Source organism: Sparus aurata, chromosome 22 (genome assembly GCF_900880675.1).
Source record: "Sparus aurata chromosome 22, fSpaAur1.1, whole genome shotgun sequence".
In the NCBI taxonomy this organism is placed as follows: domain Eukaryota; kingdom Metazoa; phylum Chordata; class Actinopteri; order Spariformes; family Sparidae; genus Sparus; species Sparus aurata.
This window is the reverse complement of record NC_044208.1, coordinates 27,939,410-28,011,498: the sequence shown is the minus strand read 5'-3', so window position 1 is coordinate 28,011,498 and position 72,089 is coordinate 27,939,410. Positions and strand designations below refer to the sequence as shown.

The following is a 72,089-nucleotide window of genomic DNA, read 5'->3' as shown; positions in this document are numbered from 1 at the left end:
CTGCTCGGTGCTAAATTCAGCTGAGTTGCTGCGTCGTGCTCCGACATCCACCAGAAATAGAAGTCCTGCGTATCTGCTCTGAAGCGGACACGTATCTGGTGGAATCTCAGTAACATTCACGTGCTTCTTGCTCTGTTTTGGTCTCAACCGACTCCTGAAAAAAATATCTTTAACTGCGTGATGGTCTGCTGTGTTCTTTAGCTTGTTGCTAACTTTGTCTCCTACAGTGGGTCAATCAAGTTAAGTTCTGAAAGATCATACCATCGACACTGCACAGAGTTTGATCTCATTAATTAAAATATTTTCCAGTTTGGTGCGAACACACACACACACACACACACACACACACCGTCCGTCTTCAGTTAAGGAGGAGTTCAGTGGAATCAGTACATTAGCAATGACCAAAGACCTGCCTTGATGAATCTCCTCGCCCTGCTAGCTCATCTGTTTAGACTGACAGACCAAAAGGGCAGGAGGATTAGTCGCTTATTAAGCAGACGGAGCTCGCTCTTTAATCACTGCCGTTGTTTAGCAGACAGGAAAGTGTTGCCACTTCTTGGCGCCTGCAGCAACACAACTCCTGGAACTATCTTAACAAATGTTGGTGACAGAATAAGTTGCACATTTTTGGTGTTTTGGATGCAGCTGCAGCAAAATGTGTTCGTCTCAGCTCTCACCTGCCTGCTTTAGATGCCACTGCAGCACATTATCACTTTGCATCTCTGAGCTGGTGAGAAATAAGCGTCTGAGAAAAAGGCCACGTATAAGCCGATAAAACGATGTGCAGATCCTTTAGCTTATTACCTTCGGCACCTTTTAGATTTCTGCCTCCTTAGCACTGACAATGTGTTGTTAGAGAACAGACCTCCTGCTGCGGTGAAGAGACTGCATCCCTCCCACATATATCCTGGATGCATCTGGAGAAGGATTCATGTGCACTAAACATCTAATTACCACTAAGAAGATAATACACTGTGTGGCAGTTGAGGGTGTTTGGAAAGCACTGCACTGAGAACATCTGGCGTGGAAAGGTGTCTTTCGGTGTAATGAGGACCTGGTTGTCACAGTTACAGAAATGACGTACGTGGATGGATGCGTTCCTTTTTGTTGGACCCTCATCCGGATGGTTCTTTACTTGCTAAATCAAATGTGAGGGACCTGATATCAGAAACGTCAGGTAGAAAAGTGTAAATGCTAAAAAAAACAAAGTTCAGCGTTCTGATACACAACGAAAAGCACGACGACTCTCTGAGATGAGCTGCGACGGCTCGATGGTGTTTATTAATGCTCGCTGTCGTGACTCATTTGACTGATCCAAACATGAGAAGTTTGTCATTATTTTAAATACCGGGATGTTTTTCTACAACATTTAACATTCTCCACGCAGGTAATTACTGACAGCCAGCTGGTTGGAGCTCGATTGAGACTGATCACAGCGGAGTGTGCAGCAGGATGTTTGGTCGAAAGCAAGAAGGCGTCTGCTGTAGTTTGCTTTTAAAACAGTGATTTATTTTATTTCCTGAGTCACTTGTTTTTGAAGACATTACTCTTGCGCCTAAATTCTGCCAGATCCGCGTTCGGTCCGTCTCCGATCCAGCACGGCAGCGTTGCGTATCTACTCCCTCGTTAAAGCTCCAGCAGTCTGGACTCAGGTGGCAGATATGAAAAGTCTATTTCTGCCGGATGCCGGAGCACGACGCATCAATCCAGCCAAATCCAGCACAGAGCAGACAGGAAGTCAGACACTGAAACAACACATAACATCCAGTTATTTTTCAGAATAAAACATTCAAACAAGAGACAAAATTCAAGCACTTCTTCTAATCTTTTTGTCTGTTGTTTTTATAACAACCTGGCAACATTTCTATCAGCTTTCACGTCTCCATTCAAGACCAAATAAACTGTGTTGCTGTTTGTTGTTACTCTGAGGAACAAGGGGAAACAATCCAGGCGTCTTTGCAACAGTGACGCCAACAATAACACAACTTGTGCTGAGGGGAAAGTCGTCCAAATTTGAACCTCTTGCTCAAGTTTAGTTCGCAGTCCATTGTGTGAAATATGAAGGGTCGTCATCACAGTAAGGTATGTTTCACTGCACAGAGGGTTGTGGGTCGGGTACGGCCAGGGAAGCGTACTAGCTTGCACACTGCAAAATGCTACTGGATGCAGTAAGATATCACGTATGAGGACATGATAAATCTTCTTCTGGCATGTTAAATGGTAGTGTTGGTCCTGGAACACAGCCTGGGAAGCAAGTTTTGACAGCGCTCTGCAGCGTGTTACCGGTTTTACTTTTGTGGTAAAAACATTAAGTCGTTTGGTCTGTGACAGGCAGTTAGGTTTAAGACCTTTATCAATGTCAGTATAACAACATAAATCCTCTGAAATCTGGTAAGGTTAGCTAACGTTAGCCATTCCAGACCACGCAAGACAGTTGCAGTGAAACCACCGAGCGTATTCACTTTTATACGTTGCCTCATTTTAGCTTAAATTAAGCTTATGATCTTATCAAATGGAGAATGAATAGTTCTCCATGAAACAGAAAACTTCCGATGGTTGAGGATAACTAGATGCAGCATACAGAGAAGCTTTGTCCAGTCTTAAAAATAACAATTACAAAAGTATGCATCACTTACATTAGAATGACAACTCGACAACTCCCTAATTGCAAAGGGCCTGAGAACTGTGAGACCTGCAGAAACCAGGTCAAGGGCCACAAACGGTGGAGAAATCTTGCACGACAGTGACGTGAGGTTCAAGGCCAGGTTAAGACTTTAAGTGAGTTATGACTGGCAGGGCGATGTCAAGTTTCAACAGATCTGTGTGCGGTGAAACTGTATCAGCCCCTGTCACAGATGAGAACAGATTGACTTGGGTTTGGACATGTACGGTACTGTAACTCTACCCTGATGGCACTTTTAAACTTCACAACATTGAGGTGTGTGTGGGACTGAAAACCGGCGAGCAAGTCTCTGCGCGTTTCTGCTCGATGACTAAGTTCCGCCTGAACCCGGCTCTGACATTTTATATATATATATATATGAATCCACTGACGAGTTCCCGCTCAGGTGTGCTGGCGGAACATGTGAAAAAAAAAGCGGTATGTGCTTACTGGAAGCTTTTAATTCTTATAATTATTCCCGGTGCATCCAGAGCAGAATCGGGGGGAACATGGCTTTCTGTTGGCACTGCTGACAGCACGATGACAGCTGAGGCGGAGACGGGACATCAAAGCGCAGGTGGAGAGTCGGTAACATCGGGGCTGAGCAGGATGAAGGGATCACATCACCTGAGATAAAAGGCCAGGCGTCGCACACACACACCAAAAACAAGACCACCGCATCACCGAGGCCCCCAATATCTCTCACCTGTTGCCCGCCGACCTTCAAAAGGTCTCGTTTTATCTTTTGTCTACAGCGTGTCTGAGTGAGGAGGGATGTGTGCTGCCTGCAAGTGAGCGCGTGTGTTTGTGTGTCTGACGCATGCGAGTTGGCGCTTTTTCATGTCGCGGATGAAACGTCAAAAAGAAAAAAATCGGAGAAGCGCGACTGAGCTGGCGGTGCATGTTCTCAGACTCCTTCTCTTTGTTTGTGCATATGTTAATGGCTTTTTGCCTCACCTCTGAAGCGTTCCCCAGCCTCTCTGCCTTCTTTTTTATTTTTTTTTTTATTTGAGGTGACTCTGCAGCTCAGAAGCCCCTTTGAGGCCAGACAAAAGCAAACCATCACACAGACGAGCCGGGATAAGCTGGGAGCTGTGTGTAAGCAGATTTGATCCCGCGGCTGTCGGAGATGCTGCTCTTCCTACCTCTGCCCTCGCCGTGACTCCATCGCAACACTTTGATGCTCGGCCGGACGACGTAACAAAATGTTAAGATCATCTTAAATTCTGAACTCGGCTTTCCATTAGTTCATATATATTTTTTTTTTGGATGCCGTAGTGGACCGAGCTGATGCTCTCACCTCCTCTCAATCATTAATCACTCAAGAGTCTTGCCGGTGAAGATAGCTCAATCTCGAAATGTATTAGAGTTAAAACCCAGTCTGGCAGGTTGATGAATTAATAATAATGTTCATATGAAGGTCTATTCAAAGTGGGATGGGGAAAGTGGCAAGAATCGAGATCCTCCTCGCTGCTATCACTTTGGACTTATAAGATCCGCGTGAAGTGTCTGAATAAAATATGACCTTGGGAATATTTAGCATGGATCATTTTGCTAATGTAAAAAAAAGTGGCTGGAGTCACATTAAACAGGTTCTACTGGAAATGTATTTTTAGATTGTAAGAAGTGTAATTTTTAATGTGTTTGGAAGAATTCTACTTGCTCCGCAGGTTCACTCAAATTAAACTCCGTTGCTGGGTGTTTATCTGTCCGTCTATCGTGTACGTGTGGATTATCAGTGGAGGGGCTGATGTAAGGAATAATGTCAACCCATTATCTGGAATATATTGACGACACCGCGCCCGGATCAGATGGGGACTTCCATGGAATCCATTAATTCCTGATAATGGACACCTTTTAAAGTGCCTTGCCTTCACTTAGCCCACAGTTTCCGTAGCCTGAGGGTTTGACTATTTAGCTGGAACAGTCATTATCATCCAATAAAGCTGCTATGCAATGATGCCGCAGTAAATAGGATGATGTCACCAAACTTATCAGGAAAAATGAGCTTGACAGAAACCATCTTTGGGACGGGCGAGATCCCGGACCTGCGCTGCAGCCATGAGGGGGGAGATTCAGATGTTTTGTCCTCACTTTTGGGGAGCATCCATCTTCATATTCACGGTCAGTTGGCTGCTCTCAGGGAGTTATTATAGCTATTCTCGGCTGGATGAGATGTCTGATGATCACCCAAAACAATTTCATCCCCTGAGCGCCCATCAGTATCGTTGTAAATGTCATAGCGATCAATCGGATGGTTGTAGAGACATTTCAGTGACATGACCGTGCCACTGATGAGACTCAAATGTACAGTTTAATGATGGTGGTGAAGATGGTTGTTTGTGTGTGAAGCGTATGAACAGTGTGATCTACACCGAGGGACCATAAAGACTATTTTCGTTCTGACAGATTTCTAACTGTACAAGCTTGATACGAGACAGAATACTACAGAATGAGGTGCACGGCACGAAGGTTACTGAGGACACGACGCCCTGCATAGCAGAGCTGTTGCCCTTCAACTTTGTGTCTTGTATTTTCCACAAACTCGTGCATGTGTGTGTGTGTGTGTCCACCACTGCAGCGATGGTGGAGTCGCTCCGTGGCAGCGAGCGGGGTGATTCAGCTTCACAACTCCGTTCATCAGCAGGTACAGGAGACGCAGGGTATGTCGGCTAAACGGTGGGTGACCGACCGTAATGATGCTGCTTTCAGTGCGGCTCCGTGTGCAGCTCGAGGCGCCCGACTGCTACAGCCTGTCTCAGCATTTCTTCTCCATCTGTGGGTGGTGCTGCGTAAGAGTCAGCTTGGCGGGGATGAGGAGAGGAGTGAGGTGAGGAGGGAGGCATTAAGTGAGGAAGATGTTTTTCTCCATGGTTGGAGGATTGTTCGGGGGGGGGAGAAGAAGAGAATTTCTTGTGAAGGTCAGAAACTTTTTCAACAAGCCGGAGTCGTTCTCGTACAGCAGTGTGTTTAGTTTTTTTCTTTCTGTTGTTTCCTGAAATGATCATCGCGACTGAAAGGATTTATTTAGCAGACGATGACATGCAGCCATCAGAGTTTCACCTTTTTGTTTATAACATGCCAGAGCACAGAAATGTTATCAGATGACATGCTGACATAGGTAGCACAAAAAAGAGATCGATATCAACTCCATGTATTCCTCGCACCGTCACCATCCTGTCATGCTGGATGCACATCTAGCAGCATGCTGCATACCATCACGTGGACTTGTGGGCGGACGATGACGCTAACGCTGAGCGACGGCGTGTTTTTAATACTTCACTTTAAAGCACGTCCCTGAGTCGCGGCTTTAGGAGAGAGTGGTTTACCTTTTTAGATTGTATAAACTGGATCGTCTAAGGCCGTTAACATGTGACGCGTTCTTCAAACGGAACAGCTGGTCCCGTCTCGTAAATTTGAATAATATCACGGTCCTAGTCTGAGCAAGAGGCCCGGCTTTCTGGTTGCATTTTCCAGTTTTGTATGCACTGCAGAGAGGAACTACTGGAGGCAGAGGCTGACAGCTCTGAAAAAACTGTGGATGCTTCCTCTTTTCAGTAAGAAAGAAAGTGTTCTGACTTTGTACGACTTTCCTCTTGGAACAGGGAAACCTGGGCGCATGTAAAAATAATCCTTAATGCTTATTTAAAACACTTTTACCAATAAAAAAAACTAAAAGTTAGTAAAGTGCTGTACAAAGGTAACACTACACAAGCCAACAATACAATCTTTTAGTCCGTAAGAGTCAGCTGATCAAGATAAGAACGTGGTCCATCGCTCATTTCAAAGGGAGCCATGATTTGTTCCTCCTGTCCATTGTTGTCTGCTTTCTTTATGTTCTTGCCTTCGACATGAACGTTTCAAGGACGCATGGAGCGCTACAGGCGCTCTCTGTTTTGGAAGGCCAATCGGCTTCAATTGGTTGTCAACAAATCAATACGCCATTTTTCCTCTCCTGCTCTTTTATATAAGCGGGTCGTTGGGTTCTTCGGGAGCTGGTTCGTCACGATGCGAACTCGCATGCGATTTTCAGGCGAGGGCCGTGAGACGCCTCCACAGGATGGTACGAGGTTTCATCGTCGAGAGAGTGAAATGTTGCCCTCCTCCTCGGTATTACACTAAAGCAATTTCCCACGTTACACAACTGTCCTGTCCATTTTCTGTTTAACCACCCAAATCCTTTCAATTGTCTCTCTCTGCAATTTTATTTGATTCTCCAGATTGTCCCACTAATCCCGAAAAAAACAAACTCGATATTGTTTTCATTTTGTTTAAAATGTTTGAAAAACCACACAGAAATTCCCAGCAGCAATTTTTAAAGTAATGCTGGAGACCTGAAACAAAACATTTGCATAGTCGCGTTTAAGTTGTTAGAAGAATTGCACAATAATAGCTGTGTGTGTGTGTGTGTGTGTGTGTGTGTGTGTGTCGGAGCTTTTGTAACTTGTTTATCTGAGCACCAAAGTCAGCTCAACCCGGGACGACGCAGTGAGCCAGTAAACCGTGATGATCGTGCGCGTTAGTCAGCGAAAAAAACAACAAAAAAGCGAGCGGAAAGATTACAACGGGGGCTCGAAAAAGCGAAGTGAAAGGCCCCGAGGAAACCAAAAATAGGTGTCTTGTGGAGAGCCTAATGGAGCCCTGCGACAAACAAAATTACAGATCAGCTTGGCGTCGTCTCACATTTTCGGGGGGAGCCGCAGAAACCTGATTTCCTGTTTATCTAGACGGGTAAGATCAGTGAGAGTGAAGGCGTAATTTGGGTCCATATTTCATGTGAGTTTAACAAGAGGTTTTTTCCTGACTTGACATCTGTGTGGTGACACGCACACGGCCACTCATATGACTCATTAGTGTGTGTGTGTGTGTGTGTGTGTGTGTGTGTGTGTCATAATGGGCTTGGGGTTAGGCCGCCTGCGTACTGATGTGTGAGCCAGCGTCTGTCAGCTCGTGATGTACGGCTCGACGTGTTTTTGTCCACATTTTGAGCGCTGACATTCAAGGTTTACGGGTGAAGATTGTGTGGACAGGAAGACCTGCAGGGCATTTTTTTTCTTACGGCTCCCCTGATGAGCTTTTTTTTTTTGCTGCGAGTTAAGATGGAGGAGAGTGACGGGAACAAAGGGGGAAGTTGTCAGGGAGTCGAGGTGAAAGGAAATATACTGTAGGGGGAAGATAGGAGCTTAGATAGAAAACAAGAGCTGTGGTGAAGTGGATCCAGGAGAAAAACACCAATCAGAGCAGATGTGAACCCGCTGAAAAAGGTCAAGGCGGCGGTAACAAAACGCAGCGTCTCAGCGCAGATTTCTTGTCAACAATGAGGAGTTTGAGCGACCGGTGGATTAGCACAGAGAGCGCACTTTATTCTGATGCTGCAGTGATTCACATCTTCGTGCTGTTTGCCACCCACGCCGATACTCGTCCTTGCATTCAAATCCAAAAAGGTTGCATGTAATATCTTTAAAGTACAGTCTTGCAAATTGCCGCCGTAAGCTCGACTTATTTTGAGAGTAAAGCCGTGGCCTTTTTTTTGTATTTTAATTGGTCAAAACACCTGATTTTTATAACCTGCCTCGAAGCTTTTAAAATGTATCTCAAGAACTTTCGACCCAGCAAAATCCTTGTTGGAAGTTTTCCAAACCTCACAGGATGGCATGTTGAGTAAATACATGTTCTGAAGGCACTCATGAACCTCATTAATTAGCAGTGTGCGCCGCAGAGGACGTGAATACTCCATAAACTGCAACCTTGGCGTTGGTGTGAAAATAATCCGCAGAGGCAAAGAGTTAATTACAGTGCAGGGGGGACCTCACAGAGCCGCTTGTGTTGTGTGACAGAGGTTTACGCAATCAGTCAGAAATGCGAAAAAGGTGAGCTTCCCCTCAGGCCGAGGCTCTGACAGCTTCAACTCTCACTGCTATCAAAATACATTGGCTTTTTCCTGAGTGTGGGCCCGACGGCTAAACACAAGGCAAAGTCGCCCAGACTCCTGCGTGAAACATTATACAATAGCCAATAAATTCTGAACCCAAGGCTTGGCCTTAAAACCTTAACACATGAATGTAAAACGACCTGACTTGTCAGGAAACACCCTTTTAGCACCGGCGGGATGGAGTGGGTGGGTGGGACGGGGTTGTTGAAGTCAATCAAATGGACGTGGAAAGGATTAGAGCTCTACAGGAGGAAAACAGCCCGTCTCCTTAGTGTTCATTAATAAGTGGGCCAGACAGCTGAAGGATATCTGCTATAGTCATGTGCAGTGAGTTAATACAGCGGTTCACCACATGAAGTACCTGCAAATGAACTCATGTGTGTTTTGATTGTTTTGAGGTGATTTTTTTTAAATTAAACATGATCTAATGTGTTTTTTTTATACTGTGAAGGTGATTGTGCATGTAAGACATCTTAAAAGATAAAAAAAGGTCAAAGTCTTCCCCAACAGAAGCTCCTCTCTCCCACAGAAAACACCGGTCCTGAAACGCCTCGTCAGCAGTCCTGCCTTTAATTTGGTGGCTGTGTGACATCGGTCTACATCACCGGTAATGCCTAGTTGTGCATGTAAAGAATTGATTTAGCGCAGCAGCTCTGTGGTCGTTAACGTTGCTGGCTCAGGCGTGTGTGAGCTGACCAATCAGAGCAGACACGGGGGGAGCACAGAGCTGCAGCAGCTGATGTGTTTTTTGAGCATTTAAGCCGTAAAACTGTTCTAGTAGTGCCTCAAAAAAAAAAATCAACAACCTGGAAATGAGCATTAAGTCTCTCAAACTTGTTGTCATGATGCTTTTTTCAGGGTAGATTCTGATTTATGTCGTCATCTTCCACCTCACTTTATCATTTTGATGTAGTTTAGTTACCAGTGACTTTGCAGGCTTGTATCTAATCAGTGTTGAGCGGCTTTTATTTGTGACATTTAACTAATCAGATATTATTGTGGCTGTTCATTAAGACTACACACAGAAAAAGAATGCCATACTTTACACTAGTTAACTTGATATTTTGGTTTTCCAGTGGTTATCCTGTTAGCTGACCATTTAAACCATTTAATCCACGATTTTTACTGAAGTGTTTGATTTCTCCTCATCGTTCTCGTGTCTCTCAGGTGAGTGGAGGCTCTCTGCTCAGTCGGCCTGATGTAGCTGGTGTTTTACTGGTTATTCTGACATTATTCTATTCTTATCTGGATGTTTATACTTCTCTTAATTACAAATGTTCTGTATATATAAATCAAATCACAGTTAATATGTTTTAAAGTGGGCTGAGCGGCTCCAGTCTTCCCACGTACCCCCCCGGCAGCTGCAGGAGTCCCCCGGGGTACGAGCGCCCCTGGTCGCGTATCACTAATCTATCCACCAACTGAGTAAACTGAACCTGATTCGTAGCTTCGCCCTCTGGGAAGATCGGCAAACAGCAAACGACATCAAATCGCTTTGTACCACATGCTCCATGAACTCGACACCATTGATTGGTTTATTAGACACAGCCGTTCTTTAAGACTCTGATATGGGAGTGGTGCAGCAGCGTGCTGCCGCAGGGCAGCGCTCGCTGTGAGAACAGCAACAATAAATCAGCTGCCCGCTCCGTATCTCAGCACTGCAACAGCAGTTAACAGGATTGGAGGGTGACAAGATTCCATGTAGCATAATTACATCAATCTGATTAGAAATGATGCTAATCCTATTACAAAAGAGTGGTAATTGAGCAAAACGGAGATACTGCGACAGTCATTTGACACATTCAAAGAGCTGCAGGCATGTTGGCTGTGATGTTGACTGGACCATTCAGATCATAATACAGATTTTGATGATAAATCTTTTTGCCTTTTAAGACATTTTGCTCTTCCAGCCACCTGCCAATATAAGAGAAATCCACCACTGCTGAGCCGGAGTGATCCAATAATCCTGGTGCCAAGTAATGTTTTAGCAGGTAGCAGCAATAAATTTCATTCTGAGAGATGACCTTGCCCTGTTTCAGCCCCGCCAGCAGCTGCTCAGTCTGTCAGGCTTTTCTCCGTGTGCCACAGCAGCAGCTGAGGAGCCATTTTGGGGCCTGATGCATTCAACAGCTGGTGGTGCCAAGCCCAGGTTGGGCGTAGAAGGAGGAGGAGGAGAGAAGGGGGGAGCACAAGGTTGTCTGTCTACCGAGCCGTGCAAACATGGGACACGGAGCGTATCGGACGACAGGCACGCAGCCAAATGGCAAAACAAGGAACAGTACTTGACTCTCGGCGCTCCTCTCAGGGCTGACCTAAAATCACATTTAAACTGCAGCTCTAAGCGTCCCATCACTCAGACGGCGGTGTAATGCATGCCATGAGAACACTGCATGTAACTCGGCCATATGCTGCGTGTTTCTAAGAACCGAACCTTCGCGGCTGGCGTCGGTTCGCGGCCTAGCATCCGTGTGTGTGTGTGTGTGTGTGTGCGGACGTAACGCGCCGCCTGCGAGACTCGAGCTTCACTTTACAGCAGTGTGAAAAAAAAAGGAAAACGTGGATGGTTTCCCGTTTTTCTTACGATCCCAGGATGTGTTTACATAAAATCAACCTTGGCGGTGTCAGGTAATGGAAAAATCTCTGCCGGTTTGACTGTTTACAGACACTGGAGGATACGAGCGGGGGAATCATTTAGCCGGTGACCTTTTTTGTCATGAAAACTCTCAGACCTCTAACTGCACTTCCTTGTAGCTCACTCACCCGGTGATGACGGTACAAAAACCTCCACAGCCAGATGTTCAAAATGCTTTTCTTCCCCTTTTTTTTTTCCTCCGTCGCCGTTTGGAATGCTGCGGCGTGCACAGAGGATAGGTTCGGTTAAGATGGAGGAGAGAGGACGCCGCACGAAGGTGGAGTTTCCTGTAAAGTTGCTCTCACATGTAAATCATCCTGCATCTCTCAGCTGACACTCGCAGACGAGTCCAACTCCGGCTTTGTGTTTGCTCGTGTGTGTGTGTTCAGTGTTTCTCCTCACTAATTATACGCATCCTTTTCTGACGTCTGTGTGTTTTCTGGAGAAACTACAGAGATGACAAGACAGCTGAACAAATGAAGGAAGAGATAAACATTTGGACAGGACACACCAGGTGGATGGCAAGTAGTATCCAGATGGCTCCGTGACGAATCACCCCGTGTGTCATCTTCTCACCGTCTCCCTCTCTGAATTCAGGTCTCTGCAATTCAGAATTTAGAGGAAAATTCTTAATTAGGACGTTTTTATAAGACGACGTGTGTTACCATCAAATGTACAGCGTGTCATAATTTTATCTCCTGCGTCCGTCTGTGTGATTATCTGAGGCCAGGACGTCCTGAAAATCAAAAACGAAGCCTGTAATTTGACTCCACAAACAAACGTCACAGATGATGATGCACTAGTGGCCCCCGTGGTAAATATGAGATTCACGTCACACACATGCAAACATTTATCTACAGCGATATACAATACATGGCTACAGGATGTAACTAAGTACATTTACTAGAGTACTGCACTTGGAGGAACTTGTATAATACTGGAATATTTTAATTTTCTGACATTTGGAGGCAAATATTGTTCTTCACAACATGTATTTGATTACTTTAGTTACTAGGTATTTTGCAAAGTACATGCTGCATCACCATAGTATACAGTGTATATATCTCCCTATAAAAGCAAGGAATCTCTGTCTGTCTGTGTGTCTGTCTGTGTGTGTGTGTGTGTTTGCCTCAGATATCTCTGCGGATCAGGATCAGACTGACCTGAGAGTTTCCACATGGCTGCTGCGTGGTTCAAGGGTGTGCAGCTACTGTTGTTGTGGATTAATGAGACTAAACGAGTCCGGACCGAGTCTGTTCGTGTCTGAGGAGATCCGGAGACGTGCGGACAACAAAGTGGAATCGGAATCTGTGGATGTTCGTGTGTAGCTAGCTGCTAGCCGCTAACCCACCTACACGGCCCACCTCTCGAGGCGACGAACCGGACGCACCGGCACGTCCAAAACCGGACTTAGGGTAAATAATGTCCGCCACGCTTTTTAGCGAACATTGCCGTCACGTTTGCTTTGTGTCTGGTGCAGGAAGAAACGGTAAAAACGGGCTGAAAGTGACAAAAGCCCGTATGCAGCAAGTTTGGTTGCTGAGGAACAGGGAAAGTTGTGTGAGGGACGCCGGCAGCGTCAAAGACAGCGAGTTTAGAGAGTTGAGAGATTTGTGACATTAAGCGTGTTTGGAGTGTATAGTTAGTGTGTAATGTAATGTTTAGTGTAGTGTGTGTAGTGTGTAGTGTCGTCGTTTTTTTGTGTTGTGAGTCAAAACAATGAGAAGACTGCTGAATGTGGAGCAGGCAGGAATGAGCTGAGCCCTGAGCCTGAGGCACTGCCTGCATTTAAATGTAAAGAGTTACATATAACTTTTTTTAAATTTCAAAAACTTATGCACAAATTCAGCAAACAACAATTTATATTTGCATTATAGCTAATGCAGTTGATTCATTAAACATATTTGTGGTTTTCACAGTAAAAAATCTAACTTTTTCCTACTCTGATTTTATGTTATTTTGTGATTTTAGGTCCATAGTGTTAATATAATATGTCAAAATAAAAAGATTAACTGTACAGTCACACATGTGAGGTTGTGCTGAAAATAATGACACCAAACAAGACAAGGTAAATAGTTTTTACGGTGAAATATAATGGTATAATCAAAAATAGTCAAAAACGGCCAATTATATCCCTGACGTCCCACCTTCAAACACAACCTCATTTGGCCATCCATGAAAAAGCTACTTAACCTCCCACTTTTCTATAGGAATACATGCTTCCTACGGGCAATGCACTAGTAAGTATAACTTGTACTCATCGTACTAATCATACGTGATGGCAACGTTGGTGCGTGAAGATGCAGCGGCCGGTAGATCAATGATGCTACACTTTAGTTTTTTAATACATCATTCATTTGGCTTCATGCTGAAACACTTATTTCATATGGCAGGGAAAAAAAAAAAAACTCTCATCAGCATTGGAGAAGACAAGCGAGTGTTTTGGATCGAGAGCAGCGGACCAACCTGACCAGCTGGACCGCCCCGGGGAGGAGCAGAGCCGGGATGAGAGCCACAACTTATCCAGCCTGGTTTAAGGCTGCTGCTGGCTAATCGCAGGAAATGGAGCGACTCGGACTCGGGCTGGCGAAAACATCATGAAATCAGACCGTCGTGCCCCGGTCCTCACTGAGACCCGTCTCCATCTCATATCCTGGATCAAGCTGTCGCACTGGATGCTGCTCTCACAGTCAAATGTGACGGATGGTGTCGAAGATGTCCAACTTTTTAATATGAAGACACCCACAACTTTTTTCTTCGATGAGGAAATGAAAGTGAAATTCCAGACACATCTTTTCCCATTATGTGCAATATCTTTTCATCAGACAGATGAGCAGTGCGGCTGTATACAGATATAAAACGCGCTGAACTGGTGTCAGCCGAGAGGTGAAACGCGTGTCATGGTCGACATGAATAGCACAGTAATTTCATTCCCTGCACGATGACTAATACGCTCTCATACGTGATTGTGTTTGAGCAGGATTCAGTATAGCTCCCGTTTTTTAAATGTAGCTGGAATGAAAAGAAGGTATCAGGTACATAAAAGAATAATAATGAGTGCAGTAGGAGGTCAACTGGAGCTCTCTGCGCTGATCTTAAAGCAAACACAGCACGTATTTTAGTTCATAATACTGTGCATTTGTATGAACTGTTAGATCGACCCTCGAAGCAGTTATTGAATCATACACAGTCCTCTCTGTTTCCTCCATTCGGACTGGTAACACAGTCGTGTCTGGGTTTCGATGATTCACTGATTAACCTGCGTTTCCGTCAGGCTGGATGAACAAAGCTGCCATATCCTTATTTGACACACTATACACCTCCTCTGGTGCACCCGAGGTGTGCCAATGAATATTTCAGCAAATCTAAATGGATATTACTCCTGAGTCAGACGTGCTGGCACAGGCTGCAGTGCTACAGGTGGGGCATTAGTGCCAGGCACGCTCGGAGCGCAGGGTAATGTATCGAGACATCCCGGGCTCGGGTCACTGCAGGTTTTTTCCTCCTGCTCTGATAAGAGAAGTGTGGACAGTTCAAGCTGCCGACTTCTAAAAGGTTACGGCGGCTTTTTTCTCAGCAGCCACGAGGAACTTTAGCTCTGACAGACGAGTTCAACTGCATCAGTCTGGAGCTCCATCACTGGACGTTTCCATCTGAACACTTATAACCTTTGACTAACATTAAGAGTGAGAGAAGTCTGAGCCCGAGTATTGACGCAAGTGTAAGTTAAGGTACATAAATGATGTAACTTCTAACCTCCGCTAGCTTAGCTGGATTTCTATTGTGAAGCTAAAAACAGAGTTCAACTCTCCTCCATCAGCTTCCGGGTCGGGGAAGTCCCGACGCGACGATTACCGAGTGCGGTTAGAAATGCTCAATTCCGTTCTTTTCCCTGTCCGCTCTCGATAATAACTGTTATAAACTGGCAGGTAAGACACATATGAACTTTGATTGCTTTTCCATGGAGTCATAATCATACATTTTCATCCATGAGCCGCGGAACTCTACTGCACTCGGTAATCGACTCGTCGGGACTTCCCGTCAACAGGAAGCTGCTGCAGAAGAGTGGTAAATTTAGTCAGCTTTTCAGTAGAAATCCAGCTAAGCTAGCGGAGGTTAGATGCCCCGGACTATGTGCTGAGACCCTATTTGTACTGTTGCTGAAGTTTGGTGCTGTTCTGAGCATTATTTGTGGCTTTTTGGTGGCGGTTTATATTTGGATCCATTTACTGCAGTGTATTGTTGTCGTGCGGTCGTTTCTGAGGTTGATAAAACTCAATAAATTAGCGGTCTGCTAACTTGATCTCTCGAGAGTTTCACGGTGATTTAGACCATGGATTAAATTTACACCGGAATATCCCTTTAACGTACCTAACTGAGCTAGAAGAACACTGACATTAATATTTGCATCCTGCTCCATCACAAGCTTACTGTTTACTCCTCCTAGATAAGAAAAAACAGCACACAATGAACACTTTGTGAAGTGTTTCCTCTGACATGTAGAGCCATTAGTATACTGAAGCTAGGAGTTTACTTTTCATGCACTTATCAGAGACACACAGAGCAAAATTACAGACAGAATACAGTTAAATGTCCGTATTTTACTGAGGACTTAAAAGTCACATCCATTCATCCACCTGCGTATGATTAAAATATGCTGTTATGAACATGCTGACACTGACTTCTCAGCGAGCCTGCAGGTCACTCAGATTCCAGCTCCAGATGTTTATGTGTCTTCCAGAAAGGCTTCAGGCAACAGATTCCTCTCATGGCTCATCAAAAGATAAGCTCCTCTTACAATTCCCTGTATTATAGCCGAGCCCTCTCTTCCCACAAGTATAAATCCGAGCGCGGGAGTTGCCTTTAACCAGTCACTGTATAAATACTTTGACTTCAACCACGCATGAAGGAGCTTACTTCTCTCCCCAGCAGTGTTTCATGAAACAGAACGCACGGAGAAAATGTGACACTGTGCTTTTTATATAAACCCCTAAAAAAATCAATGCAGGCTTAACCAGTGCTAACATTGGACTGGGTAAACTGTGCAGCCGTGATCTTTACGAGGACGTGCAGGAAGAAACACAGCAGCCAGAATCTTTTGACACAAGATGCACATGATTCTTTGCTTCTGGGTCTGAATTTGCTGTCGCCACAAAGAGGCTACAAGCCGTATTCAGTGTTTCACTCATCCCTCTCATTCACGACAATACTTCATATTGTTGCGTATCCGTCTCCTTTCATGTCTCTCCTCAGGGACCAAACCAGTATCATAAGTAATGCATCAAATGTGGTTCTGCCCATTTATTTTCCATAAGACTGTGTCAGTCAGGCTCAAAAGTAATAAGCCAATGCTGCTGCTGCTGCTGCTGCTGCTAAAGACATCTGCAAAGTAAATAAAGCCGCCTTCCTGACACCACAAACGTGTGTCTATGACTGCTGTCGCCATGGTGCCGGCTGTCAGCATCGTTGTCGCGAGTCTCGTCACGGCGGTGTGGGCTGATGTTAATCTTTTCTGCGGGTGTGACAGTTTGTGGTCGGGCAGAGAGTCGAACTCCAGAAGCAGGAGTGTGGTCAGCGTGTCAGTCGGCTACTGTTGAGGCAAAACATCAGGAGCAAGTCAGAGTGGCGAGGAAGGATCTGTGAGAAGATGCTCAGTTATTTAATGTCACTTAGCCGTGCTCTATCGATGGTAATGTAGGTTGTTTGGTCGGTCTGTAAATTCTGACTGGACTGAAATCTCCCTGCAGGTCAAAGTATGATCTTTTTCTAAACCTTACCAAGTAGTTTTGGAGCCCTAACCTGACTGCAACAGCTTTATTTTGAAGGATTAACCCGCTGTAGTATTTAACAGATTATTACTAACCTGACCACTGAGCATATCACGTCCACCACAGATACTGGAGATGTAGGTACTGCATCATAGTTTGCAGAATGCCAACACGCTAATCTGAGATGGTAAAGACAGTAATCATTACACCATCACACTCACCAACACAACACAGCCTCGGCATTCAGCTCGGTACAGTCCAGCGTCTCGGAGCAGCGTTGGACTGAAGTGATTCATTCAGAGCTCGGGATTCTAACACAGGAGTCTCTTGTAAAGCGTGTTCAGCGATCAGTTAGTGTTCTGGAGGAGCCAGCGAAGAATATGAAAGACATATTTTCTTTCTATTTGTTGAGTTTGGTCCGTTTCTCTCTGGGGGGGGGAAACAGACCTGAGCATGGGACACATCTGGGACTGGGACAGGTCTGGACCGGTCTGAACATGTGTGTGTTGGATGGGGGGGGTACCGCTGCAGTGTGGACTGGGTGCTGGAGAGACTCATTATTGTTTTCTTTTTCACAAGCGTGGCCCCGAGCAGGTTTACATTGCAGCCGAGCCACACGCTCTACCGAGGAAATGGGCTTTATTAATACGTTTAAGAGCACGTCAGGCTTTGGTGACTTATGGGCTGTGTAAGCCGATGTGAAGGTGCATTGTCGGCAACTTTTCACAAATAAAGACGGGGTAAAAGGGGGAAAAAAAAAAAAAGATGGAAAGAAAAACATTCTCTGGGGGCCTCTGTGGAGCAGGGGACCGGCCGGTTTCAGGGCGGAGGGGGGAGGCTGTTTTTAGCCGAGCCTCTGTGTTCCAGGTGTTGCTTTTTAATTGGCAATTCTGCGAGCAATAAAGCATTTCACTTACTTTCGCTTGTAAAGTGCTTTCATTCCATCTCCAAATGATGTAATTACCCCGCCGTCCCTGGCGAGAGGGCGCCGGAGAGGAGAGGCGCTCGCTCTCCGTGCAGCTCGCTCTCCCAGCAAGAAGCCCGGCGAAGGGTTTCCTGGAGTGTGCTTTCGTTTAGGAGCCCAAACACCATAAAGTGAGGCGGCGGTGGTTTGCACGTTAAATGTACACTTTTTTTTATTTCATTCCAGGCTCCCCCCGCTCTGTGTGTGTCTGATATTTATGAAAACACACACAAAAAACATGTAGGTCTGGTTGTTTGATGTGTGAAGGGCGGCGGGAGATGTTCTTTGTTCCTGGAAACAGATGGTCATTGATTTTGTTTGTCCAACATTAATCTTTCGCTGGTTTTCATGAAGCTGCAGGAGCATATTTTTGTTTTCATCACAGTTTGAGCTTGGCTCCATTTTTAAAAGAATATTTCAATGCTTAAACACGTTTTCGTTTTGCTTTTTTTTGCTTTTTTTTTTTTTTTCTTGCAGCGACACAACTCGTGTTCACAACTTCACCGGCTGATCCGGTGCCAATGCAAATAAGTTTGAAAAGTTCCCTGTTCTTCACCCTTGCAGACAAGAGGTTTACGATTACAATTATGCTAATGAAGTCAGCTAACCCACGGAGTGATGTTATCGTTTGAATTTTTATGGGAAGGGGAGATTTTTAAGGAACTTATTTTCCTGTTTGTGTAGCGTGGAATTCCCCCTGAGACCCGGAGAGGTCAGAGCCAGCCGGCCAAGCGTGCAGAGACTGTAACACTAACCTGAAGTCATTTGACTAAAACGGATCTGCAGGTCCACCTGAGGATTGTGAACCCCGATGAACAAGTTCAGCCTGTCAGCTCGTGGCGTTGAGCGAGCTCTGAAACATAAACTCCATGCGATCAACATCGCCCAGCGACGGCTGAAGCGCAGTGTGAGTTCCACTGAAGCTGTGTGCCCACATAACTCAGCGTGGATGTAACAACACACAGGAGAAAGTCAAAGGGAAAACATTCTTCTCACATAAGGTCTACCTGGCAACAGTTTTGCATATCAGACCTCCCCAGTGCCTGTCAGTATTCCAGCAGCGGCAACATTGCCAAAAAACACAAAAACAAGCTGTTCGCTATCACTCCGGTTCCCATGGGAACAGGCCCGCAGAGGGTGTGCCCGCTCCGACACTCATCTGCACAAACAGCGTGCAAGCCGACTTCCCAGCATGCCGCACAAACCAGGAAGGGGGCGAGGGAGACGGGGGAGAGCGCTGCTCAGCCTTCGCCGCCTCCCCCCCCCGGCCTCTTTCTCCCAGAACCGGGGCCTCCTACAGAACCCTGGTATCAGTGTAAGCGATTAGCAGGGCCCCGCTTGTGAAAAGTGCCACAAGGGGGGAAAAGGGATCAAGATTCCTGAGATGCTGGGCCTGCAGAGCTCGTTCGCACACTTCCTCTCCTTTTTAATAAAGACCACACATTCCCAGCGGCTGGAGCAGCGCCGGGCCGGCAGAGCTGCAGTTCAAAGCCAGCCGGAGCTGCAGACGACAGGGAGAGTAAACAGCAGAGCGACCGGCGTCACAATAAACAAACACATGCCGAGCAATTCAATTAGCCACAGTTATTCTTGTGACGCAGACAAAACCATCGACGACGGCGTCCTTCGCGGCGCAACTGTGTTCTCTGCCTCAGTTTGTAATTGGCTCGTGTTTTCAGGTGGCATCCGTGGGACTGAGCAGCCCCCTCCTCACACCTCCGCTGCATCGCCACAGGTGGTGCCAACACCATATAATTAGTATAGAGTGTACCTGCTATATTTCTGCATTGCGTTACAGGAGCGCATGCAAATGCACAAAAACACAGGTGTCAGTGACAGGAACAGCTCTGCATTTACATAATACAGCTCGGAATTTAATCTGAAGCAGAAAGTTTCTTTTTGTGAACTTTTGACCTTAAAGTGTTTTTTTTTTCCTATATTATTTACATAAAGATGGAATAAAACAAAACAGTGAGGAGGGCAGCCAACATGAAGCAATACAGGACAAACTATATATATATAAATATATTTAAAGTGAAGAGAGGGACTTTTATCAGGTGTTTATCAGGGGCATTTTTGTGCAGTATACTCCAGTGAGTGTCAGCATATTCATTAACAGGGCGTTTTGTTGATTCTATTGTGTATATTTCATGCTGTAATTCCACTTCAGTATAATCCTAACAGACTTCACACAAACTGCAGCGACCAGCCTTCCCTTATCAAGTCCATTTCACAAGGCCAGTGTTGCCAGATTGGGCAATTTTCTGCTCAGTTGCTCAGTTTTTCGATTGCATTGTGCAAAGAATTGTTTAAAAAATGTAATCTGAGTATTACGTAATAAGATTGTGCTGTACCTTTTTTATTATTTGATTTTTCCAAATATTTAAGGCAGTTTCGTTGCACAGTGTAGCCGCCTGTGTTCTGTGTTAACGCTCAAATTATTATGATGAGCCAAAATACTATTAATCATTTTCATTGTTTATTATAGATCATATTTGGGCCGTTATTTGTCTGCAAACTAATCTGGCAACATGAACAAGACTACAGATGTGACCCACTTAGCCCCCGACGAAAAGCACCGGGCGTTCGGAGACAATTTGGTTTAGTGGCCAAACTGTGAAATCACAACATCCACAATGCACTGGGGCCCTAAAATACTTTTTTCCCATAGGCTTATATTGTGAAAGAAGTGGCTGTAAATTGGTGCATCTGCAGCGACACACACACACACACACAGCTATCCTTTGTAGGACTTTACATAGACTTCAATTAATTTGTGCAGCCAAACCAATTAATGCCCAACCTCAACCTAACCTCAATTAATACCTCAGCCCTAAACTTAATGAGGACCTCAGACATGTTGGCGTATCAGGACATCACTTTGGTCTCCATGACGACTGCTGGTCCTGACATGGTCGGTGTTTATGCCAGAAATGGTCCCCGATACGTAACACGCACACACACACACACACACACACACACACACACCGGCACCAGGATCTAGCTAACGACAGCTAGCAGGGCCTGTTGTTCTCTGGACGGTCGAGGGTGCAGACTGACAACTGCAGAAGAAAAACAACATTTTGAAGAAAAACAGACTTTTGAAAAAGGAAATGAAATATAAATGAAGCCCCGTGAAACTCTGAAGCTCTATAAAAGGGTTCCTGATTGCACATTGTTAGCTCGCTGTTTCCTGCAAACAGCAGAGCTGCTTTCCTGTATTAGATCTGCCGGGTCAGAACCAGCTTGAAAGTCTTTACCCTACTCTGTGCTCCCTGTAGGAGCTTTAACTCTTCACATCCACACACATTCATGCTGCTCCTGAGACTATTTGTTTCAGTTTTTTTAAATTAGCATTTTACCGATTTTTCCTCCTGATTTCAGGCCTGAAGCGCCGTGTCACAATCCGTCCACGCGTTATGCAAACACAAGCATTATCATTCCTGTGATTGTGGTCGCCCTCATTAGTTATGTATGTGTTTGATTTGTATAATTCATATCTCTAACCCCAGACTGCTGAAATGTTGAAACAGCAGGCTTTCTCCCCGAGGACAACACCCCGCTCTCTAAGTGAGCAATAAATCTAGCACTTAAGCGAGGTTGTCCGTGTGGGTGCGTGTGTGTGTGAGTGTGTATTTAAGCGTGTAAATGTACTCGGTGTCCTCGAGTCCGTGGCCTCCAGAGCCGTCAAGCGCTGCCCGGCCCCTGCAACTTCCGTAACCCGTGACCCCTGTGACTCCTGTTTTGTTCTCGGCTCTCCAGGCCCCTCAGATATCCCTCCACTGGAACTCCCCCTCAGATGACAGACACCTCCTCTCCTCTCTGTTCCTGCACACTAGCCCAGTAGCCTTTGACCTCCCCAGCACCTCTGCCTCTCCGCGAGACTTGCCCTCGCATTCCAGTAAAGGCGCTGAAACCCGAGCCAGCGGTGAGCTCATCGCCGGGCCCTGGAATCAAGAGTTAAGTGATACCAAAAAACAGAGAGAGGAGAGAAAACTGAGAGAGGAGAAGGGGGAGAGAGGCGGCCGCTGGTTGGTGCAGGACAGGTCTGGAACTGGTTCTGTGCGTCTGCTCGCCGGGGCTCTCCGAGGGGTTAAGTTACACCAGAGAAAACGAGGAGGAAGAGGAAGGAGAAACTGCTGGCATCTCTGAATCCTCCCCGCTTTTGTCTGTCTCATTTTCGCCCTCTCGCTGCTCTCCCAGCGGCCTGACCGACCGCCGCCTGCAGTTTCCCCTCTCGACACACTCCAGCGAGCCGGCCGCCCTCCATCCGAGCTTTCAAGTTAACGAGCCCCGTCGGTCTCGTCCTCGCGTCTGGGAGCCCGGGATGTGAGTGTAATGCCGCGAGGTCGCGCTCTCCCCTCTGTCTGCGTCCCTGTTCGTCTCTGACCCCGCCATGACCGCCAAGTGTCCAAAGACGGTAAGTGTCCCTCTTCAACTTGCCGGAGTGTGTGTGTGTGTGTGTGTGTGTGTTTGTGAGGAGTTCAGCGACTGTGTGGCTTTTTTTTTTTTGTCTGTGAGTGAAAGAAAAAGTGAGAAAATAAGAGGAATTTCTGCTCTGTCTTTCTAAATGTCACATCTCAGAATCATTGTGATTCATGTCTCATATTGTGACGAGTGCCGTTAAGATGCTTAATCACAGCAAACATAATTAAACCAATCAGAGTTTCTCTCAAGCTGAGTTCTGAGGACGACTAGAGCGAGTTAGCGAAAGGGGCTTTTTTTTTTTTTTTTCCCCCCTCAGCCGAGAGCGTCTCCAGCTGAAAGCAAAGATCAACTTTTAAAAGTTTTAAGAGTGCCATTAGATAAACCTTTCATCTATGCATTATTCATGGCTGCCATGTTTCTTTCTAGTTCACTGCCTGTTGTTCAGCGCGCCTCTCTCTGACCTTGTGCACTCGTCTCGTCAACCTCCGGGGTGACAAATCCCTTTAAAACAAAGTTTTGAACGCGGTAATGACTTTAATGGGTGGCCTACAGGAGATGCCAAATAAAAGGTTGAGTACACTGTATTTAAAAGAGAAATAATAACAATAAAAAAAAGCAGAAAAACAGTCCTCAGGGGTTGTGTTTTTTTTTTTTTTTTTTAACCCAGAACAATGTAAGGGCCAGTTTACATTCTGCCACCTGCTCTTCCTTTCACAGCAGAAAAGCAATTTAAAATAATTGTGAGCATTTCCAGCAATAACTTTAAAAATGTCTAAGGTGAAACAGTTACAATTATCTCCGACATCTTGTGCGACGGTCTCATTATTTAAATGGGTGTGAAGTGCTCCATTGCTCCTCACAGGTAAACACACCGCGCGTCTTGGGAAATAATGACATCTCTATGATCAAAAGCTTTTTTTTTTTTTTCTTTTCTTTCTCCAGCCGGGGGAACGCTGCCCTGCATGCACTTAATTTACAAAGCTGTTTTATTCGCAGGTTTTTTACTTAACAAACAGACCGGCCGTGCCAAATCCCAGAGCATGACTGCCAATGGATGGAGACTAATGAGTAAACATTACGACTTATAGAACAATCGCAAATATCCCGCCGGCGTTGACACAAGCGCTAACATTTCATTAGCTTAATAAATGCCTTTTTATTTTCAAGAGATGTACAGGCTGTTAGCTGAGGGCCTGCGAGGAGCAGATGTGCAGAAATGACTTCTGGGTAACGCTGTGAAGGAACTGATCATATACGTACACTAACATGTGATTTAATGCACGCATTCTTGCAGGATGTGTCACGACTTCCTGAGTTTCTGTGACTTTATGTGGCGAGTTCACACTGTGAATCATGCGATGAAGGAATGTTAATTCACAGAAGCTTCATACATTTGTTTATACGCATCAAGATCATAATTTCAGTTTATTTGTGTGACTGTTTTAATATGCGAGTGTTTGCATCTGACGGCCAGTTGGATTTAAAAAAGAAAGGCTTTGTGTTTCTATGAGAACAGAAACCGAGGCTGGGAAAATACTGGAATCCAGCTAATTTGGTCGCATATCAATTATCGTTTGAAGTAACTGTGAATTAACATTCCTGAGCTGATTAAGTGTGAACTAATCACACAGAGTCATTTAGCTTCATCACTTGTTAACGCTGAGCAACAGGAATCCGCTCATCCCGCATGAATTCTCGCATCGCGTCTCATGAGTTTTACATTAGTCGAGCGTTACTGAGGAGTTTTTGATTTTGTACCCTCTTTATAGATAAAGTTTGTTCCGATAGACAGGAAGTTAAAGGTCGGCCTTGTTGTGCGTTGTCAGGGAACATTAGCGGCTCCCGACCTGCTCTGTTTGATGTGCCTGTCGCTGCTGTCAGACGGAGTCAGGCGCCTCCTCGTCAGCTCCGACCAGCTCGTCCTCACCGAGCTCGCCTCAGATGATTTTAAAGTTTGGACGCGGCAGAAGAATTGTATTTTGTTAAAAACCTTGAATTGTTTAGATGGACTTGTTTGCACTCTAGCTGTTCTACTACTTTAACTAACAGTTTCAACTGTTTGTCGATGACTTTTAGCTGATTATTAAAATTGTTTTTATTGAAATATACAATATGAGGCTGTACAGATAAGCCGACTTCTCCATGAGAAAAATTCCTCTGTTGAATAGTTATTGAAGAGAGCGTTCTGTTATTATCCAAAGTAAAAATACTTGTCATGACATCAGAATAGCTCCTGTTAAATATAAAATGATTGGAATTGCATTGCTGACAGATTAACATGTGAGAACATTTTAATGCTGCTGCTGATGCTGGAGTTATTTTTACTACTTTATGTTTTTATTACTCTAGTCTTACAGAACATCTGACAGACAGATGCTTCTCATTTTTGGCTTTTTAAAGATGTTTAAATAAACCAATACGTTCATAATTCTCAGATAAATCAATGAGAAAATATTCCGTATTTGCACCCTTAATTTATAACATCTCATATTAAAGGTATAAAATCTTAATCTGTAAAGTAACCAGCAGCCGCAGCGGTATAATAAATGCAGCAGAGTACAATATTTCTTTCTTTTTTAATGTTTTTAATGCCTTGCGGTTGAATTGTGTGAGCCGAACTGAGCTGACATTCACCGATCCTTCAAAATCACTGCAATTTTCACGCTTCATCATTCCTGAATCAGTTCTGAAAATATGTCACTGAAGTGTCGGAGTGGGTGACAGCTCAACATGCACCCTTTTTTTTTTTTTTTTGTGGGCGCGTACGGGTTCAAGTGCTGAAAAGGAGCTCCTTCACCTGTAATTGCTTTGGGGGACAGGCAGGTAGTCAGCAGCGGTTTTATACGGAGGCACATGAATGAGCGTAGTCGACAGCTGGAATGTGTTTTTGTGCCGGGGAAGAAAAAAGCGCCGCGGATCCAAAGCCTCTGTTTCCAACTGTCCGTTTTAAGACGTCCAGTCGCCAGATTTGACATCATTATTCTGACAGCAATCATAACTCACTTTGTCCGAATGTATCACATTTAAATTATAAAGACAGATGTGATAAGAAGATTTTTTGTGGAATTCTTGGCTTTTAAATATTCAACTGTTCTTTTAAATTACCTTCTTATTTAGGCACACTTACAGGACGCTGGAATCAATTAGGCGTCGACTGACGGGAATCAATCCCCCCCCCCGACAGTCCTATAGTACTATAGAGTCAGCTGACCCGGGAGCAGACTGAAGGCATGAATCAGACGTTGTCTGGCGCTGGACGCGGCCCGAGGGCAGAGCTCAGATATGCAGCGACGGAGCAGAAGGAAAAGAGGCTAAAAAAGGGACCGTGAGGGGAGCATTGAGAAAGATCCGAGGGTGAGGAAGGGGGGAGACAGACAGAGAGACAGAGAGAGGGAGGAGACTATAGACGTGGTCTCTGGCCAACTGGGAGATCCAGCACAAGGAGAAGCTTGTTCCTGCGCTACCTCGCCGTTCTGCGGGCATGTAGCAGGAGGACACGGCCTCCCTCGGATGAAAGAAAAATAGACTCAAATACCAGAGGATAATGTGATTACAGGCAAAGAGGAGAATGGGGGTTAATTGGAGTTAAGTGTCTATTAAAAAAAAAAAAAAACGAGACTATATATACATCTGCAAGTTAGCCCACGTTCTGCCTACAAGGCTTAAGTTCCTCGTGCCTCCTTTTTTAAAATAAACACAAAGCTAAAGAATGTCACAAATGTATATTTTCGGAAGATAATACCTGGACGTTCAGAGTCCAATCATTAGATTATAGTCAGCGGCTCAGACACGTGATCGGAACAACACGAGGAGCAGCGTAAAGAAAACACCGCGCCGATCTCGCCTCAAGTGTCTCACACGTGTCCGGAGGCCTCGACGGAGCGATCCAACACCACGCGTGATTAATCCTGGCAGTAGCTGTTTTCATCAAACCCTCATAATCTCCCACTCGTGACCCGCTCAGGCTCGGTTTGTGTCGGACCTGTCAGTCACAGAGGCAGAACACCCTCGCAAGGGTGAAAAAAAACACTTCACCAGGACGCAACTTTGACCTGTGAGCAAAACACGGGAGGAAAAAATAACTTATCTTTACTTTTCCTTCATCTGCCAGTGTGTGTTTTCTTTTTTTTTTTTACATTCAGTTTCATGGTAAACGCCTCCAAACTCAAGAGGTGACAAATGATTCCCTTTCCTTCAAATGAGCCTCTGAACATTTACCCACACCTCCTGATTGTTCTTTACACCGCGGCATAAAAAGGAAAATCACAGCTTTGATTGCTGCGGTAACAACGTTCTGAAAACGCTCCGCAATTCAAGCCACTTAGAGACGAAGAAAAGCCCATAAACATACAAAACAGCCATTTAAAACCCGACTCGTGTTGCCCTTCTGCGTGGAACCAGAACCAGGAGCTGCCACTCTGTAAATATGACATTAACCGACTGGCGTGTAATTGGGCTGGTTTTGAAATTAGTTTTTATGATAGCAATTGTGGAAAAGACATGACTGTAACAAGAACGAGCCTGTCGAACTGAAATCTCTCTTTTGTTGCTAATAGCTACATTTCCCTGATTTCAGTTTTGGATTTCAGCTTGTCTTGTTATTTAGTACCTTTTTTCAGTTTGGTAGATTCAATATCTCTGTGGGTATTTTTTAGGATATCACTTCAGGTCCGGTGGACACACAGGTGGTTAACCAGCCGCTGTTTATTTAGCCCTTCAGTGACGTTTCAGAAACAAACCCAGTCTCTTTCTGATCAGACGTCAGCTCCTCGGTCTCGTAGAGAGTCGGTAATATGTTTGATTGAACGAGCTCTCATGTGGCCGTCTCTTCGTCTCGAGGCGAGACCAACGTCCGGGCGAAGGAAATCTTTAATTTTCATTGATTCTTAATGCTTAATATGCAAAGTATTAATTCCTGAATTTTTAATTCCTGAGTCCTGAAACCTGGAGAGACATGAGCATCGTGGAAATTAGATGCTTGAATTAGCTTGTGTTGTTGCTACAGCGGCTAAATGAGACGCCAGAACTCGTCCGAGATATTAAAAGTCATCTAGTGTAGAGTGATCGATTTATAGTATTATAATAGTAAACAGTGAACGGCATTTTTGCACTTCTGGTTCCCTCTTCTCAAAGTCAGCCGGTTTTTTGAGCAAGTTTTATGATTTAAATGGCTGAAATAAGATGTGTGGTTACCACAGGCTGAACATGTCTACACGTTTTGGTGTACAACATAAAATACATCATTAAATGTCCAACATTTAATTGCAGAGCCTTTATGTTGTCTTTAAAACAGCGTTTGCTAACAAGTGGCTAAACGAGACGACATCACGCTCATCTACTCAACAGTCCGTCTTTGCAGGCCCACTGTGGTGACGTTGAAGCGACCGCAATGTTTTTCCTTTCACAGCCTGACGTTACCTTTTCACTTCTGATGATTGCATTTGCTCTTCCAAAATCATAAAAGTGTTTTCTGAAGATAATCTATATGTTGAAGGACCGAGGGAGATGCTAACTTGCGGGTTAGCCAACAAATATTTCTGCTTTGCTTTCTGTTGAAAACAAGTTGAAAACACTGACTATAGATTTATATAATGTATCATGGAGGAGCGTTTACAAGACTGCCTGTATTAAAGAAAGACCAGAACTGCTCCTTCAGTTGAACACAGCTGTAACTGTGTGTGTTAGCAAGCTTGGCTAACTAGCTCACCCGTCCTGAGTGGAAGTTAGTTAGCCTGGCTTGCTAGCTTCAACTTTCCGACTGAACTTTCATCAAAATGTGCCCTTAAAGTTGGTTGCCGTAACTTAAAAGTCTATGAGTTTAGACAAAGGAGGGAAAACTGTCATATATCAGCGCTCGCAGGCTACAAATGTCAGGAACGTGCTCCAGTCAGTCGTATATCATCCTGACAGCGTGTCTCAGATATCAGTTAGCAGCTGCCGTGTCTACACAGAGGTCTGAACCTGAGACGTGTCCACATATCAAAAAGATATTGTTCTATATGTATTTGCTAACTGGAAAAACTAAAAAAGTTACGCTCCACAGCCACAGATTAAAGATGGCCTCCTATACATCTCTGTCGTTTCCCTCAAACGTATCATCATAACTTGGAATCGCTCGAACATTTTGTATCAGTTTCAAAAGCGAATGTAAACATTTCATGCCATTTTGAGAAGCACAGTGCTGCGTGTGATGGAGTGAGCTGACGCACGAGTTTTACGGCCCATAAGCAGGGCACTTCTTGTTTGCTTTGGAGCCCTCTGAAAGCAGCCAAAAGAGCGACGGCGAATGCCAGCCGCAGCAGCTGCCAGCAGGCGTACGAGCAAACAACACAGAACTCTGCCTCCTTGATTTTCTGCTCCAACCACACTGAACTTTTTAGGAGGCTTCATGCCGCTGAATGCATTCTGGAGCCAAAGCGACCCCGCCGAGCTCACCTCGACCCCCTCCTTATCTTAAATTTTATGTTCACACCTCATAAAAACTCAATTTGTCTCGTAAGTCTGATCTTTCGGACCAAAAAACCTTTTTTTGTCATTTACGAGCGACGGTGCATTTTGTGTTCGGGCATTGTAAACCTATCGAGATTAGTTCTCGTGGTGACGGGGAACTTTTTTATTTTTAGATTGAAACGAAACAGCAAACTGCAGATCAGACGAGGGATGGGAGGAGAAACAGCGGCGTGCACGCAGCAGCGTCAGAGGCGAGGAGGTTGATGTGTGCGGCCATGTTTCACGTGGAGAGCAAACTACATTTACACGAGTACAGCATTTGTACTTCTACTTTAGTTGAGCATTTCAGAGGGTGAGCTGCTTTTCAGATTACAATCAAAACCTTTTAGGGCTCACGACTCCATCCAGAAAGCGTCGGCTGGGCCTCCTGATCATGTTTCATGCATCCGCGAGTCGTTAGCGGAGCGATTCTTCCACTTCTCCTGCAGGTTTCAGATGGTTTTCGTTCCAGTGACTCGTTTTGAACCAAAGGGTTCATTTGCAACAAAACATATCTCCATTTTCCTCCAATCAAATTGTTGATTGTTCCAGGGAATATCAATCAAAGTGGCACTGCGCTGTTGTGCTAACATATCTTATTTAAATGTAATCATGTTTTGTTTTATTGAGCACTTAAAGGAATATCATCCAACCTCGTGTTGGTTTAGTTATTTTAAGCGCGGCATAAATTAACTCCTCAATCAGAGAGAAGAATTGGAAAGAAATGCTGAATGAATACAGCTGCGAACGATTACAATCAACACTTACGCTTTATAAACATTATTTGTTACGGACCGTTGATAATACGTGCAGTGTATCCTTCGCACAGCATCATCATCTTCATCATCACTGTGTGCAGACGGGTATTCTAATTCACATTTGTCCTGTCGCATGCTAAAAATGAGCAAAATGTTGACATCACACATGCTGCTCAACACATGGATGCGTCCGTATTAAAGGAACAGTTCACCCACAAAAAAAACAAAAGATCGGTATCTGCTCACCTCCAGGCTTCACAGCAAGTGTTGCAGCATTCTCCTACACACCTTGAAGTAGACGGGGACATAGATAACAACTGAAAAAAACAAACTTTAAGTGCACGAGCTGTACACGAGCTGTACGGAGGCATTTAAAGTTTGTTTTTTTGTCATCCCAACTTAGTGAAACACCCGACATCCTAAACTGATCTGAAACAACGTTATCGACATTGTTTTTGTGTGGATGCACGAGCTCAACTGCACAACGAGGCCTTAAATAACATTTTTTCTCAATTAGTTTTGGATCTCGAGGCTTCACAAGACTTGAATCAAGCTGTCCGAACTGATAAAAATGTTTTTATGTTCTTTTTTAAAATATTTGTGGTGTTATTTTTATTTAAAACAAATTTATTTCTACTTAAATAGTTCTAATAGTCATCTATAATAGTTAATCCATCATAAAGGACGGTGCTTTATGATTTAAATACATTTCTCTGATACATTTTTGTACTTCTACTTTCTATAAACAGGATTTTTCAGTGCGTTTTCACTTCATATAACTGGTGCCCGACCTAAGTGGTGACTGCAGGTACCTCCTCCACTGTCGGCCAGATGTTATGTCACCGTCATGTGTTCCGTGTTACTGCCTGACGTAAAGGACGGCTTAAAACTTGATTTTGCGTGGCTCGCCTCCATCGCTTTAGAATTTGATTTGAGTCAGATTTCGTACCACCTACAGTTCCACTTCTACGCGTTCCTCGCCGTCCACGCTCGATAAAGAGGCAATCTGATTCCAATCTGGATACGGCGAGGAATAAGATTTGAGCTGCCAGCGTCTGTCTTCGCCCATTCCTCCGTCTTATCTCCCCCGAGGATCCCGTCCTCAACCCTGCTCTCTGAGGCTTTTGTCTCACCAGACGCTGTCAGTTTCGCTGCTGCGTTACTCAAACACATGACTCACGGACGTGGGTTTGGATCACAAGTCTAGTCACAACAACACAATTCCAAACCATCCAGCGTATAGGATGTTATGCAACTCCCTGGACTTCCTGTTATTGCTCACCTTAAACTTTTTTTTTTCCTTTTTTTATTAAAACCCTCTCAGCCAAATAAAAATCCGCTGCATAATATCAAGAAATGGAATCATCCTTTTCTTATGGGAGCACATTTAATCATTTTGTTTATATGTACTGCTTTAATACCGCCTGATTCGTGATTCATCCTCAGTAGAACAGCTCAGAACACGTTCTGTCCGGGCCGAGGTTCCCTGCCCGACCTGTTTTCAGTCATCCAGGCTCTGAGGCTCTGACAGCGCTCACCGGAGAGGCAGAATATGTGTTCACTTCTCTTCGGATACATCTCTTTTTGTCTGCGTGTGCTCCTTTCACCTGTCTACACACATTTGTTTTCCCTCCTTCCTTGTGTTGCCTTCTCCTCCTTGTTTATTCTGCGCTTTGCACGGACGATCTCCTCTTCTGGCACTCTAACACCGTTATTTTCCTATTTTGCATGTCGCTTGCTGAGTTAGCTCACGCTGTCAGCTGCCCTGCTGAGTGATGCATTCCCCCTCTATCTCAAAAAGCTCCACAGTAATTGCCAGGTAATTGTTTGTCCAGTAGTGTAGCGTGCAAAAAGGCCCCGGCCGTTCATTACGTCGCTCGGATGTTTTCTTGAAACAACACGCGGCCGATCGGTCTCTGCCTCGCGGCGAGGAACACGTCACGTGTTTCCAAAAAACCCAATTATTCAAATAACCTGGAGCGTATTGAAAGCGGGAGGAATAATCTCTCCCAGGTGACGTACAGTTTTCACTTTGTTTTTTAGAAAAATAATCTTCCTTGACTCTAACAGCCTCTGGCAAGCGTCCAGCTCAGCCACATTCCACTTTCACATGACCTTCTGACAGACCCGGCCCGGAGCGGGAGCAGCACCGTCCGTCCCCGACCACACCTCTGTTTGACTGGCCTAGTTATTTTAAGACCTGCTTATCTCAGCTTCTTCTTCTTCCTCCTCTTCTTCTTCTGCCTCTGCCTCGGCCGCCTCCTCCAGTGTTTACAAGTTTGAATCAACTCCAGATATGTAATTGGCTTGTAAATTTCATTTATGTGTATTTACGGTTGTGTTTTACAAGGACAGATACATCCCCCCCCCCCCCCCCCCCCGCGCTCAGACACTGGGAGCCTTTGAAACAGATCGTGATGTCGAGGTATTTCCAGTCCGTCTGCAGCAGGTCTGAACACAAACGGACAGATTTAACGTCGGGAATCAATCACATATAATGCTGAAACAACTCGCGGATGTTTGTCTAATTAACTTTGCTGCTTAAAGGATTACCTTGACGTTTAAGGAAAAAAACCCTTGTTTGCTTTCTACTGTAGCTGAGAGTGGAATGAGAGGATTGATGCCTCTCTCATGTTTGTCTGAAGCTAACGCCAGCAGCTGGTTAGCTTAGCTTTGGAAACAGCTAGCATGGCTCTCACAGGTGAGAGAACCTGCCTACCACCTGCCAATGAACACACTGTATCACATTTGTTGAGTCAAAACTAAAATATAACACTTTACAGGCGATGACATGTGTCGACCTTGTTTCCAGTGTTTATGCTAAGCTAAGCTAAGCTAATCAGCTCCTGGCTGTAGTTTTAATGGTCCACTGTGAAGATTTAAGGGGATTAGAGGCAGAGATTAAATGTAATACTCATGATTATGTTTTCATTAGTGTAAAATCAACTGAAACTAAGAATCGTGTGTTTGTTAAGAGTTTTTGAACGTTATATCTGCAGCACGCCGTCAGAGCCAAAACTGTTCAGTGGCACATAAACCCAAAAACGTTTGACTTCATGGGTATAAAATTACCCCGATCTTCCGCATTGTGATGCCCATATATACTGTGTACGTTAGAGACTTCAGCTGGTCAGGGCCGCCCCTAGAATTTATTTTTGGCTCTGCAAGACTACTACTAGGGCCTTATTGCCACGAGGAGCTGCAGAACAAAGAACAGGGCAATAGGCCCACAAGGTGTGAAACCCGTGACCCAGGTTGACCTGCCCCCAAGACGTTCACCCGGTCCCTATTGCCTGTGGGTCTGGAATCTCCCCCAGGATCATAAATGACATCACTCCCAGTTTAAAAGTCATGTTGTTGAGTACCAAATGTTGTCAAGACTGAATGGACCAAATTCTGATGGTGAAACGAGTCATTTTGTTGTGAAAGAGCGGACAAACCCGACACTTCAGATTCTCTGTTTGTGTATTGTATATAGCAGCTGCTGTGGGAGAGGGTGGGGGTGGATGAGGGGTGTTCAGTTGGTTCCAATCTGCACCCTCAGCGCCGACAAATTGAACATACCGGACCTGTAATATTTATTCTACAGGGGTGGTCGTAATCCTGTTTCATCCTCATGTGTGCCAAAATGTAGAAGTATAACTTGCAAAACATTCATTGACTTCAGCTTCAGATTTGCAGCTGTTCTGTTAATTATTAACTCATTCAACCTTTATTTAAATATAAAAAAAACAAAAAAAAACACCCAACAACAACAGAACCCAGTTACAGACAGTCCCAGTTACATAAAGGTACAACTGTGTTACGTTTCATGTGTGGCTCTGCAGATCAAATGATTTTAAAACCCTACTATTATCAGTAAATTAGCAGATAATGAATATGATTATCATTAATAACCTCATAAATCAATCCTGACTCCAGCAGCAGCCCTCCTCTGCTCTGAAGTTCCTGGACTGAGATTATATTTACTTTTCCGAACAACAGAGCGGCGCGGCGAGGCGAGCTTCCAAAGCAGGAAATGGAATTGGCTTCTGCAAACGATGCTGTGTGTGTTTGTATTAAGGAGTCGGAGAGACCGAAGCCACGCAGCACTTTAATATCCCCAATAACAGTGGAGAGACGGGGGCATCTGAGAATCCCACATCAAACGAGACGTCATGTCGGCGGAGGGTTATGCATATATTTCCCCTCGCTGTTCCCATCCAGCGGGAACATCCAGGCGTGGAGGGGGGAAGCGCTTGATGAGTGGAACGAGATACACTTTTGATCAGGACTCGAAAAAGTAAGGATAGAAGAAACCAAACAAGACAGACGGGATACACAAGTAAATAGAAAGATATGGAGTCGAAACATCCGCGGCGGAAACTCGCAAATCAATTACGTTATCAAGGTTCGCCGTTGTGTTCTGGTTCCGTGTGCGATTGCAGGCGGGGATGTTGTTTTCCCGCGGGGGCATCTGGAGGAGATTAGGGTCCAACCTGACACTGCAGCCCCGTGAAACATGACTCAGGGATGAATGGAGGCTTTTAGACTGGTGTCTGTCTTCCCACACGTTGTTCTGCTATTCTTTATTTGTCCGTCACCCAATAAAACACGCACGGCGTTATCTGATACCCTCACGCTCGCCCGAGCAAACAAGGTTCGTCCAATCTCGTCCTCCTCGCTTTCGAAACAAGCCTTTATCGCCGGCTTGGCACACGAGATGCTGTTCTATCACGCGAGAGAGAAAACAAGACATCACCGGCCTTATTTTTGAAAATGTAAAATCAGCTGTGTGCAGACTGTACATCACTGTGAGAGAATGTGAGTCGTAAGGTCAGCGAACGTCTGTTTTCTTTCTTGTAAGAGCTGGACAGAGAGCAGAGCAGGCGGCGTGAGGGAATGTAACAGAATAACATGAGTTCGGACCCAGCTGAGGCCAGATTACCTGCAAAGAGAAGCGTTTTCAGAGCTCCTTGTTTTGATACAGTCTGCAGGCCGCGGCTCGGACAGACGAGGCCCTCCGACCGCCTTTATCCGGTTACGTCAGGCCCTTCCGGCGGTCCGGGGAGCTCGCTGTTTGTTCTCCGTGTTACGGGGGCGGGAGGGGGACTAATGCATGTCAGCGACACCACCTGCAGTCTGAGCAAACAGAGCTGACCGCCACGCAGCTGGACACTAATGCAGCAGGAGAAGATCGGCGGCGGGAGCATTAAGGCCGCGTTACCACGACGCCCGTCCAGGTTACACGGCTTCAGCCGCTCTCAGGACTTCCTGCGGGCGCTTTGTGCCGCAGCGCCACGTCTCACTGAGAACGCTCTTTTGTCGACTTCATAATTGCGGCTGCTGCTGCTGCTGCTGCTGTCAGTTGTGTTTTTTTCTGTTTCATTGTGAGGAAATATGCGAGCTGAGGTGGTGACAACTTAACATGAAGGTTTGACAAACACTTTCTGTGTGAGAGAGGGAAAGAGATTCAGCCCAGTGAGCGTTTATTCCCCTGAAAAGACGTTCGACTTGTTTGAGAGTGAAGGTTTTCTTTCACTGACGATGTTCATTAAATGCTCACATTCGGACTGTGTTTTGCTGGGATCTGCTGAACTGAGAAATCTGAATGTGGTTTCTTTTCAGTCGGCCTCTCAGATGACGATATGCTCTTATTTGCACATTATAGATGATGATTATCCTGTCAAGCCACCGCGAGCGCTGCCATTGTTCTGGTTGAAACCTTGTATTTATTTCGGCAGCCCGTGAAGTCTGCCCCACAAGTCGCGGTTCGGAGCGGTCGGAGCTGCAACGCTTGCATGTGCCTCATGGCGAGCAAGCGCAACGTATTATTTTACATTAATGTACAAAATTGCTCCCATTACGATGTCCTGGAAGCTTTACAGGTGCAGTGTGACGGTTTAGAAGCACCTTCACAGAAACTATCGTCCGTCTTTCAGCCTACAAATCAACAAATTATCAGAACAATTCCTACATTTTGTGTTTTGTGACACGTCGTTCAGACCCGACATGAGCCAGGTTACAAAGTTGATCTCCCAGTTTGTGCTCACTGGGAGGATTCATATGTTGTTTTCCATCTCACCAGCTACTGAAATGGCAAACCATGCGGCGCTGTTCTGTTGGAGAGCATGCCACCGTCCCCACACGGGTTTCAGTTTCAACACCCTCAGCACATCAGCGACGCAATTGCTTCCTACTGCAATTTATTACAGGCAAATTGAGAGATTCCAAGGTGTGAGTCAGTTTGTGTTGGCCGTGATCGTGCAGGCCTGGGTACTTACTTACTTACTTACTTACACTCCTTCTCTCCGTCTCTTCACGTGGCCGTAGCTTCGGCTCGTCCTCCATCTGGGTTTGTGAGAGCTGTAGTTATTGTAACCAAGTCTTCAGGAAGGAGAAAAAAAAGAAATTGCTTCTTTTTTTTTTTTTTTTCAAAGCAAAGAGCGAGGATGGCAGTGGTCCCATTAGTTGACCCCCTAGGCGAGCTCTCTGGAGGCATATAGACTTACCGGTGTCAAAGCATAAGAGTATGCAGCAGGCTGCATCAAAGCGCAGCGTCGGGGCAGATGATAGCTTGTGGTGACATTGTGCTGCAGGGACGGAGCACTCTCCGCCATCATTACCGTGCATCCCTCACATCGTCTATTTATAATCAATTTTCCATTCGGAAACATGCAGCGTCTCTGTCTCCCATATGGTGTCTGGGGGGGGAAGACAGAGAAGAGGGACAAAGAGGAGGAGGAGGAGGAGGAGGAGGAGGAGGGAGCTGTATGGCTAACACAGGGGAGAAATGATACAACAGGGACCGCTCACATAAATGGACCCAGACGTGTAAAAGCAACAGCGGTTTCGCGAGGCCGTTTCTCTCAAAACCAGAGCTCAGACGAGGAATAAAACCACTCAATTTGCACTGGGTCATACTTGGGAATGTCCCCCCCTCCCCTCCTTTTTTAAATTAGCTAGTAAACTGGGTGAAGCCGCATCATTATTCACAACAAAACGGCCTCATTTACAGGCAAAATATCACCAGTCAGTCAGTCAGTCAGTCAGTCAGTGTTGTTCTTCTGCCTCCGTCCTCCTTTTTATTACCAGGGGGGCTTTTTTACACTCTGATTACTCCGGGTGTAGTCTTACACATTTATTCTTGTCCATTGTAAAGCACTCATGAGTGGAATTTGTTTTGCTTTGGTGAAATGTCAGCGGAGGCGACCGTCGAGGGACGAGCGCTGCTAAGACATGCACAGAAATGGAAACGTAGCCGTGTGGGAGTGTGTGTCTTCACTCCCTCTTCCTGAAAGGATGAGCTGCAGCATTCTTGATGGAGGTGATGAACCCACGCTGCAGTGGCATTCTGTCTGTGTGTGTGTGTGTGTGTGTGTGTGTGTCTGCGTGCCAGCGGTGTTATGTTTTGTCTTTGACACACACTGATTTGCTAAAGGAAGTGGGGGATCAGCCCGGGCACATGACGGCGACAGGGAAATATGACCAAACGTGGAGACAACAGAGGTTAAGTGCTCTCCTTTCCCCCCTCTTCTCCACCCGCTGCATCCTAATACCTGCGGCTGTCTCAGGGACACGTGGATGAGGTTCACGGCCTTGCATCGCCACTTTGCGCCCAGTTCTCCCACAGCGATGGTAATAGGCCTGCAAGTGTAACCAGCATCAGAATTGATGCGGGTCAAAGGAAAGAACGGTGGGACTGACCTTTGTGTTAATCTCTCTCATGTTTCTGCCGCTTCAGGTCCTCAGACATGAAGCTCAGCGCGGCGTCACCTCGACCTCTGAGGCTCGCAGTGTTTAATTAATGTTAAAGAAAGAATCTGTGACATTTGCTGTTGATTTTGCAGCATTCACTGATGTAAACATGCTGTGACAAGAGCGCTCGTCACACCCGCTAACTTACAACTGTCCTCCAGTTAACATCAGCAGAAAGGTATCATTGTTATATTGTTATCATTATTATTTCAGGTTATTTATTGTCTAAGATTTTGGGAATCATTTTAGAATTATGTCATAAGTGTTGTCCTGGTTTTTAAGGCGTCATTACAGTAAATTGATGTCATTTTCCAAACTTATCAGACTTGTTCTTTCACAAATCTGTTATTTATCTGAAATATAATTTGATTAATATTTTGATAAAGTACCTACAGTCATCTCTACAACACTGTCACAATATTTTCTATATATATATTTAATTTTGTCGCCCAGTCGTCGTGTTTACCAAGAGCTTTTGAGGAGATTTTAAAATATCGAGATATAACCGTGTGTTATTTCAAGACCATATTGCTCAGTTTTAGTAGAAATTAAAATGACATTTTCAAACAAACAGTAGAAACAGTTATAGGTAATGATATCTAATATAATAAACACTTAAAGGTGCAGTTTGTAAGACTTTTAGTTGAAAGTAACATAAAAAAATCTGCCAAATCTGCTCAAGTTATCAACAGAAAATGAAGAAATAACAATCTGTGTATCGTGTTGCAGAAGTTAGCATGCTAACCAGCTAGCCCCAGTCTGTTCCTGTGCTAACAGTGTAAATACCAACAATCCTCCGCTGGACTGCTGCACAGTAAACCAGCTGACGGCAGCTCGATTAGCGGTAACTCTGTTCATATGTTGCCCCTTATTTTTCATACATACTGCACCTTTAAAGGATCTGCTGCCTTTATTTGTGTTTTAGGGTATAAAGTTAAATACACATTTGGCATTTGGAGAACTGTGACGAGCATTTTGTTGCTTTTTTTCTGACGTTTACAGACAAAAAGACAAATTGATTCATCGGGGAAATAATTAGTTACAGAAATGAAGACGCACGTAACTGTTGAAGTAAAAAAATATAGAAAATTACGTGTGTTTATCTGCAGTTTGAACACTTTAAATCGCTAAAATACACAAAAAAAAAGGGAGTTGAAGTCACAGTTGGGATGCATTAACTCACAGCTGCAGGAATGTAAATGGAGGAGAGAGGCTGAGGCTTCAGTTGAAGTGACGAGAGCTGAAAGGATTTAAACATTCGGGGTGAAACTGAAGCACTGGGAAGCGTTTAAAACAGGGTAAGTGATGGATCGGGCTGGAGGAAGAAATCCACGTGGGTTCAAGTGTGTATAAACTGAACGATCTCTCTGAATGTAAAAAGAAAAAGAAGCCGAAGCAACCGGTGTATAAACAGGGAAGGTCGCTGGAGCGGGGAGAGGCTGAGAGACGCTCCTGACCCTGAAAGAGTTTGAAGCGTTTGAAACGTGAGCAACACGAGCAGATGGAATGTAATGATAATGAAAAAATAACATCTGCAGCAACACTAATGAAGATTATCACAGCTCCTCGCAGCTATTTCAACTGCTCTCAATAAAAGCGTCTTTTACTGGTGAAGGTCAACACTTCAAACTGTCTCTGCTTCAGACATCACACTTTACCACAAAGTATTGTAGTGTTGAATTACACAATATAAAGAGAGAGATAAACATAAGAAAGATGCAGTGAATGCAGTCTGCAGCAGACGGACGAGCACGTTTGTCACCATCAGAAAAAACAAACCCTGTAAAGTCAGAAACGGAACAAAGACGTCACGGAGCTGAACATGTTTGATTGATTGACAAGTGATCTCTGAGGTATTAGAGGAGGGGAAACAGAGCGGCGTGCCTTCAAAGACATTACTGAAATAAAAATACAACAACAAAAATAAGGATTATTATTTTTAAAACTCAATCAAAGCCTTCAAAAGAGTCGATGTTGCCCTGACAGGCGCCGCCGCTGCCAAACCGCAGTCCAACAAGGGAGCACAAAGAAAAAGAGCATGAATGTGACAGCTGAGACCGAAACAGACTCCAACCGAAGCAGAAAAATATAATAATAATAATAATCTGTGAAAACTTCTGCTGTGTGAACAGAAGAAGAACAGAAGAAAACTGAAGAGTGGAGAGCGAGATCAACACAGAAACTTTATAAAACGGGGAAAACGATCGGATTTATACACAGAAGAATGTTTTAAATTGTAGTAAATGTTTCTTTTCTCTTACAGGATTTATTATAAATAATAAAAAAAGTTTTACGCGGACAGGCTCGACACATCCGCCTGAATGAGAACGCGTTGAGGTTACCTGCTAACACCTGAGGACAGCTTCACCACTAATTACTCTCTTATAGGGGACCATTAATATTTTTGACAAGGCGCTCATTATACATGGGATACATTTGCATTAACGAGGAAAAACTTCTTAGAGGATTTTCCCTTCAAATCTCTCCCTCAGGACGGCAGAGTGACTTAAATATGTTCCAATAATAAAGACGGATTCACTCGTCTTAACGTCACAGTTTTGATGTTAAACACGCTGAAACTCAAGTGAGACTTTTCCTCCTCTTTCACTCGAACCGTCTCCGTGAAAAGAAGCAACAAATCAGCATCTGCTAGCACTCGTCACGGCCGGGCTTCCTGGACTCGGAGGCCCCCCTCCCCTCCTCCAAAACCCGCCTTAAACTCTAGAATTATGTGACTGCTTGATGAGTAGTTGTGTCGAGTTGGAAGGTCCTTGGCGAGAGGCCTTGGGCACCACTGGAAGACTATCAGAGTGCAGAGTCATTAGAAATCCCTCACTCGCACTCCGCCGTGTAAAACGGGCCGCCGGCCTCCAGCCGAACGAGCCCCGAGGAAGGATCACCTCCGCCTGGATGAAATTGGATCGTGCACGGAAGAGGGGAGCCGGAGAGAGCGAGGGAGCGAGGGAGCGAGCGCCGGGAGAAAAAAATGCTATGTGGTCCTATTTATTGACTCTGCCGCAGAGATCACTAAACTGTTTCAAAGGAGAATAAAGTTTGGGGAGTTTTTCCCATAAGCACTGCAGACATTAGGGGGAGAGACGAGTCGCCTTCAGAGGAGCCTTAAATAACCACGGAGACGAGAACTTGGATTGAAAGCGCGCTTAAACCCACATCAGGTCAACAAATTAGATTTTTCTTGTTGGGTTTTTTTTTTTTTTTTTTTTTGGCCTTTTATAGTCAGTTAATCCCAGGACTGTAGGTCCCTGAACACGAGTGTAATTGCAAACTATTCATACTGTTGGAATAATGTCTAAAGCTTATTTTTAAAAAAGAAACATGACCCACAAAAATAACCATCAGCAGCATCTGCAGATGTTCTCACAGATATTAAACCACGATCGTGCGATCGACTGTGTGAGCTCCCTCCAATAATTCTCTCCAGTCTTTAAGTTTATCTTCTGTATCTTCTCAAAACTGACTGGAACAAGAAACCCTCATTTACAACACTGAAGCAAATAAAAAACCTAAATTTGATACATTAGATCTAATGTGTTTGTGAGGACTGAGAAATGTTCTGTACCTCTGCAGAAGAGTTGGAGAGCTCAGCGGCTTTATATTTTAAAGTTGTTTTAAATTAATTATAGATTTGATCTCAGAGAAGATACCTGATGATGACACAAATTAATTTGCAAATAAGGTAACATTTATTTAATACGTCCAAGGTGTGTTAAAGGACTCCAGACCATATATTTAAAATTTAAAAAGATGGTATTTAATATATAGAAAACAAAAAAGCTAACATTAGCATAGCCACGAGTCGTTGCTTCACACAGCGCCCGGCTCAAAACAAACCCCGCTTATTCCTCAATTTATGAGGTAAATAAATCTTTGGAAACGATTTTATCATATCGAGAGTTTCTCCATTTTTAAATTTTTGTATTTTTTGGGCTGATGCTAGCCGACTTCCTCCACCTTCAGTCCCTTCTCTCCGCTGAACGGAGATCAGTTTTACTCCCTGTAAGCTGGACGAGGAGATGAAACCTTGAATGGTTAACGCGGCCGAGCATCACCTGGAGAAGTTTCTGTCACTCTTCCACTGAACTTTGTATACACAAAAACCATTATTCTGAATAGTAACAACTATAACTATAACTCTAACAGGTGGTGTCGTCACCTGACTGATGTCTCCTCTCGGACACAGAACCAAACATTTGCTTTCTACTTCTAGTTTTTCGCTTTATGTGAATGAAAAGCAGCAGCCGTGTCAGGAGAGAGAGGAGTTCTCTCGTGTGATCAGTCCTTTTTTTAGTTTCTCTGCTTGGCTGCCGTTGACGTTGACACAATCTTTTGTGGAGAGTGTCGAGCAGGCGAGCGCACCGCTGTATTTTCCTTCAGTACAAAAACTCCGGAGTCGGTTCTTAAATCCCAGAGACGCGGCTCCCGCTCGGAAGCTGTTATTGCTGCGAGAGGAATGTCTGCTTTCATACGGCATTTACAGTAACACATGTCCACGCGTGACCACAATAACTGCACTCACAATAACTTCAAACCCACATCCCATGTCCCAACAATAGAACTGGAAGTGGAACATGCAGACACGGCGTGTGATCGCCTCTCACTAGATGTTTCCCGAAACCATCGTAAAAAAGAAACTGCTCGGCACCGGCAGAAGTGAAAGTCTTCATGAACTCGACGGCGGCCTGCGTGATTAAATCACATGAGGGGGAGAAAAGATACAGTACATGAGTTGTTTTCTAAATGATGGAGTGTGTTAGCCGGCTCTGTTATGTTTTAATGTCCTGTGTGCTGCTTTTAATGGACTCCTGAAGACAACAGGATCTTGTGACTTGGTGAACAGATAAAGCTTCTGACAAACACACAAACACACACACACACCGCTGAGCTTTTTAGATTTCTCCGACAATAATGGCAGGTTTGGTTTTCACACAGACCTGAACTCTTTGCTTAGCCGTGTGCTGAGAGTGTGAGTAATGCGTTGTCCTCGGGAGCTGTATTTTACACATACTGGATACGTGATTATGTATAAAATGCGCACGGCAGTCCGAGTTAGCGTGAAGTGAATGCTCGCACGAGTGGACGGTTGATCGCTGCCCTGCAGGAGAGGAAGAGTGAGAGGTCTGCAAGACGTAGGAGAGGGAGAGAGAGACAAGTACCTGCCTAATGCTGTTTGTAATTAAATTCTGTCAAAAAGCCTTTTCATTTATGTGGGCCATGTTGAGAGATTAGCAGGGGAAGAGCCGGGCGCTGCACTTTGTTCAAGCTGCACCACAGAGTCAGCAAAGAGCGGCAGCCAAGGAGGTGACAGAGCTCTCATCTCCTCCTCTCCTCCTGCTTTTTACTGCCATCACTCCCATCAACAACCAGGATCAGTGATCAGGCTCCGTCCTCTTTTCCCTTCCACCTGAATTTGCACCTATAAATATCCAGATTTATGCATCTGCGTATGCGATCCCGTCTAATAGCGGAGCAAATTTCAAGCAGGCATTTTTGAAATGTGCCAAAAAAGAGAAAAGAAGAAAAATCGTAACTAGATACAGTTCCATGAAGTGGTTTTGGAGTGAATGAAGTAGTCGACACAAAGCATAGTTCTGTTTGAAGATCGCAGCGTTCGCCAACGTTACGCAGGATTTTAATACACGGAGCAGAAGAATCAGAGGTCGCAGAGTGAAGCACAAAACCAGTTGTTTGCCAAACACCAACACAGGGAAAGAAAGGAAAGAGAAACCTTGCCGTGGCCATCGTGGGAATGAATCTGGGGATGGGAATCTTCTTTTCCTTCTCCTTCACCTTTGTCTCCTTTGTCTCCTTGTTCTCCCAGTTTCTATCAGTTCTTCACGTGATACGCTGCCTGATATTTGTTCGGTCCATTACTTCAGCCGGTGGCACTTTTAAAGGGATATTCCGGTGTAAGTTTAATCCATGGTCTAAATCACAGAGAAACTGTGTTAGACTCCCTCTCGAGAGATCAAGTTAACAGACCGCTAATTTACGGAGTTTTATCAACCTCAGAAACGACCGCACGACAACAATACACTGCAGTAAATGGATCCAAATATAAACCGCCACCAAAAAGCCACAAATAATGCTCAGAACAGCACCAAACTTCAGCAACTGTACAAATAGGGTCTCAGCACATAGTCCGGGGCATCTAACCTCCGCTAGCTTAGCTGGATTTCTACTGAAAAGCTGACTAAATATACCACTCTTCTGCAGCAGCTTCCTGTTGACGGGAAGTCCCGACGAGTCGATTACCGAGTGCAGTAGAGTTCCGCGGCTCATGGATGAAAATGTATGATTATGACTCCATGGAAAAGCAATCAAAGTTCATATGTGTCTTACCTGCCAGTTTATAACAGTTATTATCGAGAGCGGACAGGGAAAAGAACGGAATTGAGCATTTCTAACCGCACTCGGTAATCGTCGCGTCGGGACTTCCCCGACCCGGAAGCTGATGGAGGAGAGTTGAAATCTGTTTTTAGCTTCACAATAGAAATCCAGCTAAGCTAGCGGAGGTTAGATGCCCCGGACTATGTGCTGAGACCCTATTTGTACTGTTGCTGAAGTTTGGTGCTGTTCTGAGCATTATTTGTAGCTTTTTGGTGGCGGTTTATATTTGGATCCATTTACTGCAGTGTATTGTTGTCCTGCGGTCGTTTCTGAGGTTGATAAAACTCTGTAAATTAGCGGTCTGCTAACTTGATCTCTCGAGAGGGAGTCTAACACAGTTCACGGTGATTTAGACCATGGATTAAATTTACACAGGAATATCCCTTTAAGCCTGATCTCTGGCTCCTGTACCTGTAAGCTTTGTGGAGCTCACTAACAGTGCACAAACAGAAAGACGAAAGAAAACTAACCAAACGACTTTATTCAGCTCGTTCTCATAACAACTGTCAACAACACCGACGACCACGACAGTCACGAGGATCTCCAGAGGGAGACCATTAGTCGCCCTGACGGCGGACGGGGGTTCACAAGTGTTGTCGATCAATGCCACTCAAGCTGCTGTCATCTCAACAGGTGCTGGGATTAAAGACGCGCTAACAAGCCAGACGGCCCATTCTCTGTGATTTAGTGTGTGAAATGTAGGGGGGCGGACGGATCGATAGTCTTTGCTCTAGTATCAATAAGAGCTCTCGGATCAGAGGAAAAGAAAAGAGATTGTTTTGTGCCGTGTGGAGGCAGCGAGCGCCTCGCTAACGTCACAGAAATACAACTGTAACACGTCTGTACGAGAGGAAGTCCAGTCATAAAACACAGTGAAATAACAGAACTGCCCGATGTTTGACAGGTCATCCTTTAAGTCGTGGGGTTCTGGGTGGCGGGGGTCCGTGTGCCCACCCACCGGGGACACGCCTATACTTAGACAAACACACACAAATCTCCCTCATCTCTCTCTCTCTCTCTCTCTGCTGTTCTGTAGTTCTTTGCATAATTTCCTCCTGGTCGAAAGAGTCAGTTTCCTCTAACTAGGAATAATAACAAGCGGGCAGTGTGTGTGCGCGTGTGTGTGTGTGTGTGTGTGTGTGTGTGTGTGTGTGTGTGCATGTGTATGTGTGTGTGTGTGTGTGTGTGTGTGTGAGGTGCTGCGATGAGAATCTGGAGGAGCATTCCTGATGTCAGCACTGCTTTTGTACCTTGTGGGCTGTGTGTGTGTGTGTGTGTGTGTGAGAGAGTGTGTACTCTGTCCATCTGTGTGTGTGTGTGTGTGTGTGTGTGTGTGTATGTGTATGTGTGTGTTTATTGCTCTCTGGCTGCTGTGTTTGTCTGTTTGACTGTGGGCTTATTGGTCGCCGTGTGTGTTCGTATTTGCATTCGAGTGTGTTTGTCTGCCAGTCAATTTTGTGTGTGTGTGTGTGTGTGTTTGTGTGTGTGAGAGTTTATTGGGATATTTGATGTTTTCATTCCTGTGTCTGTTCTGTCGTCTGTGTGTCTGTTGATGTTTCGGTGTGTGTGTGTGTGTGTGTGTGTGTGTGTGTGTGTGTGTGTACAGCAGGAATAAAGCGCCCCATTGATAAGAACAAGTTCTTCTTGTTAACGTATCAGTTGAGCTGGACCGAAGCCAGCGCTGAAGTCCCAGGGGCGTATTTCTACACAACCCCCGCTATGACATGGCAGTTACTATACTGCAACCCCACACACACACACATACACATATTCAAACACACACACATTCTCACACACACACACACACACACGCTGGGCTAGATAGCCAGGGAACTGAACATGTGTTAACACTCTCTTTGCAAGAGATACATTGAAGAGGACGTTGAGCAATGTTTCGTCTTACATCTCTCCAGCGGCTGCCTGCTCTGCACTCGTCTAAAACGCTTCCATGTGCAGTCTCTGCATTCCGACTACCTTTCTGAGGCATTTCGAGACTCTCCCCTGAAGATACCCGACACCCAGGGGAAAGCAGATAGTCATGAGAAATACCTGCTAGCTCTTAGCCGTTTTAAATAACAGGAGGGGGAATTTCTGCCATCCCCTCGGTCTTCGTTTTCTTTTTTCTTAGCACATGTGCCAGCTATTGTTTTTCCTCCTCTTATACACGGAGGAGATGGAGCCAAGGCTGTTTTTATGACAGTCATAATCACCACCCCTGGCTGCTGCATAGGGACATCAGCTCCAATCGGCTGTTGCGGGGCACACCTCGTTGTCAAATAAAAGTGTCTGGATGAAGGTCGGCGGGAGAACAAAGAGGTTCAGTGTGTGTGGAACGAGCACCTACGAAACCCCTCGCCGCTCCAGCGCGTGCACGCTCCGCCTCTCGCCTGTTTGTTTAAGCGCCGCACACAGCACGGTGGATGTCGTGGAGCTGGGCCGCACACTCCTTCTCTGACAGCCGGGCCTATCGTTGTAAATCTGTGCAGAACCACACAATTAATCACTACAGTGGGTCGAGCGAGCGGCTCGGCGTGACAAATGCGTGTGGGCAGTGCAACGCTGGGAGCCCGGAGAAAACGCTGCATTTAGCGCGAGAATTGCATACATCAAGATTGCATTTAATAAAAAACAGGTCACTGCATTGAAAAGTGCGGCGCGCACACGCCGCGGTGTCGCTAACATCTGTTTTTGTAGATAGATCAGGAAATGTGAGGGCGTTCGGGGATGAACACAACCACAATGATAGACAAGGGTTTTAGTTTACTGCGTCTAAATTTAAAGTCATCATCGCCGAGCCGTTTGAAGTGCAATCGCATAGAACATTTGCATGAGCTGATCCACTGACTTGCCCCCTCAACACAGGATGTAAAGTGGAAATCCAAGAAACGGGGTTTTAAAGAGCCCGAACACGCCGTTTAAAGACAAGCGGGGACTTTTATACTCCAGATGGCTTTGATATAGATCATTGCGGTGTCACCACCAGAGCATGCTTTCCATTATGACGATTGTTTAAAAGCTTTACCTCGTAAAGTAAATGCGAAGTGACAATCCAAAGGGGCTCGGACAAAAAAAAAAAAGAAAAGGGGGCTCGGTCTTACAAATGGAATTGTCCCCATGGGCAAACCGCATTATATTCATATCAAACCCGATACATCAACCACTTGAATTTCTAACCGTGCAATCAGGGGCTCGGCCAAGTGAGTGAACGCACCCCTGATCAATGTGACGATAAGCGCGGACCAACAGGGCGCTGTGGCGGTGTTCGCTATCAGACATCCTGAGTCGGTTCAGATGTACAGCGAGCCTGCGAACGCCTCGTGTGATGTAAAGCCAGAAAATACAGTAAGAATAAGAGAATCATTCCAACGAGTGCCACAAAGTCCACTCAGCTCTCACTTCAACGGTCTTCTAGTAGGACAGCGTCGGGGATTCGAACACAAGTGGAGCGTTAAGACACACATTTATGACATCAGTCGGTAGGATACGGAGTCGTTTAGTGGAACTCGTATCAGAATTTAGGAATCTGGTTTTACTCGGACTCCAACCACGTCCATCCGTGATGTTCCGACAGCCTGAGATGCATTTTTAAGCTTAACTTTTCAGGTGGGTTATATCCAGGAAGTTAGCTCTTACAATTTATGTTATCTTTATTATAGATATTTTTACTATTCATACGAACATGGATGGCAATTTCGGTCTGTTGGTTCTGATCCGGACCAAAAGATCTGAACAACTGTTGGATGAGTTGCACACGTTCATGTTTCCCTGACTGTAGAACATATCAGCATGCTAACACGCTAAACAGATCATGATATTGTACCTTCAACATTAGCTTGTATTGGTATTGTCACTGTGGGAACATTAGCATGTTGGTGCTAGCATTTAGCACGTATGAGCACGGCCTCAGGGAGCGGCGAGCGTGACTGCAGCCTCTCAGTCTCGCTCGACTTATTTCCATTTCCAAGATCTCACACAATGATTAAAATTAGAGGGCTAATTCTTTGAAACTGAACATTGTCATGAATCCAATCATGATTCGTCAGATGTTTTCAATAAAAACACGGAGAATAATCTGCATGTTATTACTGAGAAATGATTGTTGCGGACATCGACCGCCTCATTTCTCATAACTGGGGATGATCTAGAAACATTTTAGCACGCTTTGTTTTTGTATTTATTAATATAATATAAAAGAAATATGTTTTATTTAAAAGGTTTTAATGCTTGTCCATAAAAAGAATAAGGAGAAATAATAAATGCAAAAACCATGAAACCATCAGAGGGTTACATCAACATGTGCCGAGATCCATGAAGACGAGCGAACCTTCCTCCCAAGTGTCGCTCGCGCTGCCTCCACTGTGCGTGTTGTTTACATGGCAACCACGCTGCGTTGACACCGAGCTGCCCGGGAGAGCAGGGCGCTGTTGTTGATGTCACTTTGCTCAACATCCATCACTCCTTCATATTACTTCCCCGCGAGCGCCGGTGCCAAAAAACACCGCCGCTGACTCGCTCACTCCCTTTTGTTTTACTGCTGTTATTCTGGGCAGTGGGTCTTATAAATAACTAATAAAGACCAAAGCTCTGACGCATTCATCTTAATGCTCGGTGGCATCGTGGGACAGGTGCGCCGGCTTCTTTTTCCTACCTTTTGTACGACACCGCAATTAATCTGCTTTGTGCCAAGTTAAGAGCAAAAGACGGTGGGGAGGAGGTCGACTGTGGAGGGAGACAAATGAAAAAACCAAAAGGGAAAGTCATGAATTTTACAGTGAACTCAAGGCGATGAGCACCTGACCTTGGCTGCATTTACACTCTCTGCTCTTTCTTTTGTGTGGAGCAGTACTTCCTTTAAAAATAAAGAGTGGGGGAAGGAGGAGGAGACGTGAGAGAGGTGGTCTGTTCCTGAAAATAGAGCTCAGGCGAGGATAGGTGATGCTCGCGTGCGCCCCGAGAGAAAGAGAAGGGGGGAAGTGGGGAGATATTAGCCATATGTGATTCATTTACAACAGCATGCTTCAATTAATCTGGGCAGGGTGGCAGGCGCCAGGGCTGGGCCCTCGCCACCTGAGCGAGAGAGCGAGCGCGAGGGAGGAAGAGTGATCTGCTGCTCGGTGAGTGATGAGCAATGAAAGCAGATCCCCCTCCGAATCGATACGCCTTACATTATTGCTCACACCAAACTCGTCCCCGCCACTTTCCCTCCGCTCTCGCTGACTCTCCTTCTTCCCACGAAGCCTCTCTCTTGCTCCTTTTTTTTTCTCCCCGTTCCGCGGGACGTAAAATGCTGAACAAGGGGAGAGAGGAGCAGCGTCCCACCTAGAGACGCCCTCGGGATGTTTTGCGAGACATTTCTCTAACTGGGGCTGCATGCTGCGGCAGTAAGTGAAAGCAAATGGGGGGGACAAACTGGCAAGGGGCAAAAACCACAGTGACCAGATGGAACCGCAGATTGTTTTAAAGGGGGCGACTGCCTCAGCAAAACCATATGGGGGCAAAAATGCTATTTAGCGAAAATCTAATTTTCTGTTTTTCACGACATGGTGAGCAGCGCTGGAGGATCCTGTAAACAAAAGATAAAGTACTAACGCTGTCGACATGTGATGGAAATAATAATGATAACAATAACAATAATAATAATAATACTCCAGCAGCTTCATCTGCATCCGTGTATCCGCGGGGTATGTGGCGGCGAGGAGTTCTATTTCAACTCGTGAGCAATATTCCAAAATAAGAGCAGATGAACACTCGCCAGGCTTTGAATACCGAGAGGGATTAAGTTACAGCGGAGCTTGCCAAGGCTAATACTGCGACTGTTACTAGAAGGAATCACCTGGAGGAACAAAAAAAAAACAACTGATGATGATGATGATGATGAATTAACCAGAGGAGAGAAACATATATGAAGTATATTAAATAACGACACAAAGACAAAGAATGCATCAGTACGGCAGAGGATCAAACGCTAGCTTAGCGGCGTCCGACACTGTAATTATATTTTTAGCTCGTGTGTTTTGTGAGCTGCTTCACCTGGCGTCTGATGTAATCGGGATTTATCCGAAATTCCTGCCTCGTGCAAAAACCAGAGGGGGATTTTTTAACAGTGAAAAAGACAAAGAGGGAGGAGGGCTGAGACAGATAACGCACGCCTCTCACACGTCCGTTACGCCGCACGCCGTCTGCCGCGCTGCAAAAACGCAAAAATGTCTCTTTGCTTCCCAGGCAATTAAAACTTTCCGCGAGGAATAAAGATTGGCACAGCGTTTAATCTGCGAGCGAAAGACACGAAAATGAACAGCCTCCATCTTTCCTCCCCAGAGTGAGTCTGTCTGTTCTGAGCAGCTCCTTAAATTAAAAAAAGCAAACATTAATAAAGATAACAGCCATGATCTCCTCTGTACTGTGATTCAGGGTCAAACAAACAAGCAGGGTTTTTCAAATGAGATCCCTCTTTATATGCCGGTGCATTAAAATGCACCACATTGTAATCGTCTCTAATTAAAATCTAATAATTAATAAGTGTCTCAGGTCATGTGAGTGTAAATTGTTGTGAGACGTTCTCCACTCAGCCCTAATTTGAAATCAAGCAATAATAAATCAGCTGCAGGGAGAAGCTGTCAGAGAGAGAGAGGTTCAGGGACCGTGGTGTTTCGGTGTTTCAGGGCTTAGTTAATTAGTCGGCGGAGGAGGAGGGGGAGTGGAAGATAAACACAGATTGTCGTCGGAGCGCCGAGGCCGAGGCTGTCAACAGCTGCCCACATCTGTACGGGCCTGATCCAGTGGAGGTGCCGGTCGGACCCGGGTCAGGACGCTCACCGCAGCGTGCATGTGTTTAATAACTGCGCTGTCTTTATTTCTTTCAAATGAAATAATACATGTTTTTTTTTTTACTACTTCTGTTTACCATCTAATTACTCTCTGAATGTCTTTTATCTGCTCTGTGCGACATCTGTTTCTGGTCTTCATCTGTTTCTTTTTCGACTATAAAGCACTGACTTGTATAAAAGGGCTCAGTAACAGATGAATGAACGGCTCCAAAGCTGCTCCGAAACTTTAATTTAATGAAAATATTCTTCAAAAAAGCAAACAAACAAGGGGGAAATGATAGCATGTGGCCGCGTTTCACAGCGTCACCATCACAATGGCCATTGTGCGAGCTGAATAAACATTTCATGTTAAATACGCGAATCTATGAGAACTATTTCTGTCGTTCCTTTTCATTTTTATGATGACAGTTAGAAGAAAACAGCCTGGAGCAGTGGTTTACAGTGTTGTTTTTTAAGTTTTCTTTTTGGTTGGGCTGGATTCAAGATCCAAGAAGCTTTATTGTCGATCACATGGAGACAGATAACTACCTTTGGTCGGGGCTCGAACGACACGAGATGAAAACACGAGACGCTCGTAAAAATTAAAAGCACACGTGTGCAAAGCGACGTTAAAAAGAGGAATAAAAGAGTTCTTGTCAGTTCTGCTTTTTTGGTCAGACGGACTCTGAAGCTGTGGGGGTGTGACACATACTGCACCGCTGTAAAAGTTCTGAAAGCTGGTGCCGGTGATCTCAGCTGCATGTCTGATGATTCTGGTTTGTTTTGCTGCTTTTTTCAGTCAGACAGTTGCAGGGTGCAGTGTTTAAAACAAAGACTGGTTCAATGAGTGACCGTGTGCTCCTGTCAGCCGCCTTAGGATGAAACATGTGCTGTTGGGCCTTCGGGTGAAGGACAGTCGGCGGTCGATGTCATAGAAGAAGACGAGAAATCCATAAATAAGTTCAGGAGGGTTCTGGGTCCAAACTCTCGCCCATCACGGTGCTAAAGCTCCTCAGCGACCACCCGCTCCGTGCACATGCAGGAGGACGGAGGAGGTGTTTCCATTTCCACACAGTTGGCGGAAAATAATTTGAGGGTCGTGGGTCAACAGAGATAACGCTGATGACATCATCGGGGTTATATTCCATTTCTCTCAGATTAATAAGAACAATACAGCAGCGAACCAGCGACTCGTATCAACGACTCTATAACAAAAGAAGTTATGCCTCTGAGCCACGTCTGAAACTTTAATTCACGTTGAATATTCTTTGAAAGCAAAAACAGACAAATTAAAGACGTAAGGAGCGCTCGGTACTCTGTGAATCCTGCAGCATGTGGCAGTTCAGACACTTTACACTCATTAAATTGAGCACAAATTACCGCAAAACTCATCATCTTAATACATACCTGCAAAAGTCAAGATTATTGTGGTGTAGTGAAACATGAACTGTGTCTCTGCGGTTGTAATGATGTCATGTTTGAACAGAACAGCCTTCAGCAGCAGCACCGACGTGTTTTGGTTGAACTTCCATTTTTAGTTTTAGTTTCGGGACTCAGAGGAAGCAAAGGTCAAACCGGAGGCAGCGGAGACGTCCTGACTTTTAGTCCTCAGAGTGGGTCAATGGATCCTACTCACACAGAGATAAGTGATGATATCATCAGGGTTATCTTCTGACTGGGATTCTGTAACGACTGGATGAATGACTCAGAACCTGCTCTGAACCTCTCGTCTGATTACAGCTCACTGTTCTCGTACTTCGCTCCAGCAAAGAAACAGGAAGTAACACTTGAGATCGATGCCGCAGAGGCCGAGGCGTCCTGACTTTTAGCCTCCAGCTTGGGTCGATGACTGATGACATCATCAGGGTTGGAGGACTTTAAACAGCTGTTGCATCATGCCGCTACGTTACGTGTTCTAAATCTGCAAAAACAAACATTTTACAGGATGTGCAGTCAAACATTATACATTAAATACTTTAAACATTTTGTATCTTTACTGTAAAACGTGTTTTTGATCGTGTTTTGGCGAGGCTAATGAGAATTTATGGGTTTTAACAACACACCCCGGAGCGCTGGTTCTGCACCTTTTATTTGTTTTCTTCACGTGTGACCCGTAAAAACAAAGCCGCTCCGGCTGCGGTGAGATGGATTTTTGTTTTTGCCAATTTTCAGGCCTGAGTTGGAGAAACTACTTAATAATTCACTCTGAAGAAATTAGAGAGATTAGAGCAAAACGCGAAATGAAAAATAAACATAATTTTTTCGCGGCAAAATTAGCTTTTCGTTCTTATTTCCTCTTCCTTAAATCACCCCGTGACCCGCTGACTGGAGCTGATTCTGCAGTGAATGTAAACACTGTTTCCTGGTCAGCAGAGTAACGAGCTGCTGGTCGGTGCTGCTGGTGTGAGAACGAGTTTATCTGGACGTGTTTTGTGTTTTTTTTGCAGCTGACACCTCACACCTGCAGCCGGTCGGACAGGATGAAACTTATCTACTTGCTCACATGTTGTGTCTGAATGACTGATGGTGATAAGACGACGGTGTCAGTGCAGCAGTCAGCACAGATCCACCGTGACGAGCTCTGACTCAGGGCCCGGCTATATGTTTGTTCACTCCTTGGTCTACTGACTCACGGATCTACAGTATTTGTACTGTTTAGCCTGGGAGGCAGGAGCGGCCCGCAGCCCCCGTCCACCCACCCAGAAGACTTCCTTTTTGCTCAACTCAGAAGGGGAAATTTAGCCCAGATGTGACTTCAAACAGAAGAAAAGCTGCAGGGATTGGAGGTGGGATCAGGCCCATCTTTCGCGTGACCCCGAGACCTGCTCCTTCCTGGCATCTGTCTATTTTCTCTCCTCTCCTCTTCTCTTCTCTTCCTCCTCTGATGATCTCTTGCAAAGTTGCCGTCTCACGGGTCCTTTCACTTTTACTCCTATACAGCACAGCTGTTTTTAGCACATCTGTAGCGCTCCGTCATTCTAACTTCAGCCGCGTCGTTACCCAACGTACAAACCGATAAGGAAAATCCTGCGTTTCACCAAATAAGGTGAAATTCTGGGATTTCTAACGCTCTCAGGACGAAACAGTAAAGCCTCTGGAGAGTAAAAACAACCACGAGGTGTTTCACATTTCTCGGCTCTCTGATAAATATATTACCAAATGCAGACGACACGATGACACGGCACTTTTTCCAGGGAAAAGCTTCCGTGAGGATTAGGCTGAGAAATGTTTCGCTGTAAAAACATCAGCGCTAATTAAAACAACAGGTCACAACAGATAACGCCTGGGGATTGTTTCTCTCGCCACGCTTCTTTTTTAAACTTCCCAATAAACAGCACAAAGATCTGTTCCCATGAATATAAAGTCATCCTGGAAAACGGAGAATATGACAGTGTGTTGCATAGCAGTGCTATAAGCTAAAGGCTAACATCAGAACGTTTAGCAGCGCTTTAATGTCGAGCCCTTTTAATGTCAGCTTGCTAATGAGCGCTGAACAAAAGTTACCTGTTTGTGTCGCTCGAGGCAAAGTCAGGTCACCGCAGATCAAAAAAGGGAAAGATGGATGTCTGTAATCAAAGTAAAGGTCATCCACAAAGTACAGACGCTGAGAAATGTCACTGACGGTGCAAACTTTTAAACTTCAAAAGTCAGGAAATCACCTAGAAACGTTGCAAGGGTTCATCCTCTGGTCAACATGAATCTGAACCAAACGTAATAGTAATCAATCCAACGGTTATCAGGACGTGTCACTGTAACAAACACAAACACTGGAGCAGTCAAATGATGCCAGAGTCAGTAGGGTTCATCCTCTGGGGACGACGAATAAACAACATGTCATCTCAGCTTAGCTACAGCTGAAAAAAGGCACGATTTAAAGGGTTAAATATGAGATTTTAAACCTGAATACAGCAGCTAGATACTGGTTCCTTTTTTAACATACATTGTGTCAAGCATTATCCTTTAAAAGTAATGGATTACATATGGATTACTTTTATGTAAAGCACCTGAAACATTGCATCGAATCAATTCAAGCAGCCTGATTGATTGAAATCAACTCAACGTTACAGAAATACTTTAAATGATACTTTAGGCACCACTTAAGTAATTGAATATATAATTTAATCAATTAATTAAGTCAGTGTTTGATGAGGGATTGTTTCTTAAATGTTTATTAAAACGTTTTAAACAAGAACCAGATTCTCAGTAGCGCCTAGTTTGACCTTTTAATCTGAGTTTTGTGAGCAGCGTGTGTTCGAATCAAAATCAAATCAAATTAACTTTATTTATAAAGCCCCAAAATCACAATCACGTCGTCTCGGTGGGCTTCACAACAACGACGCTGTCTCCATGATATATTCCACCTCTGCTGAGTGAACGGTGTTGGCTTTGTTTTAGTCTGAGATGCTGCCGGTCGAGTCCAATATCTGGTGCTGATGAATATTTTATATTTAACCTTTAACAGGCAGAGAATATTTCCTCATCAGAGACATTTTAGCATCAGATCGTCAGCTTTCAGCCCCGGAGATGTTTATATTAAAGTGAGACCTTCCGACGGAGGATCTCTCCCCGGAGCTGTTTTATTTTTCGTAGCAGAGAAAGAGCGGCACGTCAGCACAAAATGGCCTCCACTTATCTAAACAATTACACGTTGCTAAGCAGTTTGTCTGAGGCGTTAAATCTGAAGAGGACGAGGGTGACACGGCAGCCACGTGTCAGACACGACAGTAATCCACGATCCCCTCGTCCCGTCCTCCTCTGAGTGATATTAAACCTCGTCTTCTGCCTCCATGTTCCCCTCTCCTCCTCCCTCGCTGCCTCGCTCTCCCCCATCCCTCCCTCAGCAGAACTACAGGGGCTTGCTTGTTGTCAAGTCAGTGTTTTTACAGCCTGGCATTAGCACAGGGCAGCATTCAGGCAGGACACTGCATTCACTTTGCCTCCCCTATAATTCACATGCTCACGTGAGAACGCGCTGCCACAGCTACGACTCGTGAAATGACCCTGATTGAGCATCGCCGGCCTTCTGACAGCCCGACGGACCATTTTAATCTTCTTATAAAAGCAACTTGGAGCCTACAAATAAATCTTTTATACATTTTAAATGCCACGTATAACACCCAACGTGACTTTAGGAACCCAGAGACGCTGCAGGGCCGCGCACGGGCTCGATTTGTTCGACTTTAACAAGGAGGGAAGACGAGGAGGAAAATGTTTAATCTAACTCCGTAACTCTCACAAGTGTTTTATTTCATTTCTGTTGTGCTCTCTGCTGTGTGTGTTCTGTCTGTCAATCACGATATGTTTACATAGAGACAGAGCAATAAAAAGAAAAAAAAGAATCTGAAAGAGGAAAGAAGAAATGAATTTTTGGTCCAGAGGGGCTGCAATCCTCTTCCTCCCTCGTCTCCTCTCGGCTCCACGAGTAAAATATACAGTTTGTTGTCGGCTGACGAGTTTCCCGAGCTGTGAAAACGCTCCGCTCTCGTCTGAGATCCCCGCTGCGACATTAGACGCATGTAGATTGATAATCGACGGGGGTAAACATAATTACATCGCCTTGGAAATTAATGAACGCATTGATCGCCCACTCTAAACATTATCAGCATATTTCTCTTTAAGCCACTGGAACCTCGAGGGGAAGGGCCCGATTATATCACGGCTTCAGCGATTTTTTTTGTTGTTTTTTTGTGGCTTCCCCGCAGTCAGTTCGGCTCAAAAGACTCCTGCCAATACTGGCGGGGAGGATTTTTTTTTTTTTTTAAACGCTGATGTTGTTGGCGCCTTTTGAAGTGCTTTTTCAATGTCCAGATGTAAATTCGTGCAGGGGGGGAGAAACGTGATAAGCTAATGATGTCTCCGAGGAGTAGAATAAACATTTCTGCATATCTGAGTCGACCGTTCCCCCCCCCAACCGCCCTCGCCGGCCCCGTCCTTTAACGTGTAGATGGACGGACCGGGCTTTGATGTGCTCCGGGGTCATGTGTATCTGCAGTTTTCATCACGGTACACAAGCGTGCAGAGTAAATACGCCACGCCCAAAACACTCTGGTGGTGAAGGTCTCTGGGTGAAAGTGAGGGGAAAAGGGAATTTCCTCTTTGAGATTCAAGAGCGGGCGTGGACTGAAATATTTCGCTGCGTCTGTGCAACATGGATGTTGGAAAATAAGAGCAGTGTTTGAAGCTAGAAAGGTGGCAGACCCTGCCACCTTTCTAGCTTCAAACACTGCTCTTATTTTCCAACATCCATGCTGGATTCCCACATATAAACCAAGTATACTTTCTGCAATTCCACGTTCCGACTCTCGCTCACTCGTTTTGCTTGACAACACCGAGACAATATCAAATTAACACGCTGCATAGTGGCTCGAGCAAACTCCCCCTATATAACCGCCGCTCGCCCATTTAAGTGTCTTGTCATTTTATCCTCCGTCCGTCCACCCGCCTGAATAAGAGACATTCCATAATGCAGCGACCGGGGGAGGAGAACTGAGCGCGCTACTGCGAAAAACATGTCCATCAAGGAGGGGGAAATAAAAATAGGCTGTTTCCCTTCTAAATTCACTCAATCAATAATTCATGCCGCGCACAGAAGCTTGATTTATGAAGGAATTAAATGTTGTGGACTGGGCCTAGCAACAGCCGTCCATCTTGGCGACGTGGCAGCCCAAATTAAACATGAAAGGCAAACACTGGGAACAACCAAATCATCTCGGCGGAGAGAGCCGACGGACGAGAGGACTTCCACGGGCGAGCGAACCGGACCGCTGATTTCGAGCGACGGCCGCGTAATTTGTCCGGGAAATTTTTCTCGACTTATATGCAGGACGCGGGTCACCGAAGGCCAAAAGGCGACATTAATACAGTTTGGCAAGCGAAGGCGGAGATGAAAGGCAAACGTGCACCTGCTGACCTGCTGAGGGATCTCGCGACTCCCCGCCTGCCCCTCCGACCCCGACCGTGGCTATAAACCAAACGTGGACGACGCAGGAAAACATGACAGTTTTACCATCGCTCAGTCAAAACTGAAATCTGAATCCTCCTCGCAGAATCCTCCCAGAAGTCGTATTTTCTCCTCCTGTGGTTGAAAGTAGGCCATACAAACTGTAAAACAATGCTGCGGGTGTTGTAAATATTGGAGGAGGATATAAAGTTTTGGACATATTGAAGTTTCGAGCCTCTGGGGAGGGATCTCCCACGAGAGGGACGACGTCGCTGCTATACGCTCCGTCAACTTCCATGTCACAGTGTTGACTCGCACCTTGGAACGATGACACAACAAGTTGGTTTTTCCCACTTTTTCAACATGCACACAAAATTTGGACTGTCAATTCTTCTCTCTTGAAAACATTCAACATTTGGAAGGAAATATTTCATTGTTAAGTGTCTGTTTCACTCAGAAAGTGGAAACTAGCAAGCTAACGGAAGCCACCTTTAGTTAGTCTGTATTTTAAACTAGAGTTTGACGCCAGAAATGGGCTGAGGGTGTCTGTGTTGGAAGCCAGTTGTTCGTTTATTAGTTAGCTACTGTCGCTATCTGTTAGCGGAGCATTTGGACGAGGCACTCGAAACCGAGTCCTTCATGAAGAGATCCACAGTTCAGCAGCTTTAAACAAACCATCCACAGCCGAGAGGGGAACGGGGAAGGTTTCATTTCTGTCACCTGGCGCCCCTTTTTTAATCTAGCGAGTGCTTGTGTTTAAATATCCTCAGGTGAAGGCTAAAACCTCTATTAGCATACGTTAGTGTTTGTGTGAGCAGCAGGAGCACGGTGCTCTGAGATCCGACCCGGAGAACTCGAAGTCAGACGTGTCTACTCGAGGAGGGGTGTGGGCAGAGCTGCTGAATCAGTATTAGCACGAACCGAGCAACGTAGTCGGATGAAATTACTTTGGCTGCGTCTAAATGCTTCAAATCACCGGGAGAAGAGGGGACGAGGGGGGGGGGGGGGGGGGAAGTGAAGACGAGCCTGTGCTTTCCACTCGGGGCTAATTATCCAGCTGTAATTAAACAAAAAAAAAACACACCACCATTCCGAAAATAAGTGGGGCGAGTGGTCCTTAAAGAATCTCAACGCAGGCCTGCAAATATTCCAACAAAACTGGAGCTAATGAGGCCCTGCAGGGACCCTGTGTGGCCCCCCGGGGACCCCCTCACACGGTCGGAACCGTAGGAGCAGTAAAGGTCTGCGGCCTGGTTCTGTTGACTGTCTGACTTCAAGGACCCATTCCTTGGATTTTTGGTGTGTGTGATTAAAATGCAAATGAGAGATCAGACATGGTGGGCAGGCCGGGCGCACAGAGCATGTAGGAATGAAGTGTGCAGAGAGACAAAGTATTTTCTGCAGTGTGCGGGCAGCGGGGAGGATCTGTGGCTTAAAGCCATCACGGAGCTGCTGGAGGAGATGCATTCTTTATTCTGAGGAGGGGAGGAGGGACAGAGGGAGGGAGAGAGAGAGAGAGAGAGAGAGAGAGAGAGAGAGGGAGAGAGGTGAGCAGAGCACACACGTCGCACTATCAACTGATTCCATCTAAGAAAACAACTCGCAGGGAGTCCGGCTCTGAGCTGCGTTCACGCACACTGAAGGCAAGTTTTGAGCTCCCTCCGGTAAAAAAACAACCAGAGCGCACCGGACGGACGCAGCTGGCCGTCATGGCCCGAGGCGGATCAGGCGGCGGACACTTCGGCGAGTGCGTCCTCACCGTTCGGCCAGAGTGTGGAAGAGGAAGCGGGCTCTGCTCTCACCCTGCCGCCGGTTTCTTCGGTCCTCATGCGCCGCAGACGGTGCTGAGTTAAAGCGGAGGAGCTCCGGGAGCTGGAAACACCAAAAAAAAGAAAAGGAGACAAAAAAAAAAAAAAAAAAAGGAAAAGTGGTGGACAGCGGTGCGGACGGACGCGCAGAGAAAGGGGGAACCCATGCAGGGAAATATGCTGTTCCGTAGACTCACCGGGTTCACGCTGCTGTTCGGAACCGACTCGCGCCAGCTGCTTTGCCGAACGGACCTTTACGCACGGGCTTCTTCCAGCAGGACCGCATGAAGGACGGAGGCTCGGAGGAAAAAAAGGGGGAAAAGTTGAACGCGGTCGCGGGTGTGTAACGGATGAAGGCTCGCTGAAGGTACAGTGGCTGCTTCTTTCTAACGCAGGACGGAGTTAGAGGGGGAGAAATCTCAGGCCTGAGCTGAATACCAAGCGGCTACTTTCCCCCAAATTATGTATGAGGCGATCTCCTCCGAGCAGATCCACAAACACGGGGGGACGTTTTCACCTCGAAACTCAGAGCTCACAGCATCCTGCGAGCCGAGACAGTCTCACACCGGCGTTAATCCGTCGCCTGACTTTCCCCTTTTTTAAAAAAAAAAAGATTAATTCAATAAAAAACCAGGTTGGTTAATTTATCTGTAGGTTAATGAGATGTTGGAGATTACTGCGCCGCAGAGCGCACAGCTCCACATTCCTCAGCCCGGAGAGAGGCAGACTTTTCTTTTTTTTTTCTCTCCTTCTACTTATTATTTGGGGTGGGGGGCTTCTTCTCCTTCTTCTTCTTCTTCACTCTCAATGCTCTGCACGCTCTTCATCCCCTCCTCCTTTGAAATAATTCATCCAGATGAACAGCGCTCACTGGGCAGTGTGTTTGAAGTCTACCTGATCCGCCTCTCACCGCCTCTTAAATACCCCCTCTATCCATTTTAAACTTTTTAATTGAGTTTTTTTTTTCTTTCTTTCTTTCTTTCTTTCTTTCTTTCCCCTCTCTGTCGCTAAATCCAGTTTCTAATCGGATTGTGGTCCTGGCCACATATCACAGCGTTCATCTTGTGCTCCGTCGGCTGGAAATTAAATTTAAAAAAAGAAAAAAAGAGAGAGAGAGAGACAGAGGGGGGGAAGGAAAAAAAGAGAGAGAGAGAGAAAGTCTTTCTATCAGTTTGCCTCCTTCATCTGCCCACGACCACCATTCACCACCTCATCAACTTGACGTCATCCCTCTCTTTTATTCTAAGGTTATCATTTGGAGCTTCTCGGTGACATTTTATTTACGCAGCTATAATAATCTTGATGCTGCTGCCTTCTGCTGTTGACTCTGCTGCTGTGGCAGCAACATTTTATCGCCTCATGTGGTTGCTCATACTCTCCCCCCCTCCACCACCTCCTCCTCCTCCTCCTCAAGCTTATTTGATTAAATTTAGCTCTTTCAATTTAGAGAAGTAGATCACAGATGTGTGTCAGAGGATTGTGTCTCCATCTCTGCCACAAAGAGCCCCGATGCTCCATGGAGTCGACACACAGGCGGCAGGAGCAGGAAGGCAAATAAAACTGAGGGATTATTTTAATTGCTGTTTTTTTATTTACTTCGCTGTTTAATTCGATGCCACGGCTGCCAGGCATGACTAAAAAAAAAATCAAAATTTAGCAGGAAGTGTGATTATTTCCCCGTGGCTGCTCCTCGTCCCCTGCAGGACACCTTTAATCCACGCTCACGGCCGTTTTTCTGTGTTTAACATTCAGCCCGTCGTTCCCGTCGTTGTGTGTCATCCAGCAGAGACTCGGTGCGAAATTCTTCGGTTAAGATGAAAGCTGCCGATGACAACACGTATCTTTCAATCATGTGAGAGAGGAGAGGAGGAGGGAGGAGGAGGGGGAGGAGGGGGGTGAAAATGTTTGATGGCTCATAAAACTTAGAATAATGGATGTGGGGGGTTCTACTGTAATCCAATGGCCTTGTGCTTTACTACAAGGCTCTCCACGTTGAAAAATAGCCTGTATCGATCATTTATCGCAGGTGGAGGGACTAAATTATTTTCCAATCCCATTTCGTTTGACAGCTCCGTGCATGTCACTCCCGGCGAGAGGAGGAGCTGATATGCGGGGTTTTTATTCCTCGACTGCCTCTCCTTTTGTTTTCTAATTCCACTCTTTCACGGCCTTTAAATCTCGGCGTGGCGGTGCTGCTGCTGCTGCTGCTGCTCGGGCCTGCACCTAATAACGAGCACCTCCTCAGGCCGGCGGCAGAAACAATCGCCTGTGTTTACAGTAAGCACTCGTGTGTTTACCTCCGACCACGGCGTCTGCTCCACAGACACACAGACAGAAAAGACGGTTGTAACTTATTTTCTCTTCCGTATTTTTTTTGTTTTTCTCCCTTGAAAATATTCTCTGCACTCGTGTCGCCGCACACAGAAGGGATGTCTTTATTAGCCTTATCTCCTCTCAGCCGGTTTTCCATTAAGCAGAATTGACGTTTTTGCTCGGAACCTCTGCGAGTCCATGAGAGTGTGTCCTTGCAGTCCTTCTATTCCCTCCTTTGATAGAGCGGATGGGGATAAAAGCCTTCTTTATGTCTGTGAAACCGGATGTGCAGGGCTGTTCTGAATATTTATCAGATGGTTTGACTCTTTCTTTTTTTGTGTTTTTTTTGTAATAGCCAGCGTATAATTTGACATGAGCAGAGAACGATATGTTTGGTGACACTGTCTCTCTGTTTGAGAGAGAGAGAGAGCGAGAGAGGGAACGACAGTTGGTGTGTGTGTGTGTGTTTGTATTTCAAACAGAGAGACGGAGGAAGAGAGGCCTCTTTTTTCCGAGAACAGGCCACCCCTAAATATACTAATCCGCCGTTTCTTTGTTTTCCCACAGGTCTCTGGATCCAAATGTCACCCCCCTTGGACTCTGCCCCAGCCGGGGACCAGCAGTGTGTGACGGACAGGCAAGTGGAGCCTGCGGTGGCTCTCGACTGCGTGTCTTCAAATTGGCCCTGGCTGAGCTCTGCATGGAGCTACGAGTGAAGAGTCCTGCTATGGTCTGATGTCTCAGCATGGATGGAGTCAGTCAGAGGACCGGCCACCACTAATGAGGCCATCGCTCTTCAGCTGAGGACTAGCATTTACAGGATTACTCCCACGGTTTCCTGCTCGTTTGCAGCTAACTGCATCGTTACCGAACTCTCCTAGGTGGACCTTTCGTGGGTCTGTTTTTTTTTTTTTTTTTGGGTGGATATATACGTCATTGCCTTTCTCATTTTTGTATTTGTTTTATTCCCTTTTTTTTTCTTTTATCGGCTTCCGTTTTCCTGTTTTGTTTTTCCACTATGGAGTTTCTTGCCGGACCCTGGAATAAAGATTGGGCTTCATTCCTGCAATTTTGGTTGACTGTCATCCTAAGCCTCCAAATGCAATTCAGCCCGGGTGCCTCTTGCCCGGAGGAGTGTAGATGTGACATCCAGTATGTGTACTGCAATGAACGCAGCCTGACATCAGTGCCTCTGGGGATACAGGAGGGCTTCAAGGTCCTCTTCCTACATAACAACCAGATAAATAATGCTGGCTTCCCTCTGGAACTTCACAATCTGGCTTCCGTCGAGACTGTGTATCTTTACGGCAATCAGCTGGATGAGTTCCCCATCAATCTGCCCAAAAACACCAGGGTCCTGCATCTCCAGGAGAACAATATCCAAACGATCTCCAAGGCGGCTCTGGCTCAGCTGACTCGGCTAGAGGAGCTGCACCTTGATGATAACTCCATCTCCACAGTGGGGGTGGAGGAGGGAGCCTTTAGGGAGGCGGTAAGCCTTAAACTCCTCTTCCTCACCAAGAACCACTTAAGCAGCGTTCCCATTGGCCTTCCCGAGGACTTAAAAGAGCTGCGGTTGGATGAGAATCGCATTGCTGTCATTGCAGAGGAGGCCTTTCAGAATGTGACACGCCTGCAGCGCCTCTTGCTGGACGGGAACCTGCTGACGGATGAGGGCATTGCACCAGGGACCTTCCAGGACCTGGTCAACCTCCGTGAGCTGGCCCTGGCCCGCAATTCACTCACCTTCCCCCCTCCCCTCCTGCCCAGCCAGTCACTGGTCAAACTCAGCCTGCAGGAGAACCAGATCGACAACATCCCCGTGGCGGCCTTCGCTGCTCTAAATAGGCTGGAAAAACTGGATATCTCCAGCAACCAGCTGCAGAGTCTCACACAGGGTGTGTTCGATGGCCTGTCGAGCCTAAGGCATCTCATGGTGCGAAATAACCCCTGGCGTTGTGACTGTGCTGTGAAGTGGGTGGTGGTGTGGCTCAAATCTTTGCCTTCCGCTATCAATGCCCGAGGCTTTGTGTGCCTGAGTCCAGACAAGGTGCGTGGCATGGCAATCAGAGAGCTCACGCTGGATATTATAGAGTGCCCGGTTGATGCTGACCTGCCGCCCTGGCCCACTCTCCGCTCCACACCGCCTCCCCCTCCCACAACCATCCCTATCACCACCATGATCTCCACCCTCATCACCACATCCATCCCTTACTACGTTGACTCACCCTCCCCTCCTTTACCCCCGATCCATAACAACCCTCCCGGTCCTCTCCCTCCTTACGAGGACCCCCTTCAGATCTCCTTCCACGTGGTCAACTCCACGAACATCGAGGTGAGCTGGGCTTCCTATTTCACCGTCACAGCCTACAAGGTCACTTGGGTCAAAAGGGGCCAAAGCCAAATAAACGAAGGAATGCGGGAGAGGACGGTGAGCGGGGACCGGCGGCATATAAGCCTCACTAACCTGGAGCCCCGGTCTGTGTATCGGATCTGCGTGCATGTGCTGGACACCCTTAACTCCTACAGGCCCGGAGAGGATACTATATGCTCCGAGGCCAGGACCAAGCCGGCCGCGTCTCCCAAGACTCCTGGTAAAGAGCAAGCTCCTCAGGAGAGCATGAACTCCACGCTGCTAATGGCTGGGATCATTGGCGGGGCGGTGCTTATCATCCTGGTGCTGCTGCTCAGCCTGTTCTGCTGGCACATGCACAGGAAGAGCCGGTCATCTTCGACCAAGTGGAAATACAACCGGGGCAGGAGAAAAGACGACTACTGCGAGGCTGGAACCAAGAAGGATAACTCCATTCTGGAGATGACTGAGACCAGTTTCCAGATAGTGGCGCTGAACAATGAGCAGCTGCTCAAGGGAGATTTCCGCATTCAGCCCATCTACACGCCCAACGGGGGCATTGGATTTAGAGACTGTCACCTCAGTAACAACAGCATAGCCTACTGCAAGAGCAGCAACGTGCCCAGTACAGAGTTCTGCCACACGTGATGCAGCGGCAACCAGTACAGAGGCATCCACACGCATACACACACACACACACACACACACACACACACACACACACACACACACCAGAAACACTTAACAACACATGCATAAATACACACACATATACACCATTTGTGTAGACGACAAAAAACTTAAAAATTCTAGTCAAATATAACTGTACTATATATATTTCCAAGTTCTGTCTACGATGTAATTTATACTGTGGATAATAATGTGGGATTCTCTGCTATCTTTTTTATCCTTAGAAAAGAGATAAAGTGTTTCTTTTTTTATAACCAGCAGGGTTTTGAAAGTTGTTTTAAATGGTCAGTACTGTACATGAACATGGATTTGTACAATCACGGCACCCTGGGTGTAGCTTCTGACGAAAAAGCTGTCAGCCTTGGAAATGTAAAGGGCGCTTAGAGGGCTGGGGTTCTTTGCTAACCACAGAAGCAAAAAATATGGCCTTTTTTTTTTGTTTCTTTTGCGCTTTGATACACTGCAAACCCTCCCCGGTACAACAGAACAGTAGTAAAGACAACACAGCACAGGGGAAATCCAAACACTGCTGATTAGATCGCTGTGGAAATGTAGCGCTGGTTCACTGGTGGCATGTTGTAAAAAAAAAAGGAATTGAAGTGCACTTTCTTGTTAATGGAAGCGAGGCAGGAAATGAGCAGAGGTGGTGATCACATGTAAGGGATTGCGAATGGTCGTGTTGGGGAATGTCATCAATACTGTGGGAAAAAAAAAAAAAAAAAAGCCCCCGGACTGAGATTTCCCAAAAGTGCCTTAACGCTAAAAGCATCTTTGTTCCGTCGGTGGTGGAACAAAGGTGGGCTTAGTCACGAGACACTTTTTTTGGGGGAGGATGTGGCGTTTTCAGCACATTTGTATTTTTTTCTTTTTAGTGAGGACCTTCAATTATTAACACGAGTTTAAAAAGGCAACAAAGGATTATTGTCTCTAATGAGGTGCGTGGATGTGCTGAGACTTGCAGATCCTTTTGGAAAAGAAAAAAAAAAAGGAAAGAAATCCCCCTCATTTGTTCTGCTTCTTCTTTTTTTTTTTTATTAACCCTGTTTTGGCGAGTGAGGCCACAAGGGGGCAGTTTCCCTCAGCGTCGTGTGTGGGACGGAGGAACAAGAGGGCAAGACAGACGGAGTGAAAGAAAGAAAGAAAGAAAGAAAGAATGGGAAAAAAAAGCTGCAAAGACCACTTTACCCTCACCGTTCCCCCTGGAGTCCATTACCCAGACGCCATTACTCATGCTCAAACGGCGTTGTTTAGAGTATTATTGCTCATCGAGCTACTTAATGATGTGGAATCATTTAAAACTAACAGTGTTTTCTGTGTTTGGCGGTTAAATGATATGGATTTTCACCACTGTGGTCTCTCATGATAGGGGTGGGGGGTTTCTCTTCTTCGGCCCTATGTGTATGCATGTGTGTGTGATGAGTTTTGACAAACACACACACACACACACAACGCTCATTATACACCCACTTATTTCAACCTCGTCCAGGCGTTCATTAGGCGTTTTGATAAATTAGGAAATTACGACAATGAGATGGCGCCGCGCCCCGTGGTCCTCACAGTGCGCGGTTGTGACCGAGCAGCTCATCTAACATCTCATCACTCATCCCTTTGTGTACGTTTACGAGACCGTCTACTTCATTTATGGCTCCGTTCACCTGGACAATGCACCTGCTCGCCTCATAACGTCGGCCTCTTCGATTGGCGGCTCTCACCCTGTCTGCTCGCCATTTTCTGTCTCCCCGGTCTCTGATCCCTGCATGGGCTCAATTAAAGCAGTTTTTCCTGCCCTTCAGCTTTACTGGGCTGGTGGTGGCAGCTCTTTGCATGTGAGGTGCCAGTGAGAGGTCTTCATTATGCACTTCTTAAGAAGACTTTATTTGATTTGACAAGATTTTATTTGGAGGGGCCAAGCTTAGAGAATTCCCACCGCCGACCCCTGCTCCCCTTTCACCTCCCTCCCCCTCCTCGCCTCATAATCCTCGACCAAAAAAGGGAGAAAAATATGTAGACTTTATTTTCACTTGGCTGCGTGGAGCTCACGCTGGGAGGGAGCGAGAGTGTGTTAACTCTTTGTGAGGCGCACAGATACGGCCGCTCGAACACACACGCGGTAGAAAAGGATCGACACAATCCAGGCCGAACGTTTAAAGTCAAACGATTTTAAGGCCTTGTGCCTGAGATGTTCCACAGGGTCGAGATTATCTCTGTTTGGATTCACCTCCGCAGTCGGAATATCTCAGAGTAGCTGCACTTACTGAAATTCCAGCAATAGCTCAGATCACAATCACATGGGGCCTCTTTGTTGGAGTTTCATTGAACGCTACTTCAAAAGACAAAATCTCTATTATCTAGAAAACATTTAAAGAAATCTTTGAACTTGTTTTGGGGGGGGGAGATACGCTCGTTTGCTTTCTTGACGAGAGGAAAGATGAGAAGTTCGGTTCCACAGCCGACCTCTTGAAAGGGGCTCTGTTGAACTTCTGTGTCGCGCTAGAAGCCAGTTAGCGGACCCCATTTCTAAATTAACGATGGCTACTTTTGCGGAGAGAGGCGCTTAGACGAAGCACTTGAGAACCTGCAGGTCACATCGTTTGGACTCAATTTAACATCTGAGCCTGGCTATCTATTTTCATCCTGCTTCCTTATCTGTATGCTAAGTAAAGCTAACTGCTGCCTGTAGTTTAATATTTTTCAAACACATTCATGAGAGGGTGGGTTTAATCTTCACAGCTAACTCTTTGCAAAGTGTGAATAAGCGAATTCCTTTACAGATGCAACATGTTTGAATTAGCCACCTGTCAAATTCACACTCCAACAGCTAGGGGGCAACACATCACCAGTGTAATCGCTAACTGCTGCTAGCTGTAGCCGACGTTAGCTAGTAAGGTCAGTTAACTGTGTAGCTAGCAGTCGTATTAGCCGCACCAGGAGCTCTGAGGAGTGTTGGCGTTGTTTGATATCAGACTATCACCTCTCGAGGTACAAACTAGCCAAGGATTAGCTGATTAGCTTGCTAAGCTATAACGCAGCGCATCGTCGTCTTTGACTAAATGTCAGAACTGTTATTACTTCACATTCTGTTGATGGTTTAAGTTCATTTTTAAATGTTTTGAAACCAAACTTCTTACATATTGCACCTTCATGTGGAAGATTATGTAAAATACATTTTTACGTTGCAACAAAAATCAATGACAAATATATTTATCTAAGCAAAAATAAGATTTTAAGACTCAGTAACTCAAAAAGGATATTTTTTTTCATGTCGGGCTGATAATTATAAAGATCTTCTGTGGTTATCAAAGCATCTCCACTTTTTATTTTAACCTTTTTCTACTAATATCCACAGCGGACCATGAGACACTTGAACATTTACATCCGATGTTGTCTAGACTATTGTTTGTTAAAGAGGAAAAGCCCTATTTTAAGTCGTGTGCTGATCAAACAAAAGTGGGGGGGGGGAGTTCAAACTATTGCAACATATAGTATCTCTTCCGTCTGTGAATGTGTAACGGAGACAGATATTTGCCTTACCTTTTATGCAGGACTGAATGATAAGCAGGAGAGGGGGAGTTAAGTGGGAGGAAGGAAAGGAGAGAAAGAAAAAAAGAAGAGACGGCGACGAGAAAGCTGAACAGAAAGCACATTTTTCTCCAAACGGATTGCAGCCGCGGCGGCAACAATAACAGTATTAACAGGAAGGACAACACTTAGCGTGGCGCACGGTAGCTAACGAGAGACTGCTCGTCTGTAGTGCCAGATCTAAAGAGGCGCATGGTTAATGATCCAAGCAGGCGAGGAAGGCGCTTTAGTGGTTGTTTTGCAGCGTGTATTACTCTTAATTTCCTGCGCGCTGTGACCAATGGAGTCACAAAAGACGTGCCGCAGACTCCGAGCAGTGGATTATTACTGTTTCAGGGTGCAGAGAAGTAATTTCCCCCTTAAATCTAATTGAATGACGTCTGAAATAATTCATCACCGAGAGGTCGATTCAGACGAAAAACAGGCGTGGCTGAACCAGAATAATGTTTGGAATCATCTTTTTTTCTTCCTGTAGGCAAAAAAAACCTTCACTGCAAATATCTATTAGCCAGTCGACATTCAATCAAGGATTTTTGCATGAACTGTATTTAGCTTCATAGCCCCATCATTTTTAATTTTTTTTTTGTCATGTCGGGTTTTCAAGTATTTTTTTTTTTTTCAAGCAATCACCCAGCGGTGGTTGAGGTACAGCTTGAGCAACCGCACAGAAAAAGGTTCTCACGTGGTTTTTAGAGAGAAAGAGAAGAAGAAGGCTGGAAATTCACAGTTGCATGTAAAACGGCTACGTTGGAATACTTCGCCATCCCGGCTTCTCATCGAGACACTGCTGTGCTCCGTTAGCCACCCACACCAAGTTTTTTCTTAGGAACCAAAGTTTAAAATTTCTGTTCTCATGATGAAATATTGATGTTGTTCCATGTATGTGCCTTGAGGTTGAACTTACAATGTAAAGTCCTTGAAACCTTTAAATGTTTTTGCACAAACTGTAAATACTTCAGTGAAGCTTTTTGAAAATAAAAGAGCCATTGGATTTGAGCGATCACTCCCTTTTTTATTTTAGAAAAAATGAAAAAGTTCCATGTTCTGCTGCGATCCTGTATTCTTTGTCTCCTGCACGTTTTGAGTTTTGTGTGCTGGCATAATTTATCTGTGGGGAGAGTTTGTACAGAAACACGGGCCTTGGCTGAATCTATTCTGGGTCAGACACTAGTAATTCTGGGTCAAAGATTTGTGCTGTACACACCGAGCCAAGTTATCCTCTTATTTCTATACGGGAAGCTTGAGACATCTTAGCGTAACCACCGCAGCTTAGCGTTCAGCGGGGGAAAATCCAGGATACTCTCTCATTCTACTTGTATGGCACAACTAAATCCCAGAATGGGCTGTTTTTTTTTCCCCCGAATCTCCGTCTTCCGCAAGAGTCCAACTTTTCTTTTTTTTCCCCTCCCCGTGACCACATCCCAGTGTCGCCTTTGTAACCTCCAGAAAACCCACATTAGCCCAATCTTAATTCGCTGTGACAATTAACCACATGAATTCAGCTGAAACACACGAGGGTGTGCCACTCTGGTATTTTTTCGAGGCGGGAAAGTGGTATTTTTCTCAAAATCCCCAAATGTCAGAATGTGATTTGTTATTGTAGAATCACGGGCTTTTTGAGGGATGAAGAGAACTGAGGCTTTGGCACTAAAATCATCTACTTTGCTATTTTCTCTCCCTCCTCCTTGTGTGTTGTGTAATGAGTGACCATAAAATATTCAGAGACCTCTTTTTGCATCCATCAGGATTCAGTTGGACGCCCGTGAGAAAGTTTGTGCACAAGATTCTTCATGAATTTTTTTAGGAACTGCTGCCCAGTTTCAAACAACAGATCAATCCAGTGAGGTTGCACAAGTTAAACTTAAAGGATAAGTGCAACTAAAGATGAAAATTAAGTTATTATACTCATCTTCCCATGTCGATGGAAAGTCAGGTGACATTTCCACATTTCTGGAGCTTCACAGCAAAACGACGCAGCTGAATTCTCCTAAACAAACTTAAAAAAACTGAAGAAAACAAAAAAATGTTCTCCAGACGGACACAGGAAGCCCTGTGACCTGTCATCTACAGCTGAAGTCTTCAGTTTAGCCGCTAAGCTAAAAGCGTTAGCATGCACGTCGTCTGAAGCGGGTGCTAGAGCTCGGCCAGCTGCTGAGGATGTGAATATTGTCTTTGCAAATGAACACAGGATCTCAGGGCTGGACGAGCTGCATGAAGCCATTTTGTTTTTATTATTTTTTCATAGTTTTTCTTGCGTTTTAAAACAAGTCCCCATCTACTTCAGCTGTTTGGGAGGATGATGTAACACTGTTTTGCTGTGAAGCTCCTGGAATGTTTTGTGGACTCCGTCAGCTCTCTGTGGACATGCGAGTGAATAGATAATGACTGAATTTTCATGTTTTTTGGGTGAACTCACCCTTTAAAAATATTTCTTATCTACTACAGACTTAATTAATGTGAAAATCAGCTGCTAAAACACATCTGCAAAGGCACTAATTTAGCTTTGTTGACTGGAATTATCTGTAGCATCACCGACAGACGACAGTTCATGGCGGCAGTAATGGAGGTGTGACGTGTGTTTTATTTAAAAGTGCTCACACAGGTGTCACCATGTCCTGTATTCTCATATCCTCTCTCACTCTTCACTGCACTCTGCCCGGCCCGGTCACAACATTTATCTGCGTCCAGAGTTGCTTTAATGTTTTGTTAAGATCTTGTATTGATGACGGAAGAGTCGGGCCGCTGCGTAAAGTGTTCTCTGGAACATCCCAAAGGTTCTCAACTCTGTCTCAATCCTCTGAATAGTTACGTTGTCATCTTGGAATATGCCCGTGCCATCAGGGAAGAAAAAACATTCATTCAGTATGTTCAGGTGGTCAGCTGGCCTCATTTTTTGTGCACATGATGTTGCTGAAACTCAACCTGACCAACTGAATCAACCTCAGATCATAGCGCTGCCCACAGGCTGGTACAACAGGGTGAATCTGGACTCATCAGACCACGTGACCTTTCTCCATTCCTCCAGAGTCCAATCTTTACGCTCTCGAGCAAACGGAAGCCTTTTTTTTCCGATTAGCCTCTCTGATAAGTGGTTTTCTTAAGGCTACACAGCTGTTTAGTCCCAATCCCTTGAGTCCTCCTCGCATTGTGTGTGGAAAAATGCTCTCACTCTCACGATTAAACACAGCCGCGGTTCTACTGTTTTACGATTAGATTTCACCAAACGTTTAAGTCATCTCCGATCGCGATCATTCAAAGAATGTTTCCGACCACATCTCCTCTATTTGACCCTTCTGAAACATCTTCTCTGCGACCACAGGATGTGTCTTCAGACGTGGTTGTTGCAGAAATGAGAAGCTCCTCGCTGCATCAAGTCAGGGTTTAAAAACGTGTTTCCAGCTGAAACATATTAATAACTGCAGTTATTATCTAATGGTAGGCTGATACCTATTCGCTTAGTTAAATCCAGGTGGTGACTTAATTTTAAATGTTTCCTATCACCGAGCTAACATTACTCCCGCCAGTTAATTCAGTTTAAGTACAGAACAGTTCCATTTGCAGAGGTGTAATTATTCCGTAACAAAAAAATAATTATGGAAAGGAATTAAATAAATTTACTGAGGTGTTATACTTCAGTACAAATCCGTGGTACCTATAACTTGATTATTTTTCTTTTTATGCAACTTAACTTGCAACAATCCACCGGGAAATAGTCACAAAATGAATTTAGACAAACAAATTGAAGGATGAATATATAAAATATCATTGGAATAGATTAAAATACCCAAACTAGCTATACCTCAACCAAGTACTGTAAAATGC

At 45.3% G+C, this 72,089-nt stretch overlaps 1 protein-coding gene across 2 annotated transcripts; it reads left to right on the top strand.

Annotated features, from left to right (window-relative positions):
* The first annotated feature begins 22,021 nt into the window (after positions 1–22,021).
* On the top strand, positions 22,022–69,263 carry flrt2 (fibronectin leucine rich transmembrane protein 2). 2 transcript variants are annotated; one of them, XM_030405693.1, is made up of 2 exons: positions 22,022–22,378; positions 62,213–69,263. In XM_030405693.1, exon 2 carries the CDS (start codon positions 62,664–62,666, stop codon positions 64,644–64,646), a length of 1,983 nt encoding a protein of 660 aa, XP_030261553.1. In that variant the 5' UTR covers positions 22,022–22,378; positions 62,213–62,663; the 3' UTR covers positions 64,647–69,263. The 2 variants fall into 2 exon arrangements, with proteins under 2 accessions (XP_030261553.1, XP_030261552.1); XM_030405692.1 differs by lacking the exon at positions 22,022–22,378 and adding an exon at positions 58,889–59,699.
* Positions 69,264–72,089: the final 2,826 nt, after the last annotated feature.

What these genes read in the sequence shown, in the direction of transcription:
- flrt2 (XM_030405693.1), top strand. Translation starts at nt 62,664, where the DNA reads ATGGAGTTTCTTGCCGGACCCTGGAATAAAGATTGGGCTTCATTCCTG.